At 34.5% G+C, this 66,195-nt stretch overlaps 4 protein-coding genes across 8 annotated transcripts in view; all 4 read left to right on the top strand.

The window, feature by feature from the left end:
- Nucleotides 1–10,049: 10,049 nt before the first annotated feature.
- On the top strand, nucleotides 10,050–14,614 carry LOC133518802 (uncharacterized). Its single transcript, XM_061852508.1, has 4 exons — nucleotides 10,050–12,075; nucleotides 12,859–12,892; nucleotides 13,411–13,444; nucleotides 14,322–14,614. Exons 1-4 carry the CDS (start codon nucleotides 12,021–12,023, stop codon nucleotides 14,502–14,504), a joined length of 306 nt encoding a protein of 101 aa, XP_061708492.1. The 5' UTR covers nucleotides 10,050–12,020; the 3' UTR covers nucleotides 14,505–14,614.
- A 1,439-nt stretch (nucleotides 14,615–16,053) lies between these two features.
- On the top strand, nucleotides 16,054–22,244 carry LOC133518801 (uncharacterized). Its single transcript, XM_061852507.1, has 4 exons — nucleotides 16,054–16,360; nucleotides 16,916–16,970; nucleotides 20,013–20,052; nucleotides 21,966–22,244. Exons 1-4 carry the CDS (start codon nucleotides 16,306–16,308, stop codon nucleotides 22,146–22,148), a joined length of 333 nt encoding a protein of 110 aa, XP_061708491.1. The 5' UTR covers nucleotides 16,054–16,305; the 3' UTR covers nucleotides 22,149–22,244.
- Nucleotides 22,245–36,004: 13,760 nt separating this feature from the next.
- On the top strand, nucleotides 36,005–44,933 carry LOC133518800 (uncharacterized). Its single transcript, XM_061852506.1, has 4 exons — nucleotides 36,005–36,192; nucleotides 43,040–43,109; nucleotides 43,512–43,542; nucleotides 44,052–44,933. The coding sequence occupies exons 1-4, from the start codon at nucleotides 36,138–36,140 to the stop codon at nucleotides 44,226–44,228; spliced, it is 333 nt and encodes a 110-aa protein (XP_061708490.1). The 5' UTR covers nucleotides 36,005–36,137; the 3' UTR covers nucleotides 44,229–44,933.
- A 14,161-nt stretch (nucleotides 44,934–59,094) lies between these two features.
- The window catches only part of LOC133518798 (uncharacterized), a 19,877-nt gene continuing 12,776 nt past the window's right edge, over nucleotides 59,095–66,195 (top strand). For 4 of the 5 annotated variants that reach the window (XM_061852505.1, XM_061852504.1, XM_061852503.1 and 1 more), the window contains exon 1: nucleotides 59,095–59,260. In XM_061852505.1, the coding sequence (XP_061708489.1) occupies nucleotides 59,206–59,260 (55 nt within the window). In that variant the 5' untranslated portion in view covers nucleotides 59,095–59,205. The remainder of the gene's footprint in view (nucleotides 59,261–66,195) is intronic. The other variant, XM_061852501.1, reaches the window with a different exon arrangement.

Raw genomic sequence — 66,195 nt, 5'->3', positions numbered from 1 at the left:
ATTATTGAGACATACTACGGAATTTGTCGTTACTCATTAAAATCTAAATATTTTTTAATGCTATAAAAATGGTTTTGCATCGGAGCGCAAATTAGTCACATCAGGGGTAATCCAGGGATCCATATTAGGCCCACTACTGTACTGTACTGTACTACTGTTTATTAACGATATGAAACAGTGTTTTAAGAATAGCCATTTTCTTATGTTCGCTGACGATCTAAAAATATTTAAAACCGTCGAGTCTATTGACGACAGTAATCTACTGCAAAATGATGTGAACGTTTTTTTTAATACTGTTCTAAAAATAAGCTGCAATTGGCAAGTAATAAATGCTTGCAGATGACCTTTACAAAAAATAAAAAAAGAGTTATCAACTCGAAATATAAAATAGGTAACAATGAGTATATCAAAAAAGTGTCAACCTCACGTGATCTAGGAATCCTATTCGATGATAAACTAGACTTCCAGTTGCACATAGAGCGTATCATTTCAAAAGCGTATCAAATGCTAGGTTTCGTTCTGAGAACAGCAAAGGTTTATAAAAAATCTTCAAGTTATCTTTTGCTGTATAAATCACTTGTTAGACCCCATTTGGAATATGGCTCAGTAATCTGGAATCCACTGTATAGAAAATATGCAAATGCAATAGAAATGGTCCAAAAAAAGTTCTTGCGGGCATTACACAGACGTTTGACAGGGAAACGACTACCATACGTTGATCTGTTGCAGTATTATAAGTTGCATTCATTAGAGACCAGACGCAAATGCTGTGACGCAATTACTCTCTATAAAATATGCAAAGGGCATTTTAACAGTATGGAACTGCTGGAGCGGATACGTTTCAGAGTCCCAGCTCGATTCAGCTCGCGCTCTAATGCTTTGTTCTCGGTTCCCACCACCTCTAGTAACGCCGGTTTGCGAGCCCCCTTACGTCGTATTTGTAACACTTACAATAAAGAATTTACTTCCATCGATATATTCAATGTCACTAGGCCCAAATTCCGTTATCAAATACTCAATATTCTCAAAGGCCAACATAATGTTCATCAGTCACTACTGATTATTGAGTATACGACACACTTGTCGTCATCATTGCTAGTATCGGTACTGTCAATGTACTTAATAATATATTGCACAAATTGGTTATCAGTACCTAATTTCGACTTTTTGCTGATTTTATTTTCTTCTCCATTTGAATTTAGTACCTAAATTATAATATACATAAGCTTGGTCTATAACACTTGGTAAACTTGTATGTTAACATACCGTTTAGTTAAGTCCGTTTATTTTATGTATGTTTTAGTGAGAGCGTTTAAGGAAGTAAGTGTTCATCTCTATATTGTTTGTACCTAACAATGTAACCTATTATCCTGTCGCATACTTCTGTTGTTTCTCCAATAAAAAGAAAAAAAAAAGAACATTTCCTTTGAGTAATCTTGTTTCTCTGTATGAAAAAATATTGGTGGGTTTTCACGAATATGCAAAATTTGCAGGCTATGGATGAAGTCTTGGTGGCTTAGTTGGCAGAGTGCTGGAGTATTTATCAAAAGGCCGTGAGTACAAGTCTCACCCAAGGCAGTAATTTTTTCACTCTTAAATTTATTTTAAACTTAATAGCACGTTTCTGCTTGCTAAAAAATTAAATTAGTAGATATGTTACCCCAATGCTTACCAAACTGACACTTGTTCACGTGGTGAACTACAGATCCTAAATGACCATCTCCTAAACTAAATTACAATGTTTACGAATTCACACTCAATGTCACAAAGACCTTGGTTCCTAGAAAATAAATCGGCCAAAATCTTTCCGCGAACATACAAAAGACAGATTCGTCATAATTTCTGTGACTTAGGCGATTTTTCATTAAGACTACTGAAAGAGTAATTGACTCGTTTAAATACATTGTGTCTAATATATGTCTAATTTAAATACGAGTCATTTCGGTAGCTGCGGCAAACAATGATGCGTAATACTTTTTTAAATATTTTATTTACCATCAAGTGTTTAGGACCTACAGGTAAAAGGTAAAGTAACCAATGCTCTTGGAAGATCAGGTCTATACTGTATTAGTACTTTTTCAAAAAATGAATTGTTCAAAAGGTGCGTCACTTCATCGTATCGTATTACAAATAAGAGTGAATTGCGAAAAAAAATAGATTAATAGAAACTGCTTAATAGTCGTAACACAACAGAATAAATTAACTTTAAAAACAGATACCTACTTAACTTTGTATACTTATACAATATACAGGATGGGCAAATAACAAGTATACAATTTGTTTTTAAATTTTAACTAATAAAATAAATTGCTTTTAATAAGTTCAAAGATTATTAAGTATTGTTTTAAAAATATATTATTCAGAAATACATGCGGAACATAATGTCTGACAAATGTCCACACATCATCACAACTTTTAGCAAATTTTCTCACATTTTCGACTTTATCTTAGTAAATTTGTGTCGAATGGTCGGTTTTAACTGTTTAAAATTCATCAACTTGTTAGCAAAGACACGTCATTTTAGATAGCCCCATAGAAATAAGTCAGGAGCTGTCACTGTCATTGGAAATGAATCGAGCAAACAACGTGTTTTAAACAACACAAACATTTGAGAAACAATTGCTTGCTGCTAGAGGTAGAGATTTGACAGAAATTATCTTCCGTATTTAATCGTCAACCCTGAATAATATATTTATGAAAAAATATCAATAATTTTAGCACTAAATATCATTAAAATTTCATATCACAAAATATTCCTTTTATTTGCCATCCTGTACATTTGTTGCAATTTACCTATAATACTTACAACATATAAATCATTTTAGGAGTATTTTATCTTCTCACGCGTATTTTATAAAATTCCAAACGTCTGTTAAAATTATCGAAAATATGCGGCGGTAAAAAAACTGTCAATTTGTTTTTGGACCATCCTGTACTGGTTTAAGTAGCAACACGTACAGTTTTTTCATTTACAGTCATAATGACCTAAGTCCAGAAGTATTGTTCTACTGTTACTAGGTTGTTGTACATACCCAAAATTTGCCTAAATGCTCTCATTATTTAAGTCTTACTTGGCACGTTTATTCTTAGAACAAATGTTGGCCAAAAAAACCAATGGCTGGTACGAGTATATAACCCCGAGTCGTTAAGAAAATTTCGTCAGAATCTCATTTGCTTTCCGTATTAACTTGTTCAGAAGTAGAAAATTGAACATGTCTAAGTTCGTAATCATTCTTTTGGTGGCCACATTCGCAGCCTGCATCACTGGTGAGTTTTTTATGGAATAGAAAGGGGAACAATATTTGTAGTTGGTTGTCAGGTTAGAAAGGAAACATCATATTTTTCTTATTGTTAATTCCATACCTAACAATAAATAAATGAACTGAACGAATTACTTAGTACGAGTATCATAGTGGTCATTAAGCCTGTCAAATCTGTCAAAAGTAGATCGACTAAGATAAAGTTGTAACAAAGTCGGCTGGTCGTTTTTGGAATTTCGTTTGGACTTTCTCTGGAGCGAGTTTTATATAATCGTGTAAAGAATTATTAAATAATGTGTTGCTTTAGCCGGTCAAACAACTTTATCAGTAGAAAAAGGCGCGAAAATCATTCTATGGGACAATAACCCTTCGCGCCTACATTTTTTAAATTTGCCGTGTTTTTCTACTGACGGAAATGGCTTGACAGATCGTAATTCAACAAACGAGATGACAAGTTTATCGATTAATACATGAAGTTCATTCGGTGAATGGGAATTAGGTATAATGCCGCAGGTAGGCTTGGGTGTATCTTGCCTTAGAAATGCAAGTTATTCATTTGCCAGAGTACAGGTGGCATGAAATTAGAAGTACAGTGTACTCTACTCACAATTGAGTATGCAAAAATTACAAGATATTATATTCTAAAGTAATTATATTTTGCCAGCTTGTAATCACTGTTGTATGTTCCAGCTGACGACAATGGAAATAGCGGTATGGATTTCATGTAAGTGTCACAGATTAGATAGAACTTATTAGGTTATTTATGTATTTTATGTGCGGACAATATGTTAGTTCACTTTTTTAAATATACATTCCGTGAGTTTGTCTATCTGATTAGAGTTTACAACTCATCGTCTCGTAGGTTAGCTAGAAAAGATCCTTTATAGGGTTCGCCTTTGATTTCAATTATTGTATTTTTTTGTACACCTGTATTGTGTACAATAAAGTGATTATTACTACTACTACTATAACTATAGTATCTACATTGTGCAACGAGGGGGGTGTGGAATATTCGAAACGAGATCTTTAGATTGACGACAGCCGCGAGCTGGAAAGAATTAAAAACTCGAGTTTGTAATATTCTTACCCTCGGAGTTACACGCAATGTTTTTCATCACACTTGCGAAGAAAAAACTAATTTTTAAGCGAAATAATTCTTTAATAAGCTGACATTTCAAACATTCGTCCGCCATATTGTCATTTTCGACAGGTTAGGCAACGATGGTACGAAGACCACCAAACCCAAACCGAACCAAACCAAAGAGTAAAGACCCATCTGGCATTCAGCCACCAATGTCCCGACTGAAAACAAAAAAATATATAAACGTCAGTATTTCAAAAGTAAAACTCTTTTTATACCTACTTGATTCGTATTCGTACTGACAAGATAAAAAAGCTATAACTCTCCCGAGAGTTTTTTTCACACTCCATCACTCCCGCGGGTACAATAAAGGCCGTTGGCCTTCAGTACTCCTGCATGAAATAAGATCTTTTTCGAACAAGTGTGATGAAAAACTTGTTTTCATGTTGTGAACAACAAGTTTTCAATTGTTTTACTCACAATTATTTATTTTCCAGGGGTAACTTTATGAAACCAGTTAGCGATATAGCGGTAAGATATTGTTTTCTTTTTTAAATATCAGACATCATAGAGAAATAAGAAGCAAGCATAGAGTCCTCACTCCATACATCAGTTTTGGTACCAAAACTCTTATTATTTTCGTAATCGACATCTAGCGTCGAGTAGCGGAATTATCAGCACCGCTATCTGACACTAGATGTCTCGGGTTTGACGAAAATTGTATTTCTCAAAAGTTTACAACTAATATTACAAACAGAAGGCGTTGAAAATAGATTTCCAGTTAATCCCGTTATAATATTGGCTGAAAATTGTTGAGCAATAGACTTTTCGTTCGTCGCAACATTTATAATTCTGCTACTCGATGCTAGATGTCGACTACGAAAATAATAAGTGTTTTGATACCAAAACTGATGTCTGGAGTGAGCACTTTATGCTTACTTCTTGTTTCTATATGTCAGACACGCAGGCAATTTAAGAAATGCACATAGAGTTTGAGGTCAAAATATTCGCTGTGTGTATTTCAATTGTAACGAGCTGTGATATACTTGAGATCAAAGAGAATTTGAAATAGAGGTGTATTGTCAAAGAAAACTTTGTATCCACGTTTTACTGCCATCTTTCGACACATGATTGAAGCTTTTAGGACATCATTTGATTTTGATCCTTATTCTTTCACTGATATGTGCTAACTCTTCAAGTGACATATTTGAGTTATTGGAATTTTTATTTCATTTCAATAAATCAAATTTGAAATTTAAATGATGTAATCGGTCAAGAGTCGATGCCCTACAACTCCGAGGGTTAAATTTCTTAAATATTAAAAAGGTGCGCCATCTTACCGAGCATACCCTAAAGGTTATGGCGCCATAGCTCGAAACGATGCTGTCATAACTTTGACGTTTGATCTATAAGATGGCACCACTTTTTGACATTTAACAAATTTAACACATATCAGTAAAATAATAAGGATCAAAGTCGAATGGCGTTCTAAAGGTCTTAATCATGTGTCGAAAGATGGCAGTAAACTTACTACGGCTACATAGTTTTCTTTCACAATCTACCCCTATTTCAATTTCCCTTTACTTGAGATCTACGAAGACAATACCACTGGTTGCCACTAGAAACGTCCCTCTTGATTAATACATTTTTATTTATTATTTATTTATAAAATAAACTCAAGTTTTTATGTTATAATATCGTTTTACAGCAAGGTGGGGAGAAGGCTGCCACAGATTTTATGAAAGGTGTGACTGGTGCTTTTAAGACAGCTGACAAAAAAGATGACACGAGCGCAAACAAGAAGTCTACAAATAACGAGAAAGGGACCAACTCCGCCAACTAATGAAACCTACGGTGACCAGCATCACAGGACCGCAGAGAAATAAATTGTCGCGTTTAAGCATTCAGTTTAGTATAAATTATGCAAAAAATTAGTCACTTGATTATTATTTTCTCTCTCATTGTATTTTCTCATTTAATAATTAAAGAAAGCATACGTTAAATACAGTTGTTTACTATGTGTTTATACTCGTACATAACCTTTGATCCTCTATTTGGGGTTCCGTAGCAAAAAGGTTGAAAAGACACCCTTATGGTGCGACTCTGTCCCTCCATCCGTCTGTTGTGACAGAACAGTGTCTATTGTGTCTATTGCTAAATATCTCGAGAACTACTTAAATAAATAAATAAAATATTTATTTCAGACCAAGTTTATCCATAGCTTGTTAGTTACAGAGAGGATCTTAATATCTATGTTAGTTGAATAATACAAAAAATAATAGAAAAAAATTATAACTAAATAAATAAGACGATATAATATTTTTTTTCAATTGACCGGGGCAAGCAAGGCAAACAATCTGCTCTATTTGGCCCTGCTTAAGCTATCGATTTGAAATTTGGAATAGTTTTGAACAATGCGAACCCCAACACATTAAAAGTGTTAGGTATTTTTTTTATTAACCATGGAAAATGCCCAAAATGAAGAGGGGGCAAATTTTTTGTCTAATTAGTAGGGGTATCATGTAAAAGAGCTGAAATCGAACATTCCATAACAATTTCTAATCTTTTTTGATGGTGGATGAAAAATATTTGTGAAGGAAAACCCAAAAAAGTACCCCCCCCCCTTATTTCCGGAGTTTACCAACGAAACATTACCAAATTTTTATATAACGTTAACATTGTTATAAATAATAAAATAAATAAAGATAACATAGCCATTTATTTCGACCTTATTAAAATATTACATTTTTGTCAGTTTTTTTTAAGTTAATAATTAATCTAAACATCAAAAAGTCAGTCAGTCAAGCGGTGTCAACATTGTCATAAATATTACAGGATAAATATAATCACACCTTGCTAGCTTTTTTTTAATTATCATCAAACGAAAATTTTGTGTATCACTCGGAGGCATAGTTTTACCCCTCGTGCCTTGAAACCCTTGCAACGCTCAAGATTCCACTTATCGAACCACTCGCTACACTCGTGGTGCAATTTTGGCATCTTTCGCTTGCTCGGGTATCTATATTAGCACGAGCGGTCAAACAACAAATTTGCCCCCTTGTAAAACAAATAACACATTTTTCAATTGTGGCTGAATGCGAGAATACCGTTTTTAAGTTATTTCGCTTAAACTTTAGATTTTTTTTGCAAGTGTGATGAAATGTCTGTAACTCCGGGAGTAAGCATATTGCATATTATACACCGTGTTTTTAGGGTTCCGTACCTCAAAAGGAAAAACGGAACCCTTATAGGATCACTCGTGCGTCTGTCTGTCCGTCCTATTTGTTCCGAAACTACTGGACTAATTTAGTTGAAATTTGGTACACATATGTAAATCTGTGACCCAAAGACGGACATGTAACTTAAATAAATGAATCTCAAATATAGGGGCCACTTTTGGGGGGTAAACGAGAAAATTAAAAAAATTAGTTTTGCAAAGTAGGTAGGTATATCGTTATATGCCAAATGACAGGGCTTATCATGAGAATTTCAATTTAAAATAATTAGCTTCGAGGTTATTTAAGAAAATAGGCATAACATGTCCAAATCCCCCCCTCCCTTTATTTTTTTTTATTTTTTTAGTTTATTTATCATAAAGGTACATAACATTAACATTAAATTGGTATTTCCGCAACTACTGGGTCTAATATTTTGAAAAAAATATAAAAACTAGTTCTTTATTCACAGGAAAACCTATTAGAAATCTGTCAGTTAACCGTAAGTCGGACTTAAGAAAAAAAAACTTAAGCTACGAATTACAATAATTGCCGTTGCGAAGATGTTACCGACTCTGGTGAAATTTTGTGAGCAGGTTTAATAGTTACATAGAACTTATCTGTTGTTTAGTTTTTTTGGAATCGCTCCCATCGTTCATAATGTCATAATACATAATAAGACCAGTTCTAAAGTGTATTTTACTACTGTAGAACAATGTTATAAATTAAATGAGTCTGAACTGAAATTGAATTGTTTTTTTTACAATACAGTTACAAACACATTGGGCCACCGCCAATTAAAATACCATGTAAATGATGACCTAAAAAAGAATTTACTCCTATGAGATTAATTACAACTTAATTTGATACGAGAATCAGTATTTTAAATATATATACGTATTTTTTAATTATTAACCCTACATATACAGTCAGCAGCAATAGTACCGGATGAAACAACGCGCCAAAAGTATCTGATATTCTGGATAACTTTTTCAAATATAGATCAATCTTTAAAATTATATATTTTACAGTTTAAATTGTTCGACATATAGAATCATCACTTTTTGTTAAGAGGTTACAGAATGGTAGATATTTTTGAAGCGTTGTTTGATCCACTACTTTTGATGCTGATTGCTGACTGTACATAGTAGAACATACACGTACAGTCAGCAATATTATTCGCTTACCGCCTTTGCATACAAACTTCTATGCAGGTGGGGTCACTTTTTTCTGCAGCTGACTGTACATAAGTAGCGATCGAATAAATGTTAGGAAAGAATATATACGTTGACTATCTTTTAACGAAGGCAGGCGTTGTATTAACATTATAAATATACTTAGTCTACTTTTAGGGTTTCGTACCTTAAAAGGAAAAAACCGAACCCTTATAGGATCACTCGTGCGTCTGTCTGTCCATCCATCTGTTCGTCTGTCACAGCCTATTTGCTCCGAAGCGTTCGGGAGTGGTACGCCTACATACGAGGCCAGTGGAGATTAGTGTTCAAACAGAATAATGGTCTAAGTATTTTAATTGCGAAGGCCGAAGGCGAAGCACCGAGGGCCGAAGTCCCAAAACGTCCGAGAGTGGCTCGCCTTTAGTGTTCAAGCGGCTAGGCTTTATTTGGCACACAGCCGCAATGATAGGTACTTGTACTATTGATTGATTAGGTACTTGTAATATTATTCCGTGTTTGAGCATTACATTCATCCAGCGCTTGTACTATTGTCCTGTATATATTGCCTGCTATCGCAGTTACTTTGCATCAGTTTCGTACATTAATTTTCACATACAGTAGCCAGTCCCACGTATTTTATTGTTGTACTAATTAAGTAAGCTATTAAATGACACCACTTTTAAGTAAATACGTCCATTGGCTAATGCGATAACTAAGTAAACATCGCGCATAAGGCTTATTTTAGCTCCGAATGCGTGGTTTCTAGCGCCATCTCTGAGCGGTACATTCAATTCCAAGTATCTTCTTCCAGTAAGCTTCTTTCCTAAACATCTATATAAAAATCTAAACATAGCTATTTATTACAGTTATAAAGATATAAGCCACCGCGCCATAACACTTTCTGGTACAACCGGTTTTTGATCCGACTTCAACCCTCTCGAGTTTTCAAGACGTTTCACTCACGTTTCATTTCCAAAAAAAAACATTGAAAATTGTTCGATGTATGCGAGTCCGACTCGCACTTGTCCGAGTTTTTTTTTAACTCTGAGGTATAATAGCCCATAGGCACAGGAGTCATAGGACATAGTATTTATATTATTTATTGTATTGGTCAAATAAGTAACCCAGAATTACAATAAAACCAAGGCACTGTGAAACTACAAAATAAAAGAAAATACAAAGCAACCAATACTATTTCGACATCACAGCGCGTGGCTCCGTAGCGTCGTCTGACTCGGCGTAGGATTCGGCACGTTGCCCCGGAACCGCCGAAACACCAGTACACAAGTATGGAACGCTCATTTGAAAATGTATTAAAATTAGTTATTTACAAAAAAGTGTACGGGATTTTCTTAACCTATGACCGCTACACTAGGCTAGGCCTGTCTCGTCTTTCCTACGCTGAAGTATGGCGTAGTACTCTATAGTTAAAATAATAAAAAACCGGCCAAGTGCGAGTCGGACTCACACAGGAAGGGTTCCGTACCATTATCTATAAAAACGGTCACCTATCCAAGTACTGACCCCGCCCGACGTTGCTTAACTTCGGTGATTGGATGAGAACTTCGAGATTGGAAAGAAATATTTATTTTATTGTGTATTTGTTGTTATAGCGGCAACAAAAATACATAATCTGTAGAAATTTCAACTGGCTAACTTTCACGGTTCATGAGATACACCCTGGTGACAGACGGACGGACGTACAGCGGAGTCTCAGTAATAGGGTACCGTTTGACCCTTTGGGTACGGAACCCTAAAAAAGACTATGTAACCTGCAGCGAACAATTATGTAACTTAAGACCTGCTGTTACTTACTTTTTTCGCGGTCACTACATAATACCCTTGCAAGTTCGCGCTTCGCGTCTACTTTGACGCGGGCCAAATACCGACAAAAAACGGGGAATAAGGCGCGAAGGCGTGAACAATCTGCGAAATCGACGCGAGGGCCCTCCACACTCGCGTTCGCGGCTTCGCGCCTTGATTCGCGCACGAGTATGGAGAGCCCTTGAGACCAACCCCTGCTCACGGTCTAAACTATACTATAGTCAACATTAATCAATAGATTGATTCTCAATGACAACCTGCTAAAGTTCATAACGATATTTATGAGCAGCTTAATGACGCGATAACCTTGGTTCCTCGGAAACAGATAGCCTAAAAAATTTCCGCGATAATACAAAAGAATACAAAAGACTCGTGAGGCGATTTTTCATTAAAACTATTGAAACAGTGAAGTGGCTCATTTACATTGTGTCTAATTAGCTTAATTTAAATAATTTCGGTAGCTTCGGCAAAAATAGCACTAAATAAAAATATTGATTTCCTAATGATTTGTTATTTGTATTTACAGGTCAAATTAATACATTTCCCTGCACATGCTGACTAAGAATTCATATTGTTTTTCGTGAGCTCAAAATAAAACTTATCTTGAATAAATATTATCATATTCCAGTACAGCAAATGCGTTAGTACAAAATACAGTAAGAAATCAAAAAAATAATAGAATATATCATATCGAAAAACATCATACATTGTATACAACGCAAACTAATAAACACCATGTAATTCGATGTAATAAACCCATGGGATACTGGTCAGTGATTAAAATATATACTAGAAGTTATATTATGCCAGTCAACAGAATATTATCAGCGCGTCATGATATGTAACTATTGTAGATATCCAATAATTTAATACTAAAGATGATTAATTTATTCGTGGGTGTAGTTGACGATCAATAAATAGAGTCAGATCAAGATAAGTTAGCAGCATTAATTCTCTGCAGTTAAATTCATGATTTCTCTGTATCTGTTATCTACTGTATAATATAATAAATTCTGACCCAACCCCAAATTAATTAAATGTCACATCTAGAGCTTGGGTAACTAATGGTAGTAATATTTAGAAAGAATGGTGTTTAAAAGAAGTTTGGGTTTTGGAGCTTGACGATATCAACCATAAATAAGACATGTTTGGAGTATTCTAAAATTGTGTCACTTCATCCTAATTTCCCCTATCTAACACAGAAAAGCTACATATAACTCTATAATGTTTTACTTACAACTTATAATGACCCAATTCCATATTGTTTTACAAGCAATTGTATGTACCGACAATCACTCAACCATTATAACCAAAATGTTTTAAATAGGTGGTTATTTGTTCTGTCTTCTCTTCGAAGAATAATACCGCTTGGCTGGTATATAATCTCTGGTGGTTTAAACACATTCATCAGAATCTCTCTCGCTTTCAGTATTACAGGATTAACTGTTCAGAAGTTAGAAAAAACATGTCCAAGTTTGTAATATTTCTTTTGGTGGCCGCATTCGCAGCTTTCATCACCGGTGAGTTGTTTTTGGATCAGCAAACGAAAGTTCGTTTATTAATTGTACTTTTGTTGGTCAAACTAGCTGAAGAATCTGACATCATCTTGTACCACTCAAAATTTGAAATCGGAATCGAAATTTTCCATTTCCATAATGAAAGTTTCCTTGGTTTACTGTGATCCAACTTCTTGGAAACTTTCCGCAACTTGTTATAGATATTTTAATTGAATCGATTATTTCAGTAATAATATAATAGTGTACGTACTTATTGTAAATGATATATTACTTATTGTATTCTATTTTAACTATTTAATTATCAAATGTATTTAAAATATGTAACTTCAGCCAAAGAGATTTAAGAAGACCAAGAGTGCTCACTCCATACAACGGTTTTGTTATCAAAAATACTATTATTTTCATAGTCTACATCTAGCGTCAAGTAGCGGAACTCTCAGTACTGCTACTCGACATTAGATGTCGCGGCCAACAAAAAGTCTAATGCTCAACCATTTTCAAGTAAAATTATACTTTTTGTTAGCTGCGACATCTATTGTCGAGTAGCAGTACTGATAGTTCCGCTGCTAGATGTCGACTACGAAAATCATAAGCGTTTTGGTACCAAAACTGATGTATGGAGTGAGCACTCTTATGTACTTCTTATTTCTCTATGCTTCAGCTAGCGACATTAGTAGAGTTCCATTATTGCATAAATACTCGTACTTTATTATTATGCTCGAAAAAATAGAATCAAAATACCTTAAATATTCCAGCATTTATTAAATGTGGTTTTTCATGTTTCAGCGGAAGAGAATCCAGACAACCCTACTAATTTTATGTAAGTGAAACATAATTCGTTAAAATGATTTAACGGGCCTAAACATTTTTGATGATCATTTGAATATTTGTATATATCAGCAGGTACCGTAAAACGGGGTGGCTGTGAAATGAAGTGGCGACTCTGAAATTTCAGTTTTTAAGCCATAATATATTTTTTGTGCGAGACTTTTTAAAGTAGGTAAATATCAATATATAGTAATCTAACTAGTTACCCGAACACTTTCAGTAAATGATAAATAAAGGTAATTTTGTGGTCATTTTAAAACTATCAAAGTTACCCCAAATTTTCCTAAAGCCACCCCGATTTACCGGTATCATAACTTCTAATTATAAACAAATTAAGCTCTTCTAAAATAAACTAAGCTCTAAAACTGGATATTTATAGATTGTTGCCTCAGGGCATCTAATGTTAGTAATGTTTCAAATTTTATAAAAAGTAAACACTGTTATTGTGGATCTAGATAGCCATTCATTTTAGCTAGCTTTGTAATTTGTTTTTCCGTGCTTTTTTTTCAGGGCCGATTTTTTGAAGCCTTTTAGCGAGACGGCGGTAAGTAATTTGAGTATCCATTTTAGTTTTGTATTATCCTTATACTAGCAACAGCCTTTTCTAGCCCATGGACGCCTATCTAAGGTCTATGTAATAAATTAGTTTGAGTTATTTTCAACATCAGCATCAGCGTTTTAGTGTCCCACGAAGCCTGTAAAAAAGAATACCGTCATGTGGGAAACTGGGGATAGGTGGGATAATTTTAGACGAAGGAAATATTTCCCAATTATATGAACGTGGCTGACAAGAGTGTACCTATCTTTTACAATATTTGAATCAGGAGTCTTACGGTAAAATTTTCAACTACTTAGATTAGTTTACGTTGTTTGACGCTTTTAATCAAAATAATTTTTTATTAATATTTTCTATTTTCGTTGGCACTTACCGACTCGCATCAGGTAGTACTATAGTTACAGTAGAATAACGTGGCATCCAAAATCTTAATGGGTACGCTGCAGCGAATACTTGAGATGGGACTTTATCCCAATGAAAGATATTTATAGGTATTTGAAAATTACTCGATGCCTCAAGCGCGACATTGCGCCCACGGGCTTGGAAAAAGACTGGAACTTTGAAATCATAAATCTTCTAGTTGCGCTAGTTTTTAGAACTACCCTTAAACTACCCTTTCAATTGCATGTTATACTCGATGAAATCCCGGCTGTATTAATGTCACAGAATCCTAAAGAAACGCTCTTACTCTCACTTATTCCTCAAAATCATACCTATTCTGTAGAACAATTAAATACTCGAATAGGTAAGTCAAAAATGAGGTCAAAATGATGTCTATAGGGGCCACGCTAATAGTTGATACTTATGAACTTCATTATATCAGATTTATATGTTGATTACTGTCATATTAATTTTACCATTACAGAAAAATGATGAAGAGTCTGTCAAGAATCTTAAACCTGGGCCTAACCAAAAGGTCCAAGCTACTTACAAAGAAGAAGAACATCATTCAGAGACGCAGAATGGCAGAGTAATTGACCAGGGAGACTCCCAGAAAGAGATTAAAAATGACAACGGGAAAGTGACTGAAAACACCTCCAAACAATAAAACTTGGCTGATGACTACAATCGAAAAGATCACTGATAAATCAACTGTTGCACTGAAAATGCAATAAATATTGTTAGTGTAAATTATAAAATAAATTAGTCGCGCGATTACGGAGGTTTTTTTTCCTAAAAGATTTCCTCTAATATTTCCTTGAATATGTCAGTGGATAGCTTATTCAAAGTTCTAAAACTTTTACTATGGCCGGGAATCTCAAATCTTTGTGTGAAAAAAGTTATCGCTGCATAAAAATGTTTACAGTACATATGGTGCTACTTTACCGCACTAGTGCGAAAATTAGCATATTACGTTACTGTGTCGAACATTTAAAGGGCCACATGTACTGTAAAACGTTGTACGATACATGTGCGAATAGGTAATTCGCAAGTCGTGTCGATTTAAATTTAATTTATTTTTTTAAATTTTGGAGTGGCGATAAATTAAAATTAATTATATTTAATTTTAATTTATCGCCACTCGTTTCGAATTTCCTATTTTTCGCACTTGTATCGTAATGTAGGTACTATTAATGATTTGTAACATTACTATGTACCTTTTTTGATACTAGTAAGTTCCTATATCGCTTTAGACTATGAAGGTTTTCTTACTATCGATGATTTTGATATTGTCTTGGCAGGCAGCCCTCTTGGTTTGCACCTGATCTCCCAGCCGGGATATATGACCTGCTTCGAGGGTTCGTTTAGCAGTAGCGGCTAACAAAATACACCCATATTTCAAATTGATATGCCCCTTTCAGCACTCTTTATAGTTTATACCCACCAATTTGGGTATAAACGAGTAAATACTCTTGAGTATTTACTCACGACCCATCTCTAGTTGTACACAGTTTCGTATGGTGGTTAACGTTTTTTTTCTTTATACTGGCCTCTGCTCATAGCTAATTACACAATTTAGGGAATTTTCTAAATCATAAATAATTAGGTGCATTAAGGCTCCTCCTCCCGCGAAATACCGTGAAAGTGAGTTTTTCTTAACTATTATTTATATTAAATATGGCACTTCCTGAGCAGAAAAAAAAACAATCTACAAGATATGAGCAATGATATGGTTTTTCTGAAAATCTATTTTAATTTAAATAAGTAAAAAAAAAAAGTCCTGCGCAGCACATCACAAACGTGTTATAAACAACAAAAATATTTGAGAAAAAATTGCTTGCCGCTAGGAATAGATGTTTGGCAGCAATTATCTTCCGTATACAATTGCCAACCCAGAAAAAAAATTAAATAAACTTTGCACTTAATATAATTAAAAATTTAATAAAAACTTTTTAACAAAAAATAAAACCGACTTTAAATATTAACAAAAGCGCCATACATGTACCTATAACATTTGCAGAGTTCCCTCGATTTCTCCAAGATCCCATCATCAGACCCCAACTTGGTGCCAACGGGACCATCTCGGGGTTATACCCGTTAGATTAAAAAAAACAGATACATACAAAATAAAACAGTCGAATTGAGAACCTCCTCCTTTTTTGAAGTCGGTTAAAAACAAAGTGTATCATTCTTATTTTGCCCACCCTGTACCATACAATTGCCACAACTAATCAGATAAACTTTCGAAAATGAATAACATCTAAATTTAAAAATTTAGATTTAAAAAATAAAAAATAAATGAAACAGCGGTGTGAACTTACCCCGAGTTCCCCTTCTTGTCCAATGGCCCTGACGCACACACACACGCACACGCACACCTATATATTCCCAGGTGGTGTACCGAAACCATCACATCTTCAGTAGCTGTTACAGTTCTTATTCAAAATATCAAATTCAATCAAATTGAAATGTCGAAGTACATAATTCTTCTTTTCGTTGTGATTTTCGCCGCTTTCGCTATCGGTAAATATATTTAAAAAAATCCCGACCACAATAGATTAACACAATCAAAAAAACGTATTTTTGTATCTTTATTTTCGCTTAATATCAAAAATCAATGTATTATTTTTATTTACTACCAAAAAATGTGCATTATATCCAAATAAAATCTGAAATTGAGTGACGCTTATATATAAGCCCCGATTACGAAAAAAAAACAAGCAAACAAGATACAACAATTATAAAATAAAACGGGACTTCATCGCGTATTAACAAACTTGATAGTTAGTTCCCTCCGACGTTTCGCTTTATTTTATACAAGGTGTAACAAAAATAGTGGGGACCTTTTTAAGGGCATATTCTGTATCGTGGTGTGATTAGGAAAAAGCAGAAGAAATCTTTTTGACATTTGTATGGAGAGTTGGGCGATAGGGACGACCTGCCCCATAGAAAAAAAATCATCAACTTTTTTCCTATTCAGAAGAAGTGATAAAAATTAAAAAAAAAAAATCAAGTAATCGGGGTGGCAGGCAATAAATAAAAATTTAACTTAATTTACTTACTTTGTATTGGTTTCAGCTGGCGATAGTGACGACGGCGACGATGACCTCTCATCAGTTCCATTTGCCAGTTCGTAAGTACCTATGCAACCTAATAATTTACTTTTTAGGGTTCCGTACCCAAAGGGTCAAACGGGACCCTATTACTGAGACTCCGCTGTCCGTCCGTCCGTCCGTCCGTCCCGCTATAACAACAAAAATACTAAAAAGTACGGAACCCTCGGTGGGTGATTCCGACTCGCCCTTGTCCGGTTTTTTATACTACGTCGGTGGCAATCAAGTATACGGCCCGCCTGATGGTAAGCAGTCTCCGTAGTCTATGTACGCCTGCAACTCCGAAGGAGTTACACGCGCGTTGCCGACCCTAACACTTCCGCACCCTCGGCGAGCTCTGGCAACTTTACTCACCGGCAGGAACACAACACAACACTATGAGTAAGTACTATTAAAACACAGGATTATCTTCTGGAAACGGCTGTAAAACTCAATTAAGTTAAGATTTTCTTAGCAAAATACTTAATGATGGAATGTTGTTGAAAAAAATCTAAGCAGCCGTGCCTATACGATATAAATCTACGAATAGTAACTCGTCATTGATAGTCTATTAAAATCCTCAAAATAGGACCCCCCAGAACAAACATTGGTTAATAGTCCATTACTATAGAGGACGGGAAACGAAGGGTTGCAGGCCAAGACAGCCGAGAGCATAGCTAGGTCGAATAGGGATACGCGGCCGGCAACCCCGTTTCTCGCCGAGATTTGTATAGTGCTTTTTTGCTCAAACTTGCAATGAAATAGAATAAAAAAAAATAGGATGATGATGATGATGATGATTGTTTCATGTCCTAATGTGATAGGTTATTCAGTGCGTCGGATATTGAAGGGGAATAAAAATGTGATTGGGTTTGCGCTACGACGTACGGTGTAGGAGATACGGCCTTATAAAGATTTCTGCATGACTGAAAAAAAAACCTTCATAAGGCTGTATCTCCTAAACCGTGCGTCGTAGCGCAAACATAATAAAATTTTCTTTCTCCTTTAGGAAACGCTGAAATAATATAGCCTTAGGTGTGTAAAGCTGTATGAATTTCCTTTACATATCATCTTCACTCATCGCACATCGACCTAATTTAAAGTAAGTCATGTCAACATTTCATTACAAGTTTGAGCAAAGGTAGGTATTATGCAACTTTAAGATTCAGGCCTAATCTCCTCATACTGGAATTTATAAATTGTATAATTATCTGAACTACGTTCCTACCCTTCATGAATAATAAAAACCGAACAAGTGCGAGTCGGAGTCGCCCACCGAGGGTTCCGTACTTTTTAGTAATTGTTGTTATAACGGCAACAGATCTATCACGGTTCATGAGAGACAGCCTGGTGACAGACGGACAGACAGACAAAATAAATGTGTATAACACGAGATACACTTGACAAAGGTCTATAATGAGCACACCTTGATTATTCTATAGATCATAGTGTGCGCACTATACTTAAACGTACTATAAATAAACGGCAGGTGATATATGAAACCCTTGCTTGTTGCGTGATTCCAACTCGCACTCGACAAAATATATAATTATCATGTCAATATTCCATTCTGAATCTGGCAGGCCTATTCGAACGTACACTGACAGAATGGTATCTAAATGATGTCAATCGTGCATTTCGATCATACTTGACTGTACATGTTTTGGCGCGAGCGAGACGCACGATAACTAAAGAGATAGATATGATTCTGATGTTAATTCATATTTTTGAAAAAATCCATGTGAACTGGCAATTCATATTAAGTAATTTTTGGAAACCGGGGTTTTTTTCCCTAATTTGACCCCACTGAATCCGAATTTGCCGGTGAGGCAAATCCTTGCCTCGTGGCCTTACACCGTGTTTTTTTTTATTTCCGTTAGTTTCAAGGGTGCATTCCTGAGCTTAAATTAAGTAACTTTCTCACAGACACCGTTATTCTAATTAACTCCATTTGAGAGATATTAAGTACATAATTTATTTTTATATTATTAGGCCCTTACGAGCGTAGGGCCTGTTTACATATTGATTAGTGTTTAGTACGAGATAGTATTTATGTTTAGTAAAACATAAATACTATCTCGGAAAATTGTTGTTCGAAATGACATTGATATGTCACAGTACTCAATTGTTTGGTTTAATTAAATGTAATGCCCGTGTTACAACAACGCTAAAAGCAACAATTAATTACTTTGTATAAACATAAAAAATAATACATATTTTTTGTCATTAACTATGTCATTTAGTTCCCTTAAACGTACTTACCCCAGAGTTAACGGAGTTAACGGAATTCAATATTATTATTTATTATTATAAGACTTATAAGTTTACCTATCTTTTAGGAAATTAAATATTTTCTTTTATGCGGTTTAGTACAGTTTTGATGTCTACCGTTCTCCAATTCTTCCTCAATTGCTCAAATGGTTAACTGGGAGAGATCCCTGAAAGGAATAGGTTCGCCTTTGTACAAATGAAATGATGTGTGTTCTTTCCTGTTTTATGTTTCTTTTTGTACAATAAAGTGTTTTACTACTACTACTAAAAATAATATATCTCTTCTTACAAGGAACTCATTAAGGTCGGTATGTTTTTTTTTATACTACGTCGGTGGCAAACAAACATACGGCCCGCCTGATGGTAAGCAGTCTCCGTAGCCTATGTACGCCTGCAACTCCAGAGGAGTTAAATGCGCGTTGCCGACCCTAAACCCGGCCCCCCCTCGTTGAGCTCTTGATTGGCCGCCATCTTGAACTCTCTCTTCCGGTCAAGATCTCGACCGGGCAACCGGCAAATTCAAATTCAGGGGGGTCTAATTAGGTTAAAAAACCCGGTTGCCAAAAAGTAATATGATTTACCAGTCGCATCAAGAAGGAGATCGATTGGCCTGTCTGTCTCTGTATTGTCAAATATTTAATTACATGTTGTTTATTTTATTTTAATACATTGGTGTCAACGTAATAAGGCATATAATGTGATTATTCTTCTCGTACAACAGTTGTATTATACATTATGCCACTATACATAGATTCTAGCCTTACATTCTATGTCATAGAATGTAAGGCTAACACTTTTTTATTATTTTTTAGGGATAGCAGCAATTCAGATTCCGATTTTAGTCAAGATATCGTAAGTACTTCCATTAATTTACTTCATAATGTAATTGTTATAATTCGTTGCAAAATATTAAAAAAACATTCAAATGAGTAAATAAATTCTTCATTTAAAATTATAACAGTTATCAAAAAAATCACGTCATGCTTTATGGCAACCCCACATTGCATTTTTGATTTTTTTATTATATAAAGATTTATACAATTTGTACCTACATAATTTACTTACTTGGAAACAATTATTTTGGGTTTCTGTAGAGCATCTCACAACCAACCCCTACCGAATTCCTGCATAGGTAGAGTTAGACCAGGATAAGTTTGCAGCGATTTTGACAGAACATACTGCGGAAATGTTATCTATACTTACAACATAATTTCTTGGAAGTTTGAGGTTTAAAATAACTTGCACAGGCTGCGCCATCAAAACCGCTGCAGACTTATCTTGGTCCAACTCTATTTACTTTTTCAGCAAACGAGGGATTGTAAAAAATTGTATTTACTTACAATTAAAAAAAAAGTTAATAACTTTTTTTAGTATATTTAATACCTGGTAGTTGATACAAAACTTGCAAACTAAGCCAATTATCGGTACTGATTCGATGAAGCCTGCACAAAAGAATACCGTCAAGTGGCGAACTGGGGATGGGTGTAAATATTTCCCAATTATATGAACTTGGCTGACACGAGTGTTCTGTTTATAATCTTTTAATCAGGATTTACTAATTTTGCAAATAGATAATCATTCATAGTTAAAAACATTATCTAAAGTTATCCCACCTGTCCCCAGTACTGTACTTGACGGTAACTTTTAATAAAACATTTTTTTATTAATATTCTACATTCTTGTTGACAGTAACCGACTCACATGAGATAGTTTAAGCACTATAGGTACCCTTATCGGGGACGGGACTTAATTTCATGTACGATACTTCCATTTGAAAACTACCCGGTGCCTCAGACGCGTCATTGCGCCCCCGCGGGCTTGGAGAAAGATAAAGTTGGCATCAATATCTTCTAGTTTCGCTGGTTTATAGGACTACCCCGCACTAAGTATTTCTTTTGTTAATTTTTACCTAAAGGTTTTTTATAACAATACGCAATTAAATCCCGTAGTTGTATTAATGTTAAAGCGGTGGCAGCATGGTTCCATTTTTATCACTTGTCACTATGCTCGTCACTTTCGCGCTTACATACTTCTTAGAACGTGACAGGCATGGTGACAAATAATAAAGAGCCTACCACCTTACCCTACAGAATCCTAAAAAAACCCCTAAAATACCTTCACTTTTTCCTTAAAATCATACCTATTATTTAAAACAAATAAAGTCTTAAATAGGCAAGTCGATGGAAAGTGAGGTCTATAGGGGCCACGCTATATGATGACATTGACATATTAAATACATAGTAGTTATGTATTCTGTAGAACTAGTTTTAAGATTGTTAGCTTAACAGTCTCTTGACGTGAAATATGTATTTCATACAATTTTTTATTTTTTTTATTCTTTGACATTTGGAGAACCTTTACACCTCCAAATCTTATTATTGTGTATTATTATTTTTCTCAGACCGTGGGGACCTTATACATCTCTTTTTTTTTTTTTTGAATTTGCTAGTTGATACTTACGTTCATTTAATGTTCATTACTTTGACGACCGGTTTGGCCTAGTGGGTAGTGACCCTGCCTACGAAGCTGATGGTCCCGGGTTCAAATCCTGGTAAGGGCATTTATTCGTGTGATATTTGTTCCTAAGTCATGGGTGTTTTCTATGTATTTAAGTATTTATAAATATTTATATATTATATATATCGTTGTCTTAGTACCCTCAATACAAGCCTTATTGAGCTTACTGTGGGACTTAGTCAATTTGTGTAAAATGTCCTATAATATTTATTTATTTTATTACTTACATATTAATATTGCTATTACAGGAAAATGATGAAAATTCTGTCAAGAATCTGAAACCTGGGCCTAACGAAAAAGTGCAAGCTACTTTCACAGAAGAAAAACAGCATGTAAAGGAGGTGAATGGCAAAGTAATTGACCAGGGAGAGTCCCGGAAAGATATTAAAAATGACAACGGTAATGTGACTGAATACACCTCCAAACAATAAAACTCGGCTGATGACTGTAATCAAAAAGACCACTGATAAATCAACTGTTGCACTGAAAATGTGTAAGTTATGAAATAAATTAGTCGGCATATGAAAGATATTTTTTTATTCCTAAAAGTTATCCTCAACCCCTTAAATTAAAAATAGGTACCTTGAAATTAGCTAACATTACCCGCTTTTTCGAAAAAACACGAAATTGTCTAAAAAAATATATGACATCTTTTGATTTTTTTTCTCAGCACGTCCACTGTGATCAAATGCATTAGTTTATTTGAAGAAAACAATTTTAAATCGAGTCTTACCCACTTTTTGACGTTTTAGAGGGCGGGCAAAGATATCCAGAGTTTTCGTCAAGATTGCCCACGTCAATTTGGCGCTCAAATACAGCTCGTATGATGATGATGTCCAAGAATCACAAAAGAATTTTGGGCAATCCTAGTTACCATTCTCTCAATTAAGCGATAACTGTATAAAAATATACACAATGCTACAGCAGTAACGCTGTCGAAGTCTTAATAAGAATATACCCTTCCGCTTAAAAAACAAAACTAACATAAATCTCGTTAGTTGTCATAAAATGTGTAATAAATACATTAATCAAACGAAGTTATAGCCTTATTGAAATATGACACACAGTTATAACAGTCATTATAAAACTCCACTACTTGTAGATATTTAAGAGGATAGTGGAAGGCCGCTTCACCATAGAAACCTAGTACTAATTTTCTCTAGATATTGACTTTCTGAGTATGCTTAGAATAAATTTAAAAGTGAAAAAAATACTGCCTTGGTTGAGACTTGAACTCTGAGTATAGGTATGTATCTTGACCGACTCGCTAAAGAGGCGTCCACGGACGGACTTGTAACTAGGTGGTTACCATGCCATAGTGATCTTTTGTATGCAGTAAAACAGAAGTGCTGTGATATGTGGAAACAATATTTTAATGAAAGATCACTAAGCAAAGGTATCTGGTATAGGACTATACAACCCAATCTGCTACGGATTCCTTGGTTTGCAGGGTTAAATATGGCCAGATCAGATGTTGTTACTGCTCTCAGGCTGCGTTCCGGACACATTCCACTTAATAGTTTCGGATTTATAATGGGTAAGAACCAGTCACCAAACTGTACCGAATGTGAAGTGAAAGAAGATGTGTTCCATATCTTGGTGGAATGTGTTCGAAACGAGGCTGAGAGGATAAACTTCATGCAAAAATACAATTGTAATTTATATAATATAGGTGAAGTTAATTTAATTTTAGCCTACCCGCAATCAAAACAGGCGAAGAAGCTATATGAGATTGTTAACCTAGGTATTAAGCGTAGATAATTATTAATAAGAGTTGATTTGTTTTGCTATGTCACAATAAGGGTGACATTTTCAATTGTGAAAAAACCCTTTTTTCAATAAAGATTAAAAAAAAAAAACCATAGCTATGGCCCTAAGTTTGACTCTTATACATCTTTTTGTTATTATAAAAGTTAACAGCAAAAAACAAAGTCCATACAAATTTTGAAATGCTCCTCTGATAATAATTGAATTTGGTACTAGGCATAATTAATAACTTGGCGATACCCGAAATAACTTGGCGATACCGGAAATAACCCACAGGTACTAATCAAAAGAGGCCTGTTAACTATTGTGATTGGGTCTCTAAATCAATGCCGTTATTGAATCGTACTATGATTTCCAAATCTTACACTAGTAATTATATGTTTGGATAACACCTTTAAAAGACACGTTTTAAAATGCTACATTTTAGATAGCATAATGATTTGGTAAGTCAATTTTAAATATTTTAAGTCAATTTTTTTTTAGTTTAATTCATACAATGAAATAAAAGTCGGTTCTGGTCGCAGTTGACCTTGCACGCTCCTCCTTGCTTCGCTCGTCGTCGCACCTATATCTTGACTCTGTCAAATGACTAGACCTTATTTGCTTAAAATATATGGTGGGTGGTTTGAATTCGTGATTAGGTTCCCAAATTTTTTCATAGACTTTTCGTCGGGTAGTTACAGAAATCTTTGTTTTGATATTTTGCCGGGAAATCAGTTATCCGAGACCACGACTAGTGAAACCTGCGACAAAACGTCGGAAATAAAAGTAACCAAATAAATTCGTGATAGACCCAGCGGCGGCGGTGGCGGGATATGTTTTAAAATATGTATAGGCAGTTAACCAAAGAAAATATAGGGAGCACTTAAGCGCTTCAATGTAGCAAACAGTATTGTACCATAGAGACCATAGACTATTGATTATACAAAATATATAAAGTATAAGAAAAAATATTTTTCACTTACAACAATGATGAGGCACGCGTTGTACTTAGTCTCGTATGGCGGTTAACGTTTTTAGGGTTAGTTACCTCTATCGGAAAAAACGGAACCCTTATCTGTCTGTCTGTCACAGCCTATTTGCTCCGAAACTACTGGACCTACTGAAACTACTGGATGAAGTTGAAATTTGACATGTAACGTCAACAAATTAATTTTAAACTTAGGAGCCACTTTTGGGGGGTACAAAAGAAAATTAAAACACAAAGTTTTGTAAACCATAATATATCATGTTATAAATATCAAATGAAAGGTCTCATTGTAAGAATTTCAATTTTTTTTTCATTACCTATTTTGGAATAAATAATAAATAGTTTAAAAGTTATTCCACAAAACAGGCAAAAATTGACCATTCAACCATCTTAAGGCCAATTTCAAGTAACACTGAGCGGTGCTGACTGTGCGGGAAATCCTGTAGAACAGACTTCGTCACTGGTAGTGGATTTTGATCGGCGTCTTGGCAAGCAAACGCTAGATCTGCATTGTACTCGCGTACTGTTTTTGTTTCCAGTCACGAGAAAGTAGTTTGCTTCATCTGGTATGGTGGCTGTTGAAGTCGCCTGTTTCTATAGATGGCTAGCCTGATCTAATTTGGGTATCGCTGAGACCAGCGGTGGCAGCATGGTTCCATTTTTATCACTTGTCGCTATGCCCGTCACTTTCACGCTTACATACTTGTAAGAACGTGACAGGCATGGTGAGAAATGATAAAGAGCCAACCATATTAGCCCTACAGGGACTCATCGGGGGTTTGTATATGTTGCAGATTTTAATGCCTTCCAATTGGATCACTGTGCGTGCTATATTTCCGTTAGTCGACCTTGCTAGTGTGTTTCTTACGTACCGTATTGTATGCTCACATATTGTGGCACCAATCATTGTGAAGCCGGGTATGTTTCCTCGACGAGCTTGAGGGTATATACGCAATATTACATAAATTTTTTCTCTGCTGCGATTTTAGTCAGGCATTGGGTTTTAGCTAAACTTATACTCTCTATGTTTCATGAGCAGACGTGGACTGAATAAGGTCCTAAGTCTCTTGTCTGGGGGTACTGAGAAGTGCCGCTTTTAGCACCATGCTTTCCCGGGGGTCACGTGTTGGGAGGCGGTGGGTAATCTCCTTCGAACGTGGCGCAATATTGACCTCCAATAAACTAACGAAAATACTTCTCAAGAAAGTATAATTCTTAATAAATCCTAAACTACGTCAAAAACTACAAACAAACTCATGGAGGCTAGTGGAAAACTATTAATGATTTACGTATTTGATATACGTATTAGCACAAGTGTATATATTATTTACATAGATGTATAATCTAAAGTATCTTCGAACTAAAATATGTATCAATGTATGAATTCCTAGCTATTGATGGAACTTTTTACCATTAATACATTAGTAAGTTATGTATATATATATATATATATATATATAACATTTTGTATGGGAAGTATCCAAGAAAATATATTTTATACTGTCTTTATTTTACCGTTCTGTCGACATGCATGATTTATGTATCCATGCCAAATTGCAGCTTTCTAGCACTAACTATCACGGAGCAAAGCTCGCTACCGACTGATTTACCCCCTTTTATCTATACATTTTATTGATATTCATAAGTTTAATTTGTATTTAATATTAAGAAATGTTGACATACTTATATAAAGATTTGGCGGTCACGTCACAATAACGATTTGCGATGTGCCCGCGCTGTGTATGTGCGCATTTATTTTTACAGGCGCTGCAAGTGTAATGGAACCCACAAATTTGACACTAGACCAAATTAGAGCGAATGTGGAACAAGAAAAGGCACTTAAATAATCTTTCCTAGAAAAACACGAAACCGACAACTGCCCTGGATAACAAATATAATAAAAGTAAACACGCTTGCGTGTATAAGTAGGTACAGTTCGTACCTAGTCTCATTTTATTTGCCTTTGAGTATAAATAAAGATTTAAAAAAGTTATAGGACAATTTTACACAGATCGACCTAGTCCCACGATACGCTCAATGAGACTTATGATGTAGGTACTAGACAACGATATATACAGGGCGACTGGTAATTCGACCTATTACTTGGAAGGAATTATTCTAGAGCTTATTTACAATGTTTTTAGCCCAGTCAACCAGGGGTCTAAATTCAATGGTTTTCGAGTTATTCAAGTTTTTAGTTTATGTGGCATTTTTTCAAAAAAAACTAAAACCTTGAATAGGTAACTCGAAAACCATTGAATTTAGACCCCTAGTTGACTGGGCTAAAACATTGTAAATAAGCTCTAGAATAACCCCTTTCAAGAAATAGGTCGATTATAATATATAGTTATATATAAATACATAGAAAATTTCAATAACTCAGGAACAAATATTTGTGATAAACCCACAAATAAATGACCTTACCAAGATCGAACCCGGGACCTCCTGCTTCGTATGCAGGGGCCACCCACTACCGTCTACGCTAGGAGGCCGTCAAAGAATAAAATATGTTGGTTCCCTTCAAAATTTTCGATATTTTTAATTGGAATTTTAACGCTCTTCTTGAAAATGCCAAATTTGCCTAAAAAATTGTTACTCGTGTCATTGTATGTAAACAGGTGTTACTGTTACTTGCGCAAACATACAGTGACGCTCTTGCTCTTTTGTTAGTACACATACAAAGATCTGCGTTTTACCCAACCATACATATATTAGATATATTATATAGTTTCCTTAAAATATGAACAATTTTAGTATCATAAGAGATCAAAGTTGTTGTGAAGAGAGCGAAGTTGTATGGTATTGTATTGTTGTGTAGTAACACAACAATACAATACCATACAACTTTTTCTGAAAGCAGACGTATAAATAGATCGTATCAACACCACGACGCGTGCTATGGAAGGTAGAGGAAAAAAAAGAATCTCCATATACCAAAAAGTGTCCGACAAAAAACCATAAAAAGGTGGCGCTACAATACCTAGGATACTTGAGAAAAAAATCGAATCATAGACAGCGCACTTCTCTCTGTCAATAACGCCTAGGTTCTTAGCTACTCTAGCGCTACTTTGGAGAGATTTGAAATTATTATTTATAGCTGACAGCTGGACACTTTTGCAACAGTTCTGCCTAAGGAGATTCTGTTCCTTGCCTCTACCTTCCATAGACTTCGTGCCTCGACTCATATTGTCATGTGATTAAAGTTTCTTCTTCTTCTTTTAAAATATGGCCTCCATCAAATCTATGATGATTTTGCCAATGTCAAGTTCGTTGTTCAGTAGTAACTTTTAAAGTGTGGTCGTAGAGCATGACGTTGTTCGGTAGTTGCTTCTAGTAAAGAGATAGCTGGACTTAAAAAAACATCGTGGCTTTGGAAAAGCCACGATGGATTGCCGGGAGTTGATTAAAACATAGTTAAACGCATTTCAAAATTAGTTTTTTATTAGCTGCACACTTCAGCGATAATTCACTGCATATAATTTGAGCTATCAATATTATACTAAAGGTATTAAAGTTTAGATTTGTCAAAATCTGCGCTTCATCGTGGATGACACGAACTATATCTGATTAATAAATGTAAGTTGCGAGGTTCCGTTAAGATAGAATGAGACAATGATCTCCATAACACTAATTTCAATTCCTACGTACATCAAAACTAATTATAGTCGTTACCGACTGATAGCAGTTCTGAACAGAAAAAAAAATAGAATGTGCAGTAGATGTCGCTATGCGCCTTCCTAAGGCGTGTAAACGAAAAGAAAGGAATGGAAAAACTCGCACGCTTCTGGTTAGCTTCTCTAGCTCAGTTGGTTGAGAGGGAATGGACCGGGTTTTGCTCAAACAGCAATTTTTTCCGTTTTTGCCTTTAAATTAAAAAAAAAATATCGCTTGCAGACATATCTGCTAGGTAAAAAATAAAAATAAGAGCTCCGTTAAGAACGTTTTGCATGGAGCTCTAAATACTGTGTACCTAATACCTGTTAAGTACCATAATTTACGCAATATAATGTTTAAACTTTTACTACTTATTAGTAATGTGGATTTGAGACATTAAGACCTTCTACTAGGTACAGTCAGCATCAATTGTAGCGGATGAAACAACGCGCCAAAAGTATCTGATATTCCGGATAACTTTTCCAAATATAGAAAAATCTCTAAAATTTACATTAAAAAGTATATCTTTTACCGTCTTAATTGTTCGACATATAGAACCACCACATTTTGTGAAGTTGTTACAGAATGGTAGATACTTTTGAAACCTTGTTTGATCCGCTACTTTTGATGCTGACTGTACCTATCTACTTTACTCGGTTGGTAAATACGAGTAAGGTGTGAGGTGATTTTCTAGTCCCTAGAAGCTAGCTGAGTTTTGAAACGAAAACTAATTTAGGTACTTTATATTAGGGTGTCCCTCATTTTACGATTTAAAAAAAATAATAACGCATACCCCTTAAACCGGTTTCAAAAGAATAGAGGAATCCCAACGCACTCTGAATATAAATTTCAGGTCATTCCTGGAACTGAAACCCGTGCCGACTGTCATGCGATTCTCCCGTAAGATGTATAAAAATAAAAATACCTATAGTTTCATTATTTTTTTCATATCAACCTCGTATAATACTGCCATATAAACATTATTTTACAAAAAAAAACTCGATGCGATCTTTGTATTCGCACCAATGAAAAATTATCAAGTTACTGTCTGATCAAACTTTTTCATAGTAATTTGTATCGGAATTTCAGTTGCAAGTTAGCACGGGTTCCTATTACAGGAATGCCCTGAATATTATTTTCAGTGTGTTTTGGGGTAGTAGAATTATATTAAGGGGGTATGCGTTTTTAATTTATAATATATTCTTTTTAACTTATCGCGACAATATGATATAACTAGTGGCCACTAGTGGCCAGTGAATGGAAATTATTGACTCTGTGAGCTGTAGACCTCGCGAACACCCATAACTCCGCCATTTTGGAAAAAACTCCGAAAACTGATTCGACAAGAAAATTCTATGTGATTATTGAACCTGCTCTCAAAATTTCACGAGAATCGGTTAAGAAATTACCTGTAGAAGATAAATAATTCTGTCGAAGTTAAAACGGTGACCATCGGTATCACTCGGTCAATTGACGTAGTTGTAGAATTTATGGCTTTCCATGTCTAAAGGATCCTTATGCTCCGTGTGCATAAGGATACCGTAGGCGTGGGACGTCACATTTTTGAAGCTACTTAAAAAAACGTTACATTACAAACAATAGGTAATTGTTATTAACTTACACGTCATCGTCATCACGGCGACAAGCGTGTGATTTTTGCGTGGACACAGACTGCATTGTCCATTCGGTTCCGCTCGGAGTTTGACGGCCCGATTGTTATTTAAATTAATATCATTATTGGCAATTACTTTGTTGTAATAATCGTTTTAGGTTTTACGCGCCTGTGTAAAAATAAGAATGTGACATCTTAAAAAATTTTAAAATATTATAGGACATTATTACTTATTACACAAATTAACTAAGTCCCACAGTAAGCTCAATAAGGCTTGTGTTGAGGGTACTTAGACAACGATATATATAATATATAAATATTTATAAATACTTAAATACATAGAAAACACCCATGACTCAGGAACAAATATCCATGCTCATCACACGAATAAATGCCCTTACCAGGATTTGAACCCGGAACCATCGGCTTCGTAGGCGGGGTCACTACCCACTTGGCAAAACTGGTCGTCAAAATCTTATTTAATTATTACACATTGCATTACTAAAGATTGCTTACGAAAACAAATGCCCCGCGACTTATTATAAATTATCCAGTTTTTTATAGCTGGCGTCAACATTCCCTAGCGTTCCATCGATATCTCCAGTATCCCATCATCAGATCCTTGACTTAATATCATTGGAACAATTTGTAGTTCCAAAAACCTCTCCGAAGAACATAAGATGGCGACACCGTTATTGAGAACCCTTTACCTTTTATAAGTCGATCAAAAAAATGTTGAGGGCGTACTACTTATAGCGTATTTTTTCGAATTTAAACTGTCGTAAGCCATACTAACACTTTGCTAATTATACGGTTTAAGTCACTCGCGCCCGAAACATGTCGCGGGAATAACTAAAATACGCTTCGAACAAAACCTTCTTCCAAAGTTCCGACACGATGGAAGGGAGGCCCAAGCGATATCTTACCGTAAAAATCGTTATGCCTTTTTTTATGGGGGGAAACGTATACAAAGTCGCACTTCTCACTCGGTACATACAAAATCCAGTCTGTAATGACGACACAATAAATACATAGAAAATTTCAGCGTCATTTTTTCAGCATCCCCGACTTCGGAGGTTAATCATTGTTTAAGTCTAGGTTCTAAGTCAAGTTCGATGTCATTTTCAACTAAATCAAAGATGTAGACGTAGATTTCATCTAAATCGCCTCAGCGATTATTATCAAATCTACCTTTTCAATTTTAGAGAACATTTTTCGGATAAAAACTATCCTATGTTGTTCCCCGGGACTCAAACTATCTCTATACCAAATTTTAATTAAATTGGTTCAACGATTTTAACGTGAACAGGAATTTAAGAAAAAATCAAGTTTTATTTAGTTTTACTTCGGAATGACGTCAAAATGGTACTATAATTATATATCAGTATCCCCGATCTATACGAAAACAATACCAAACTTGGCCTAGTATATATAGGTATTAGGTATCAAAATAAAATTGATCCCTAAAAATTTACATCAAAGATCTTGGTGACTCAAATTCTTAAATTCATCCTTCCTTTCCATCCTTTTTGTTCACGCAACGCCGTATTTTATATACTATACCTCGACTATTTACCATACCTCCCATCCCATACAACTTACTATTCATTAAGTAAGGAAACTGATGTATGGAGTGAGCACTCTAATCTTATTTATTTCTCTATGACTCTGCAAGTCTGCACACGAGTTTCGGAGAATGGTAGAAGAGTCCCACTTACTTCCCGAACCCCGTGCTTGGTGCACAACGCAGCGCACACCCCATCCTTAATTTGATAACAGGTCTTTGGCGCAAAAAATACACAAAGCTCATGATCGGGCTAAAAAAATCCTAATGCAGATTGGAGTATACATATTCTCACGTATCAGGTAAAATTCCGAAGGTTCGTCAAGTGACTCATCTAATGTAATATTTCAAAACAGGTTAGAAATACCTTAAAAAACCTGCTATATGCCTCCATTGCAAGATCAGCCCTAATTACGAGGTCGATAGGGTTAGCCAATCATGTTACTTTCTTCAAGAACATCGTAGAGTTTAATAATACAAGGTGCCCGTGAGCATTGCCAGACATTTTAAAATGTCATATAAAATTTTCTGGATTAGGCCTAGTTTCAGAGATAATTAAATGTTTTTCGAAATCATTCTTTCGCCATATGTCGGTACAAAACACATTTTTGACTGCGGTATTGCCACTTTGAGGTCTAGTCTGGCCATACCTATTGATTGACATCGAAAAATTAAAAAAATGTATTCGAGAGGCTAACCCCAAATAAAAAAAAACTTTTTAGTTATTTTTAGGTTATGTGGTTATCAATAAAAATTACGTTTTATGTAGTAGGAGTGTTCAAAAAAAAGGAAAAAAATAAACAATTTTTTTTTATGTCGAATTTCACAAAAAGTCATATAACATTTTTTGCATCTGTTGCCATCAGGAATGCACCGTTAAAATCTCTCGCAATGCTCACGGGCACCTTGTATTAATACTCTGCACGTGGTTAGGTTAGGTTAGGTGGGTAAGGACCTGTACGACTGGTGATTTTGGTATTTTTCAAGTTGCTAACAATTTGCCAAGCTTTTGTTAGCTCCTTTGTGATTTAAATTTCCCAACTCAGTATTTAGCTTGTCTTTAGGCGTGTGACAAACCAGTAAAAATAAATAACTGGTTTTAAAACATCTTTTTCATGAATATTCGGCTGTCTGTAACAATCAATTGCATGTAAAAATACGCAAGTAAGTATAACGGGTTAGCACTGATTGAGTAGCGCGCATTTCGCGGATTAGCAAAGTAATATTTTTGCTTTAAGAGCGCGGTATCGATTTTAAAACTCGCGAAGATAGGATAGTTTGCTACCAATTTGCTACGCAATAACTTTAGTAAATAAAATTTAAATGAAATTTGGTAAACATGTTGTTGAGGGCAATATATTTTTTAAGTTCTAGCATGGGAATAAAGGATCGATCAAGGGGTATGAAGTTAGAAGAACCTAGAATGCCCAAAAGCTATTTGCGAGGGGTCTTGCTATACTGGTCCTTTGCATGAAAATATGCGTGGCCATAGGTAGGGTAGGTGGACTGTTGTCTGGTCAAATGGTGGTGGGTAGTAGGCGGAAAACTGGGCGTTTTTTATTGTATTGTATTTATTGTAATATAAAATATTTGTAGGTATCACCGGTCTGATTGAGTTAGAAATTGAGACCTGTACCCCTAGTGTAAATAAATTCGATTTCCAAACGTGACGTACGCGTTTGCGTTTAGTCTCATTTTGTATTGGATTTCGAAAGAGCGCGCCAAGCGGGACGTTTTGGAAACTCAAAATCCTATACAAAATGAGACTTAACGCAAACGCGTTCGTCACGTTATGATGTCGATCAAAGTTACACTAGGGGTACTGATTTCGTTCAGCATACCCGGAAGGACATTTAACACAAAATGGGGACAATAATGGACAACGTTCGCCCATTTTCATTTTCTCTTTTTTGAATTAATTGGTCTGATCATGACAAAAATGGATTGGGGTTACTTTGATCAATTTCAAAATTAATATGTATTTATCTTCCCGAATATGGAATAAAATAACATTTAAATAAATGATAAAATCGGTTTCTGCTCCTCTATCGATTTCACTAATAATGATTTTATTATTTTTAATGTAGCTCTTGAAATAAAATAAAAAAGTGGTGATCAACTTTAAACTGAACTTGGGGTTACTTTGATACCCCCCTTTTGATTCTATTTACAATTTTGATTTTATTACACAAATATAGTTTATTCCTAAGTTAAGTAATAATAACATAACAACTTCCCACAGACAATTTGAATTTCTTGCGTTTTTCTACTAACAAGTTGGGTGTGTTTCAGTATACTTTCAATGTTTTTATTTATAAGATTTAAAAAAATGACACATTGTTTGGCCTATTGGCGGGAATGAAAAAATTAAAAAAAGTTTAACATAAAAAAAAACCTGGGTGAAACGGAGATTGGGAGGAGAGGAAAATACTTGGATGTATTACAAGTATTTTCCTCTCCCGTTCCCGTTGTCTGTCTACCGGTCGGTAATCAAATCTTGCAAGTTAAATTTGATATTCTTGCCGGTTTCCTATTGAGCTGAAATTTTGCTTGCATATATAAGTCGGGTGACAATGCAATATTATGGTATCATCGAGCTGATCTGATGATGGAGACAGGAGGTGGCCATAGGAACTCTGTGATGAATCAACGCAACCTAATTGTGTTTGGGGTTTTTAGAATTAGCTCGATGAGTATTTTAGTCGCCTGTCTAAGTACAGTCAGCAATAAAAGCTTATAACAAAAATGATATTATTGCCAAAAACTTATTTTTTCGGAATTGTAATTATTTAGATTAAGTTAACTGGAGTTTTACTGGTGATAGACATCTACAATAATACATTGCAGAAAATCTACAATAATACATGGTAGAAAATCTACAATAATGCAAAAACATCCGTAATTTCGTGTTACTAACTGCAAACTAGTATGTAGCTGCCGATAAAATTTTTGATCGGCGTGTTGTATGTAAGTACGTGCAAATTTAAATAATAACATTATAACAGTATTGAAACTCAACCAAGTGTTATCTAGAATTAGTCGACAATAACCGATGTTTGAGATATAACCATTTTTAATTGATAAATCGCGACTAAAATACATTTTTATACCAGATTTCATTCAAAATCGGTCCGAAGTAGAACAAAACAACAAATCTATCTGAACTTTGGCGTCACGTGACGTTTCGACCAATGGCATTGCGTTTCGCTCATTAGCATTTCGCGCGCAATTTTTATACTTTTTATTTATTATTTTAAGCAATTACATGATAATTTTATAACGGAAATGCATTTGAAACATGCTATAATGGTAACAATCATCCGAATTAAAATTATTTGGTTCAAATTTAAACTTCATTAATGAGGCTGATGAATTGATGTATGAAGATCTGAAAAGCCCTTTAACATGAATCCCTAGTCGAAATTATAAAAACCCGGCAGCCAACTTGAATTTTCAACAGCCGCTATATCTTTAGTTTTTGGCGAACCACGAGTTCTCAGTTTGAGACAAACTACTAAAATAAATAAAATAAATATTACAGGGACATGCTTACTCAAATTGACTAAGTCCAAAAGTAAGCCAAGAAGGCTTGTGTTATGGGTACTTAGACAACGATATATATAATATACAAATACTTAAATACATAGAAATAAATCCATGACCCATGAACAAGTATTTGTGCTCATCACACAAATGAATGCACTTACCGGGACTCGAACCCAGGACCATCGGCTTCTCTAGGCCAGACCGGTCGTCAAAACTAAAACTACTAGTAATAATAAAATCGATTAAGTATGTAATTACTTTCGAACGGGATCGGTGTTCAAAATTGTACAAAACAAACCTATATTGATACTCAATATGAGTATATCACATAAAGTGAGGGTCAGTAGAAATTGCAAATAATGATCTTACACAAACCAATTTACATTCATTTCTTCGTAGTCTCGCACTTTTTGAGGACAACTATGATTTATCATACATACATACATATAATCACGCCTATTTCCCGAAGGGGTAGGCAGAGACCACGCATTTCCACTTGCTACGATCCTGACATACCTCTTTCGCTTCCTTCACTTTCATGACATTCCTCATACACGCTCGTCGATTTAGGGTGCTTTTGACCTGGTCTTTCTTCCGGATTTCCCCGATTTGATCAGAGAAAGTCCACGGAGGTCTACCCCTTCCAGCTCCCTCTTTTACTTCTCCCTTATTCACTCTCTTTGTTAACCTTCTTTCACTCATTCTTTCATGATTTATCAACAGTGAAATTACTAGGTAAATCATAGTCAATCATTAATATTTGAATGAAAACAACCATATATATGTCAAATGCTAACAAAATCTGTCATATTTGCTTACATTATTTTAATTTTCTATTGAACTTCACTTTAGATATCCTTCATACGTCCTGCACTGGAAATGGCATTGGAAGATCCATAAAAGATCATAAGATGACAACTGTAAAATAAACATGAAATAAACTGATGGAGTGTCGAACCTCAAATCGATGTTCATCTCGACAACAATCAAAGACTATTTATTGATCATAGTAAAAAGTACTCTGTGCTGTTTACTTATTAAGTTTAACATAAACCAGAGCTCAAAAGGAAATTAAAACGCTATGTCAACAAAATCAAATTATAAAATTAATGACGCTTGTCACACGTGTCACAGGCGTTGTCAGTTTTGCAGAACATACAAAACAATCCTCGCAATTCTTCGCTGAAATCGCGGACCATATAAGCGGAGAACGGAGACGAATCTGAGCATTGCGCCTCGGCGATCCAGCGGTCAAACAACTCTAATATATACACAACGTTTGTTTGTTTATTAGATCAGTTATCGAAATGCCGAAATTCACCTTCGTGTTAGTGATCGTGGCTCTGGCCGTCAGCGTGCAAGGTAAGTACCGGATGTTGAATCAAAATATTAGAGTCACAGATGGGCTGAATGGCAAGTTTTTCAATGGTCATATTCGGCTGAAGTGACGAATTATGTTTTTTGTTCCAACACTGTAAAATGAAAGCTCCTTCGGGACTTTCGAAGTACTCTTTTCCATCAGTTTACATTTTCCTGTTGTCATTAAGACATATCATGAGCAATGTTGAGTTTATATATTGATAATTTGGAGTTTTGAATTTTTTTTGGAGTCCCTTGCCTTTTGACCTGTTTGTTTCTAGGAAATTTCTTAGGAAGCGATTCATCTTTAGCTGCTAATTTTTAATCTAACGGTTTACTAGAATGATACAGATGAAACGAATAATTCGGCCGAATATTCGTACTAGTAGGGGGTCTCGAGACTGTTCCCATTAATAGCGTTATTTTTGTGGTTTATTATAAAAACACGCTAGAAGTTTTGTATGAACAATATTTTCCTAAATCTCTAAAATAACGGCTTTTAAGGCTTGTTAGGAAACAGAAAACCCGCAAAGCGGAGCTTCGTGGAATGATGGTCATGCATCCACTCCTCCACCCATCCCCTAGACAGACTAGACATCTTTTTTCTTAAGACAATTGATTAAGATAGTAGTTTATTTATGATTTTTTTTGGTAAGGATTAAGGTGAAACAAGGCTAATGATGATGATGAAAATATGGCAGATATAAATAATTCAGGAAATAATAGATATCATTAATATAGTTAGTTTAAAAGTATATAAGGGTACCTTTTTTATAATAAACCCTTAAGGGCCGCTTGCGGGTTCTAGGGTTAGCCAACTAAGGGCCACTTGCACCATCCCACTAACCCGGGGTTGACCGGTTAAACCTGGAGTTACTATGGTTACCAGTACAATTTGACACTGGGTTAACCGGTTAAACCTGGAGTTACCATAGTTAGATAGTTACCTGTACAATCTGGTTAATGGTTTCAGTTAAACCCGGGTTAGTGAGAGTAGTGAGACGCTACGTGGGAATAGACCGTTTGTACAGGGTTAAACTGTACTGTATAAATAGTTAACTCCGAGTTAGCTAAACCTAGAACACGCAAGTGGCCCTAAGCAATGCAACGGGTATTATTAAGTACCTATATTCCAAAAATATTTTATACTTTGAATTTTTCTCAGCTTTTCTTTATTTTGTCCAGCGTTAAAAATAGAAGTAAGCATTTCAAAAAATATTTTCATCTCAATTTAGTGTATTTCGATTTGATTCCGATTAAGTTGTAGCTAGATTTATACTATAAAATATATTCATAGTCCATTCAAACGCATATGCATACGTCCAATAATACGCATTGTCCTAATGTAAAATCAAATTTGTTTATAAAATAGTCACAATATAGGAAATTTATAAAATTATTGTTTTATAAATAACTGTGAGTTTTACGCGTACAAGCGGGTCAAACAGGTATGCAGGTATTTTTTGCGTAGCAGGAGAGCAGGAAAATAAAAATAATGCTAATATAGTATAAAACTCAAATAAATTACCTCATCTGTCTATAGTTTACCCGTTTCTGATTAGAACTAATGCATCATTAATATTTATTAAATATATGTATTATTTTAAGATGAAATCTAATAAGCCAACAATAACTCTTTTAGCCGACTTCCTCGAAAGAAAGAGAACATAAGATAAATCGATTGCAGGTGTTTTTTGTCTTTATCTCATGACTTCGTCATTGGTGTTTTAATGTTTATAGTTAATACGGGTAACCTTAGAGAATGTTCCAATTTTTGACGGCCGGTTTGGCCTAGTGGGTAGTGACCCTGCCTACGAAGCTGATGGTCCCGGGAAATCCTGGTAAGGGCATTTATTCGTGTGATGAGCATGGATATTTGTTCCCGAGTCATGGGTGTTTTCTATGTATTTAAGTATTTATAAATATTTATGTATTATATATATCGTTGTCTAAGTACCCTCAACACAAGCCTTATTGAGCTTACTGTGGGACTTAGTCAATTTGTGTGATAATGTCATATAATATTTATTTATTATTTATTTTTATTTTTGTAAAGATGTATTACATACTTAAGGATGTTTCATGTGGAATGGTCAAAATCCTGAAATATTAAGAACACGTAGGTAAGTAATATTGACGATCTGTCTGGCATAGTGGGTAGTGAAGTGACTCTGCCCATGAAGCCGATGGACCCGGGTTCGAATCCCGGTAGGGGTATTTATTTGTGTGTTGAGTACAGATATTTGTTCCTGAGTTATGGATGTTTCCTAATGTATTTAAGTATTCACAAATGTGTATATATTATATATATCGTTGTCTAAGTACCCACAACGCAAGCCTTATTGAGCTTACTGTGGGACATAGTCAATTTGTGAAATAATATCCTATAATATTTATTTATATTTAATATACTTATAAATGAATTGATTTGAAGCACTTATTCTATATACTTTCGTAATCTCTAAACAAATGAATGTAAAATGTTACGCAGTAGGTATATTATATTTTTATGCGTGTTTCTTGTTATTTCTTGCAGAAAATACCTAAAAGTAAATGCGTTATTGATTATAAGATGCGTATCTTGTTCAATTACCTCCCCGATATTTATCAGAAACCTGTTTGGTTGGAATCATTGGGATGGTGGCGAAAAAATTTGTTGACCATATCGCTAATAGCCAAATGGCCTTACCCCAGGGTTTTGGGTGTGGCAGTGAATTCTTGTAAGTATTTATAGCTTTGTTAGGTACTCTTAATTTGAGATTTAGGTATTATAGTTCGTGACATCCACGATGACGCGTAGATTTGTCAAATCTAACCTTTAATAATATGACAATACGAGTCAAGGTACGCGTCGTCGTCATCACGTCGAAAAATAGTAAGAAATTTAGGCATTTTGGGAATGTGGTATTTTGAGAAAAATATGTTATTTTGAGATTCAAGCATTCTGACACAATTCCGTTTTAAGATAAAAAAAAATTGGGAAATGCGTAAAATGAAATTAAGATGTAATTAATTCATTACAATTAATTTTAATTTTATTATTTTTAATTTATAATGTAATGTTTGACGAGCATGATGAGAAGATAAACATACTTTTGACGAATGTAGCAAATTTATAGTGTAATTTTCATCGTGAAATAAAGAAATCTAATCTAATGCATGAAGCCAAAGCAAAATGTAGTTTATCATTGGGCTATAAAAACGATTGGATCGTTAGATCTCGTTTCTGAAAGTTGGAGCCTCACAATGCTTACATACAGTCAAGTGTAAAAATATGGGTGTATCTTACTCAAAAATATGTCCCATAGCAACTTATTCCAGTGTAATAAGAGCGTTAGTACCATATTTATGAGACGATTCTCTCGATACATATTTTTGCAGCTGACTGTACCTGTTATACTCTAAAAATCTGAAAATACTAATAGTTTAGTAATTAGTAAAAAGTAATTCTAAACTCTAAATGCTGCCGAGATGCGACACTTGGCACGTGTAATCGTTTGATTGTCCATGACATATTAATGTCTAATTGTCCTTTGCAAAGTAAGACTTTATAGGTAATATTAAAACACGTTTAATCAGACTATGCTAATTTAAGCAGTAAAACTAGGTTCGTAAAATCACAATGGGACTGTAATGACCTATTATGACCGACCTTCATTCATTTACGACCATTTAGGGACATTTTATTAGAAGTTTTTCTCAAGATTTTCCGTAACTTGGAATTTATTTTATAATGTTGTGTGTCCTTACTACGAGCATCCGCGAGTTACTTACAATGTCAACATTGAAATATACATACTCTTACTCTTACATCTGCGTAACTTCAATTCAACTTATACATCTCGCTCGCACTTATATGTTCGCAAATAGCAACGATATGCTGATAGGGTCGTTTACCTACCGCACACATTGCTGGACCCAAGTGCATAATTTTATGTTTTTAATGTGTAGGGACATAATTTTATTTGTTGTTTTTTATTTTTTTGTATCTCTTGTCCTGTATATGTGTGCTTTATGGAATAAATATGTTTTTTAATACAGTTGCTCAGTTGTCCCGTGCCGAGACATGTCAGGACTCGTAAATAATGACACACTTTGCACACTTGCATTGAAATTTTCTATTCTTTTTTTAATGTCAGTATTAGCGAGATGCATAGAGTAAGTTACATAGACTTCAGCGTATATGTCAGTGTTGATACTGTCAGTGACTCGTAGTAAGAGTAAAGATGTCATTCCATTTCATTGCATTTATTTATTAGCACACATAGACAATTTATTAAGTATTTACACCAATTTATGTGAACATGGAAGGGTGTAGCAATATAATATAAGTATATAACAATATAAAAACTAAATAAAATTTTACAATTAATAGTTCAATCATAAGATATGATTTTGTTCAGATGATAACTAGCTAAGTAATCTTTTGTTGCAAATACGAACTTAAGTATCTTAAGTTTAAGATAGGAATCTCAATCATGGAGCTATTCATAGAAAAGTCTCTACCTGTCATTATAAAATAAAGGCTAGGAAGAAGTGGAAGTCTATTAACATACTACTCGGTCAACAATTTCGCGGAAATCATTCAACAATATAGCGTAAATATTTTTTTAAATTTAGTGTTGGCTCCACTCATTTACACCTCGAGCCACGCGTCTTTTGTGTGGCTTTAATCCTTTGTACCATCTCATTCATCAATAGTTTGATTAAGGAGACGACAATAATTAAAGTAAACACGTGAATATAAAACCGTCCAAGTGCGAGTCGGACTCGCGCACGAAGGATTCCGTACCATTACGCAAAAAACAGCAAAATAAAAAGTATCCAGAACACATTCGCCACTTTCACAAATCGCAATTATATGTTTTTAGTTTGCTTTCGGCACCAGTGACGAATGTGTAGGTATCTAAATTTATATTTTTGGGCGTTTTGGTCACTACCAAAGAGAATTTGTAATAGAGGTGTATTGTCAAAGAAAACTTTGTAGCGACGTAAATTTACTGCCATCTTTCGACACATGATTAAAACTTTTAGAATGCCATTTGACTTTGATCCTTATTCTTTCACTGATATGTGTTCAATTTGTTAAATATCAAAAATACTACACTACCTAAAGGTTATGGCGCCATCGCTCGAAACGATGCTGCTATCTATACCTTTGGCCTTTGATCTATTAGATGGCACCACTTTTTGATATTTAACCAAATTAACTCATATCAGTAAAAGAATAAGGATCAAAGTGAAATGGCGTTCTAAAAGTTTTAATTATGTGTCGAAAGATGGCAGTAAATTTACTTTTATTTCAAATTCTCTTTGCCAAAACGAACTAAATATAAATTGCCAAATTGGGGTATAGTTTCGTCAGCAGTATAAGACAGTCTCATTTTTAAGGGTTCGTAACAAAATGGTAAAAAGAAATCCATATGGTGCGACTCTGTCTGGCGAACTACTGGACCGATTGGGCTGAAATGTTGTACACATATTTACGTCGGCGACCCAAAGGCGTACCCAAATTGTATACCACAATTATTCGATGTGAAAAATAATAAAGGCGACCATTGCATATAAGCTCAAAGTTAGAAGTACATATGTATAAAATACGTGTGAAACTTTTTTATCATTATATGGCATTTATAAGCCTATGTAAATTTATACGACAATACCTACCTAAAGTAGTAACTCTCAAAAGTCAAAGATCTCTTAAAGACTGGTGATACAAGCCAAAGGCCACCTGATCAGTTGGAAATGATTAATATTTGATGAATAATGCTAATTTACGTTATATTGATATTTAATTAGCTACTGCCGTAGGTATATACAGTGTGTAAATCCAATACGGGTAATAAATTAAACCACATAATTATATAATTTATCCGTGTAATAATTATTCAAGAAGTGTGTTAATTTCACTTAATTATGCCCCGTTATTATTTTTTGAAAATTTACCGGGCAGCAATGTACCTACTGCAAATATTACGAGATACGAGCTTTTATAGTAACTGCCAACAAGCGTTGATAATTACTTTAAAAGTTTTAAAGTTCGTATCTCGTAACTTACATGTAAGTAGCTTTACATTGCGGGCAGAATTATTTTATATGGTTAAAATGGTCATTGAATTTCCATGTACAATTTATCGCAACATACTTCTTAGGTACAATACTAACCACCGTTTAAATATTCGCCCGTATTAATTTACACACTGTATATCATGATATAATAATCATAATGGTTAGTCATAAAACTTAAAGCAGCCATATTAATAATGCGACCTCGGCAACAAGAAATTTATCAAAAATTAAACATGGTAGCTACAGTAAAATACATTAAATATCTATTTATTATATTGTCAATTATTTATATTATGTTTGGATTTTATTTTAATGTATATACTAACCCCTAGCTATAACGATGGAACTAACAATGTTTTATGGATTTTTTTCGCCAATTTTTTCGTTGTCTACCTTCAGTTAGAAAGTTATCAGAATTACAGGAGCCAATTCAGATTCTCACTTAACTTGATTATCACATAAACATCAAATATAGGTACTCGTAACCTTATTCAGTTACACACACGAGTACCTACAACATGCCGTTAGCGAGTAGGTACAGTTAGCTGCAAAATTACATGGATACATTAGGAATGGCATTTATTTATAAAGTGACCTTGCACTTTTGCAGCTGGGTGTTCTAAATATTTAGCGAAAATCTACAATTAATTTTATATTTATTAAGCTACAAGTTAGTTATCGAAACATAGACTTTATTGCAAACGTATAAGGTCCACCGACTGTCAGTTCAGAGTGTTACTTTTAGTATCTATGTATTGCATATTGAAACTATGTGCTTCAGGTTTCCCGACGTTCGAGGATGACGTTGCAGCCGCTGCGGCGTCCGGTGACTGGGTTAAAGTGCATGAGATGTAAGTATACATACAGCTGCAATTTTTACATATAAGTACGTAGAATAATTATATCCTTAAGGCCTTCCTTTAGTGAGCCGCTTTTGGACACACGCAACACAAAATAAAAGCTGGGATAGCGCTAGGAAGATGCATATACAACGCTATTAAATATAATAATATTTTAAAAAAGAAATACTTGACATCATGGTTAGCTAGGAAGAAAAGAAGGGGGGAGGTTTTACTCGTATTTCACCAAAAACAACAAACTTATTTTTTTTAACCATCTATAAGTCAATATAGTTCGATGCACTTTGCATACACACACAAGCTCAAAAACTTCAAAAGCTATCATATTTTCCTGTTTTTTTTTCTATTTTGGAGTGGTTTATTTTGAATGAATAGTTTGTTTTTTTTTTACAGCTTAAGAAAGAACTTCGCTTCGTCGTTTGGGGTATGTTCATAAAAAATCTACATTATAATGAATAATATAAAATTTATAGTTATGTACTGCTGCTCCAGAGTTCAAAGGCGCCTACTTTTCAACCAAATTGTTCTACCAATAGAAAGATATGGTTAAAAAAGTGTTGCTGATTGTGATTTTATCGACATTTGTTGGTCAAGTCAGCAGTGAGAAACAGTGAGAAAATAATTACCTATATTTAGAAATTTGTATTTGTTTGACAAGGGAGCAAAGTTATTATTTAGCCCTCCTGCGGTGCGGTGGCATGGTTGCATTTTTATCACTTGTCACTATGCCTGTCACTTTCCCACTTACATACTTGTTAGAACGTGACAGGTTTGGTGACGGGCGATAAAAATGCGACCATTGTGAGGAGGACGATTTATTTTCAACTGACTGCCCTAAGACGCTTGCACTCATGAAGGGAATTGAAGGAATTTGATTACCCTATAAACGTAAATCCTCTATTTATATATTTATCTTTTTTTTTTTGTTTCCAGCAAAACACTATGACAGATGTCCGAAACCTGAAGCCGCAGAACGGCGGCCACGTCTTCGCAGAGGCGAAGTCCACCTTCGAGCACTCTTCCAACATCAATGGCAAGTCCAGCCACGAGCGAGGCGGCCACGAGGTCGTCAACAACGACGGCAAGGTTTCCGAATGGGACCTGAATTAAACCTTGACCCCAAGGCAAAGAGACCCATTTGCACTAACATCGCATTTCACAAATAGAATAAGCGAGTCCTTGTCATTGACGAATTAACAGTCAGACTTACGCTAGTGTTATAGCTTAAGTTTGACAAGTTACTGCAAAATGTACGTCACATTCTGCACTATTTAGTTCAGCTGCCGAAGTCACTAATGTCCATGTTCATAAGTCCATGGTATTGTGATATGGTGGATGTAGTTGTCAAGAAGTAAATCAAAGATTTCGAATTTGAAATTATTTACTAAATCATTGCTGCTACATTCAAACACAGGCTCGCTTATTTACACGCAATGATCGCTTGTTTTAGACCACATTCGAGACCATTTATAACAACTTTGGTTTAGGACTGCACTTTAGTTTTAGACAGAATTGTATTGCGTAGATACCTACGAATGGTTAGAATTATGTAAGTAGTACACATGTAAGTAGTTATGATACAATCCTTAATTTTATCTCAACACAAACGACTAAACAAACAGCAGGTTGAGTTTCAACAGTCTAAAGAATATCAATTTACTTATATGATCGTCCATCGATTTATAAAGAGCATCAGGCCATTCTAAACCATATATAGATATTGTTTAAAAACACCACCCTTATATTTATATCACTATAACTTATGTAACTCAATATCCATGTACATTTGCACACATTACAGATTTATCCCCACTCTATGCGTTTTTATTATTTTTTCCTTGTAGATAAAATAGTAGTAAAATGTCGACTCTATGCTCTTGTTCAGATTAAGAAAATACTGCATACAATGCAGGAAGAGGGAATAATTGGAGGAAAAAGTACTCTTTCTAATTCTGGGCACTAATTATAAGTTGTTGATTCTACGTCGTTTCTGTAAACCATTTACACACCTACCTACTCTAGAATAAATATAAGTGCCTACAAAATAAAATATAGCAATATTATTTAGATGCATCATGTGAACAGCATAGGATATCATGAGGAGATTTTAAACCTTTAGTTAATTCAGCTTATAATATGTACACTTTTATAATCATACTTTAAAATTATTTTTTTATTTCTCATACTCTGAAAGTGAATCATTGTTGTTCTACAAGAGGTGCAGAATGTAATACGAATACGTTTCCATACTAGAGCATTTTACATTCTAAATACGTTTTTTTAATTATTTTAACGATAAGCAATTACAATTTGGTTTCTAATTCATTTGTTGGACAGTTTCCATTCTGATATTTAACAAGTTTAGCTCCCCGTCCCATAAATAACAATATTTTACCTAAACTGTTAATTGAAAGTGCCCTTAAGAAGTACTATGTAAATTTATACTAAGTCATGTTTTTTAAAATACCTACACATCTATTTCTCTTTCATCGTATTCGAAATGAAAAATAGAGTATTTAACTCGGGTGAAAGACACCAATTCATCCCTTCGTTAACAATCTACTATAATGAATATTAAAGTAATCCTACATACCTACCTTTAAAATATTAACTTGCTTTTTTTTTGGGCTATCAACTGATCATGATTATAAAATTTAGTTTAGTTTTTTTGGGTAACTACCTACCTCCCCTACACGTTTTTTTTTTAAATTGTTTCGCTTTAAACTTATAGTGTGGGTGGGGAGGCATTCAATAGTTCTTTCAAAACGAATAGCTTCACCAACAATCATTTTTTAACAAATTAACAAAGTGAATATATATTTGGAAATAATCGCTCCGAAAAAGCAAACTGCAGCCTCCATTGTGTAACATATTGCAGCTGACTGTACAGGTTAAGGGAATATGACTTTAAAGGTTAATTGCTTTTTAGACACTGTAGTATAACTTAGGTAAACTAAATTTAAGGTATATTGCCATTCAGGCATATTGCGTCTTAAACATTAGTGACTTTAGACAGCTTAATATGCAACCAGCGATTTAATTATTTTGCTATTCAGACATTTTTTGTTTTAGATGATCAAAATCTTAGGCTAGGTAATGATTTTAATGCATTTTGCTTATTAGGTAGCCGCTTAGACATTCGTTTTAAGCATTTTAATACTTAGGCGTTTTGATTTTTAGGAAAGAAGGGAAAAAAGGCCGGTAAGAAAGTAGTGTACAAGGTCATTAATTATACCACGAGTAATATGGTAAAAGTTAGAAAAAAGGTAACTCAATGTATGACCGCACGCTAGGTATTACATTTTCTTGTACCTTGTAGGTATCTACTTTAAGAACAAGTTAAATTACTTTCTATGAAAATATTTTAATTTGTGTTTTAGTAGACACACTACTATTTAACTACCTTTTTCGTTAATAGGTATTTACTAGTTAATCCTTAAGGAAAAATTTACGATGACTTAAGCTTAATGCAAAAACTGAGTTCGTATCCGGGATCGGCGCGTGTCATGGAACGTGAGACACGAATCAGTGGTTAAGTCTCCTATGTAATACAATTTAGATAAACATCATGGGCTTTGTTCTTAAATTCCATCATAATTATCAGCCGAAAGACGTCCACTGCCGAGCATCCAATCAATCGTCACAACGTATGCTTGTAGTGTCCTAGGCTATAACCGCGAAAATCGATTTTCGTCAATTGCGGGAATTTTTCCCTTTCACTCTAATTACGTCTTAATGAGAGTAAAAGAGAAAAATCCCCGCAATTCGCGAATTTCAGTTTTCGCTGTCGGCCCCCTAGTGCCCTGTCCATATCTAGGCTCGGTTTTATTAGATCTAAACTGGACCCGCTCTCCCACTTCTCTTCTCTTTCGGTATCTTCTTCTTCTTCTTCCTCGCGTTGTCCCGGCATTTTGCCACGGCTCATGGGAGCCTGGGGTCCGCTTGACAACTAATCCCAAGATTTGGCGTAGGCACTAATTTTTACGAAAGCGACTGCCATCTTCCCTTCCAACCCAGAGGGTAAACTAGGCCTTGTTGGGATTAGTCCGGTTTCCTCACGATGTTTTCCTTCACCGAAAAGCGGCTGGTAAATATCAAATGATATTTCGTACATAAGTTCCGAAAAACTCATTGGTACGAGCCGGGGTTTGAACCCGCGACCTCCGGATTGCAAGTCGCACGCTCTTACCGCTAGGCCACCAGCGCTTTTCTCTTCTCTTTCGGTATGTAACATACTTAATCATAAAATTTTCTACCTCAGCGATCGATAGTTCAACGCACATTGTGTCCTGAAGGGTCTACCGTGAAAATTGAATGCCTCTTTATCGCTCGAATATGCAAGAGTGATAGAGAGACAGATAACGAAATTTAAATATTTGATTTTCGCGATAAAACGACAAGTTGTCTAGTCCTAGTCGAGTTGTAGTAGTCCTTGTTGTCTGCTTACAATCAACTTGAAGCTACGAGTATGTCCACTTCCTCGTTTGATTTGGGCTTGAACCTAACCTACCGTAAGTAATATTTATCGAGAAAATAATGTTAAACAGATGCCGGTAGTCCAGAATTACATATTATTCTGTTTCTGCTTAAACATCCCACCAACATGAGCATAACTTCGAAGCCCTTCGAAATGAGATTATCTGACCTACGCTGACCCTGACCTGTACTTAAAGTACCAATTATTATAGACGCATACAAAAATCACAAAGATAGTATATATGTTTACGAGTAGACCGTTAACTCTGGAGCGGCGAACATTTTGAATATTAGACAATAGGCATAGACTCTTCTTTTCCTTTTAACTCTGGTTCGTGCCGTAGTCGACCAGTAAAAATAAACGAAAACTCCATGATATTACCCGTTTATTTTTATAAACAATGAATTATTTATACATAGTAGCAGTTAAATAATCAATCTGCGTAAACACATTTTATCTATGTTATCTCGCCGACCTCCACCTTGAACTACAGTGCCCGCAGCGCAGTCAAGTTTATTTATACTCGTATCTATTCAGGTCAATTATTTATGATCACCTGTAAAAATTCCTTGTCGTCTTACGCTAGGTTTTAATTTGTACAGAAGTATAGAGGAAAAGGGACGAAGTCACACGACAATTTCACCATACAAACGTAGTCCCCATTTTCCTCTCTGTATAATCATAATGATAATTTATTAATAATATAAAATCACATGTCAAATAGGTACTACAATATGTAGGTATTACTTAATATTATTCTTATGCTATGACATAGGTTTACTTATAAACAACTCTTTGTGGTCTAAGAACGTCTGCTTGAGGAGCCAATTTCGAAGTCTAGTTTTAAACATTGACGCACTTTTTGCAGTAACAATTTCACGCGGAACGCAATTGTAAATTTTACGACCCATTACATGGGTTAGCTTTTTTGTTTTCGCAAGCCTGTGCGATGCAAGTGGCAGCATTCCAGCACGCGCGCTGCGCGTTGCGTACCTCCGTGGATCTTCGATGATTGGATTGGAGTCTACCTCTTAGCGTGTGTTTATTGCCATTTGCATTATTAGTAGCGAGGGCAGTGTGAGTATTCCCAACGACTTGAATAATGGCCTCGCGGAGTAACATTGAGGGACGCGAACTATCGCGCGAACGGCGCGCTTCTGGAGTCAAAAGACCCTCTCCCAATCGGCGACTCCAGCCCACAGCTCGACCCCTTACTGCAGGAGTGCGTGGACTGACGCGAAGTAGCACGCTCGGACCATTTAAAATGGAAGAACTCGGGCCAGCCGCTTTAACGCAAAACATGCCGTTGCGAGTTTTTTGCGCATTTGATCTATATGGCCACCCTAGGCGAGGCAGCTGTCCAGCTCAAAGCCAAGGAATTTTGAGTTCATAACTTGGCTGATTACAATACCATTCGCTATTACAGATAGCGAATGATATATTAAAATTGTAGCTTTTTTTACGCAATTTAATGTAATAAAGTAAGTATATATAATAATCGAGCTTGCAGAAAAATATCAAATATGGCATTGTTTGAACAAAAGATTCCCTTTGGCAAAATTAATCTTTGTGTTCCTAAGATGTATTTAAGAAGTGGAGTCACCCAAATTTTTGGTGCAGGTGAAGTTTTGGTAAGGGACTTTTCAGCGTCGGCGACGTCTGTGTATAATTTTCAAGTAAATCAATGTTTCGTATAATTTTTAAATAAATATGGACGTAGATTTCATCTAAATCGGTTCAGTGCTTATTGATTCCCCATACAAACTTCCACCTCCCTTTTCACTCTTAAAGGTTATTTTTTAGGATAAAAACCTGGGACTCAAACTATATCTATACCAAATTCCATCTAACACGGTTCAGCGGTGATAAATGCCCCATACAAACTTGCGCCTTCCTTTTTACACCCTAAAGGGATGATTTTTGGGATAAATACTATCTTCTTTTCCGAGGCTCAAACTATCTCTATACCAAATTTTAAATAAATCGGTTCAGCAATTTATGCCGGAAGATGAATTGAAAAAAGTTTTTTTTTTCATGGTTTTGCTTCAGCACGATTTATACGAAAACTATACCAAACTTGGCATAGTTAAATGATATAGATATCAAGATCAATTCAAAAATCTTGGCGGCTGGACCAATCCTGCCAAAGGAGATCGCTTGTTCACGACACGCCGTATTTTATGAGCTGCAGCTACGACGACAACCACAGGTATGCCCCGTCGTTTTTTTTATACTACTTCGATGGCAAACAAGCATACGGTGCGCCTGATGGTAAACGGTTACCGTAGCCTATTGACGACTGAGCTCTGGCAACTTTACTCACTGGCAGAAACACAACACTATGAGTAGGGTCTAGTGTTTTTTTATATATATTATAATAAGTAAAAAAATGGAATAAAAAAACGAAGGGGCATGGTTAACAGACAAAAAAATATTATTCACAAAATCAATATCCGTTTGATAATTAGATTATCTGATTTAAAATTATGTGCATCAAACGCATCGCGTTTATCGCATAAAACTACGGCGAGCTTTAAAGTCTTAATCAAGGTTATAGACCGCGGGCCACGAGCATATATCGTCAGTCATCGCCTCCCGGCTGATACTTTGTCAAATGATAGTTTAGATGCTGTTTTAAATAAAATAAAAACCGTCAGCCGGTTGTATCGCGATGGAAAGACCGTCAGCGCTTATTTTTTACGTGTTCATGCGACAGCTGACGTTCTTACCACCGCGATACACCCGGCTGACGATTTTTTTAATAAACAATAGCATCTAAACTATCATCTAAATTATCAAACGGGAGGCGATGACAATTTTTTTTTAAGTACGTGTTTCGGTGGCTACCATTCCTCCCACCAACAGAGCGGGAGCTGACCTCCACGAGGGTTCATCATACATAGCCTTTAACCACTATACGAGTTTTCGCCCGAGAGGCGATTGGTCACAGAATCCGTTCCTGGCTCGCGGTAAATTACAAAACATGCATTATGTCTGTGCCCCTAGTGAAAAGGGGTACAAGTCGAAAAATGCTACTTTACAGGAGAGCAAAATAACCGTTGGAGAATAAATTAGAGCTTACTATGTCGTAATGGTAAAAAGTACTAAATAACTTTAAATGCAGTTTAAGCAAATAAAATACTCCCTTTCATGTTGTATTATTAGTTTTTGTATAAATATAACGGTTTTAAAAAAAATTGACTTGTATCCATTGCGATCAATGCATTTCAAAAGTATAAATGAACATGTACCTCTTTTCACATATTTTTTGAATTGGTGAATAAAAATATACATTTCAATATTTATGAAATAACTTTTTACATGGCAATCTTTTAAATCAACTTCCCAAGATTACTTTAAATGTCTGGTTTATGTCTTTTGTTTCGCATGTCTAATTCTTGACTAATTATGAAAATAATGACTTTTACCTTTTTGTACAGAATATCACTCAAGTGTAAACGGATGTAAATAGATTTGTACTGATGCTTTTTGAAAGTTGTATCGAATTTTCAGGTAAAATTATGAAAACAAAGCCGTGCTTTTTTGTAAGTTTTATTAAGAAAATACAAAAATACTTACTCCAGCAGTCTACAGAAAACGAAACAATATAATGCTCAAAGACATGTAACAAATCAATTGAGCATTCTTTAATGGGTTTTCTTTTTTTCCTTCTCTATAAGTGTATGATCTACATCACACTCCATATGACTATGTCCAGGTACAAAAAAGTTGTGGGCTATTGTTTGCAGGCTAGGATGGTTACATATCGCGAGAAGATACATGACATCTTCTCGCGATACGTAACCATCCTAGCCTGCAAACAATAACCCACAACTTTTTTGTACCTGGACATACCATACCATACCATACCATACCAAACCATACTATATAAAAGTTTTTGTTTTGGCCATAACAAGATTCCGAGTAAAATATTAAATGTTTTACACCATCAGGAACATGATTAAGAATGAAATTGTAAACTTAAGATGCAATTTCATTGCCTCCCCTACCAGCTACACCTTCATGCCACATAAAGCAATACGAGTATGATTTATTAGTGATGCAATTCCTTATGGTTAGGTTAAATATCCATAGTTGGCGTTTATTAAATACAGCTCCTGACTTTAAGTACGGCGTCGGTTTTGAAATTCTGGAAAATATTTTGAGCAACCGGGCTTCGGGCTGTCTGGCTGCAATTTCTCTTGACTAATTTCTTTTTGGGTGAATAATATGAAATTATTGTTTTCATTTTTCTTCTGAAAAATATTGAGCATTTGATTAATGCGGCTTCTGCCAGCCAGCCTAAACAAATAAGTTCAATTAAAAAAAACTGACTAAGTTAAGGCTTGAGGTAAGGTAAGGATATTTTTATCATTTATCATTCAAAATTTAGTATGTTTACACATTTTTTTAAAATATTTATGTAACCACTTTTCATTACATTTAGATGAAGGACAACATTTATTGTAATGTATTTATTATAAATATTTTAAATACATGGATTTTGACGCCATTTAGATTTTTATATTATCCAACATTTTGTTTTTTTACCACCTTATCAATTCTACAACTATGGCATGACTAACTCCTCATTTATTAAAATATGTAGGCTGTAGGGTGCATTCAAGTTATTCTGTAAAAAAAACACTAAAATAGTGGAGGATAATTCCGAATAGGATATTACAACAGAATATGAGTGATTTTTTAATGATTTTCGGGATCAACCAATTTCTGAAATTACTCGAATACACCTTACCAAACACTTAAACAACCATAATACGTAGTAGATACTAAAACCATTTTTAAAGTGCAGGCCTTAGCACCTGAGCCTAAATCGAATGTAGGTATTTTTTATAGATGCAATGAGCACAAACACACGGTAAAAGTACGTACGGCCTTTTGTTGTGTACCTCTGCGTACAGTGCATTTAAGCCTCGGACGGGACGCAAGCGGACAAACGTACATACATTCGACCGACAACCATAATACTTTGATATTGCACAGTAGCGAGTGAAGCACAAAGTCGTTAAAGTCATTTTAGGTACCTATTTATTGTTAAAACTAATACGAAATGGCTTTATCCCTATCTATAGCTAAGTAAGATAGTTGGCCATACAAACATTTTCATTCCATACCTACTCATAGAAATCAATCGATCACAGTTTTTATTATTAAACGTTACCTACTTAATTTAAGTCTAAACTTGCTTGGTGTTAAAGGGTAGATGTAAATCTAAATCCTAAAATGTTATGGTATTATTACCAGAAGAAACTTTAAAAAATACGTGAAAAGGGATATAGCTCACGCGTATAAAATGTCGTCTCTGTGGCTCGCAAGCGGCGTAAGCACGTCCTCCTCTCACACAAGCACAAGCGATTGCGCGGCCCGCGGGCGTGCGCGGCGGCATCGCGCTTAAACTTGTATCGTTTTACACGTAAATTTTACTGACTTAAGACGGTATAAGTCAAGTTGTAGAAACGGTTTTTAAAATTACGTCGTAAATATGGATTTAAGTCAACTTGTTCTATTATTAATATATTTTTTTTAGTGTAAACTAATTTAAGTAGACTTCGATCCTGTGCCATCGAGAATTTTCAAAAGGGATAAAAATAGGTATAGCATTACTCACAAAAAAAAAACAAACTCGTGAAAATTATCCACACTCATACCTTTCATCACAAAATAATTATATGCTTTTTTTGTTAATAATAATACATGTTAACATATACCCGCCATACTGAGTTAATTTGGGTCAGTTATATCATTTTGCACGTTCGTAACTTTGTTAATCGTTGAGATAACTAAGATCCATTTACACCAACAGACGCGTTTTATTTTTTTAAACATTTTGGTATATATAACTCAATTTAGCCAAAATTGGACTTGTACCCCTTTTCACTAGGGGCACAGATGTATGTTTAGGTATGAATGAATGAATTTATTTTTTTACTAACAAGACACATGGTTATACAGATGTTAAAACACTTAATACAATTTACAATAAGTAGAGGTGCGCTCATATTTCGCCAACAATACTGGCATGCGAACAATAATTATAAACAATTAATTAAAATTTACTTAATGCAATTTATACAACAACACAATTAAATTATTTAACATTTATTTACATAAAAACATAAGGTGATAATCTACATATTAAATATCAAAATATTATTGGATCGAATAGAAAGAATTTAGCACTAGCTAATAATTGTAGTTTCTTTTAAAAACATCCTAAGGGTAATTCTTTAATATCACTAGGCAGTTTATTAAATATGTTTACTTATACACATTTAATGACATTTTCGATTACATAATGTGGTACTATATTTTATTGTTCTTACAAGCCTGTTTGGATACCTAGTTTTAAATTTACATATTTTCCAATTTTGTAAACTGCGAGATTTACAGTGATATAGATATGCAGTGGTATTAAACATTGTTCCAAATTACAAAATTTTTGACATAAATATTTAAAGGCACATAATAAGTTGAGGATCGTTAGCAGAAAAAATTTTTAGGCACAATAATGGAGTTGATAAAATCGAAAATAACAAATACTATAGATATTGTGGTATAATACAAATAAAAACTGACTTTCTCTTTTGTAAAAAAATGTAGGTATGGCTTGATTAATGAGTGGAGTTTGCCAGTGGTAACATGTTTATCTATTAGCAGTAATTAAATTGTCAATTACCTAAATTGAACCCGTTTAAACAGTTGTAGGCAGCCGTACAAATGGTATACATAGGTGGGTATTTTTAAATACTTTTGTTTGTTTTTTTTTAATAGATTTATTTATTTAGTATATATATTTAATCACATTGTATTTCAAACATAATAATTTTCCATGTTCTACTCCTTCGGTGTAAAAAATGGTATATAAAACTTTATTTGCGTGCAGTAAGCCCGTCAACGTAAAAATCATTAAATGCGTAGAAGAAACAAGTTCATTAAAATGAATCCAAATGTCAATTATATTTTTAATTGCTACCGTAAATCAATTTTTAGTTTTACTTCGTTTGAACATTTCAGTTGTAGTTAGACATGCTTTAAAAAATAATTAAAAGCAGTAATTAAGAAATAAAATAATGACATAAATTATTTTATTAATTTAATTAATTAATTTCGGTTAGAAAGTTTTAGTGCGATGCCCTTGCGAAGGCAAATTCGACTTGTTTCACTTATGTACTATCAGTAGCGACACAGTAACCATATCACTTTTGTAAAAATACCCTTTTTACAAGCTTTTTTTTATTTATTAACTTGCCCTGCAAGTCTTGCATGTTAAATTTTACCCACTTCCCGGCTTCTGGTGAAGCCTATTTGCATACATATGTAAGTTGGGTGACAATGCAATATTATGGTACCATCAAGCTGATTTGATGATGGAGACAGGAGGTAGCCATAGGAACTCTGTGATAAAACAACGCAACCTAATTGTGTTTGGGGTTTTTAGAATTGTCTCGATGAGTATTAGTTGCCTGTGGAAAAAAAGTACAGTCAGCGATAAAATCTTGTACCAAAAATGAAATTAATGCCAAAAACTTTTAGTACTTAACCTTATTAAGCCAAAGTATTAACCTCCATACATCGCCGCATGCTTCATAAATATTGTAGGTTAGGTGGTGCTATTAGATAGATATGGGTTGGCATCATGGGGTACAGTCGAGTCGAGTGCATTCGCAGTATTCCACGTACGCAAGACTTGCCTCGATCCTTCCAACGAGCTAAACTCCGCCCCTTTATATGTATGTACAGGTAACCAATTAGGATGTATTTAAGATTGTTTATCTTTATATGCAAACTATTCATGCATTTTAGTTTTATGCATATGATAACTGCCGGTTTATACTATGTGCATACCTACTACTATTTATAATATAAAACGTAAAATTGGAACAGAAAGGTAGAATGAAAGAATACTCATAGCATGGCGGTAGGTCTTTTATATTTATTGGCCCTATCTTTGACTTCACCATGAACGAATGATCTCCTCTCGATGTGAAAATTCCTGTTCGTCGTGCAATCGTTTCGTCTCATTTTTTATTTATTAGGGCTACTGTTTTTGTGCTCACCAGTTGGCGCCACTGCAGCACTGCACATTGTAGAGCGAGGTCCAGAAAAACAGATCATAAAATTCTGATATGCTTATTTTTTTAAAAGCAATTCGTTCTAATACACATACATAAAGGTATTTTAACGTCTAAATTTGTCGCTTTTAAACCTGTTTAATTTTGCATATATTTTAGTTGGCACTTTTTTTAAACCACTAACATTTATTGAACTACCTACATATATCTAATGTTTACCATGATTAATCAAAGATAGAAAATATTTACCACAATTATAAGGATTGAAAAAAGCATGCAACCCCCAAAAATCTATGTCAACATTTGAGAAAGACCTTCGTCTACACTAGCGCCGCTAGTGGCGTAATAAACACAAAACTTATAAAAAATGTAATTGTATAGGGAATCAATAAATGTAGAACCAATTTATATGAAATTTTACATCTTTCATTTAGTTGAAAATGATACCAAACTTGACTTAGTACCTAAATTTACAGTTATAGCTGAAAAGAATTAGCTCGTGTTACAGGGCCAACCCGGTATCGAAGGTAGGTACAAAGAAATCACTGCATGCATTACTGTGGCGTTAGTCATTATTGTTAACATGTTCAATTTTCCAGACTTGAAAATCTCGACAACAACCATTTTAACAAATTTACGTCACAAATAGGTTTACAATAATCTCTTAGTCAAGCGCAGTTACTACTTCAACCATTGATGTACGTAATAGGGGTAGATGAGGTACCAGGCGCTCGATCGTGAGCCACAAAATATAGGTTCCGGGACCTATATTGAATCAGTCGTACGGGTGACGCTGAAGTGTCAACATTGTCGTCAAATTCGATAAAATATTGCCAAAGAATGCCGTGTTGCGCCTTTTTCCAGTGCTTCAATAGCTCCAAGCACAAAAACAAAGCTCACGGTATCACTTTTCATTCGTAAGTACTGTTATAACATTTGAAAACATATTTTTTTCTAAATAAAATTAAAAATTTCCTTGTTATTGAGTGAGCGCGACAGCTAAATAATGCATTACCCATGTGAGTAACACGTTTATCCGAGTGTCAAGTAGGCCTGCCCACTTCATGCATTGTAGAGTCAGCAATTTTTTTTATAAATAATGCAACTTTTTAAATCATGTGCTCCTATTCCTTGAAACTATAGAATGTAACCGGTTTTTATTTTAATATACGAATAACCGGTTGTTAACCAAAAATTCAGTTTTTCTGATAGTATTGTTAAAACAATATCTTGCATTAACTTGAAATCCAAATATCGGGAATAGTCCATCAAAAATTACTAAATAGTACTTGTACAACAATAGGAAAACTATGGACAACATTTTTAACGAGAGCTCGGTTTACAATTTTAATATGCGAGTTATAGTGTAGTTTTAAGATGTATTTATGTATGTTGAAAACTGTGTAAAAATATTTAGAACAGATATTAGATCAATCAAATTTAACCTTTTATCATAAACAAAAGAAATAAATAATAATCATCTCTATTTGTCAAGTAAAATGTATGATGACTGGTCTGGCCTAGTGGGCAGTGACCCTGCCTATAAAGCCGATGGCCCCGTCCCGGGTTCAAAGTTCTAATGATGGATCCATGAAGAATTGAGGGAACACTTAAAGTCTTATAGGTACACATATAGTGATTTTTGTGGTTTTTGTTTACAAATTAAGCATTTTCATCCAAAAACTGGCAATTAGTGTAGTGGAACTGCTGATTATAAACAGAACGAAACTCCCTAACTACGTATTTACCGTTTGAGTATTTGTTTTAATTTGTCCTCTTTGTAGAGCAACTAAGGTGATGAAAATAAAAACGATGAAAATCAGAACGAATACTTTAAATTGAACATTCTAATGTAAGGGCACGCTGCCGTCTCAAATCGAGAAAAGTGGGACATTGCTAATTTCGCCTTCGATAGGGAATGATTAAAAAAAATATAACTTCAAAATCAGTATTAACGTTAAAAAAATGAAAACTATAATGTTTAGAGAAAAAACTTTCACTTATTTCTATTTTAAAACGAGCTGCAGCTGTGGAAATGCCTAGCGATTGAATTGTGAAAATTAAAAATGATGCTCGGTTTCGTTTTTGATACAATTTTTTTTTCTCCATACATTATAATTTTCCATTTTATACCGCCCTCTCCGCATATTTTTTTTAATTGTATAGATAAACTATCGGTTTTACATATAAAATACATACAGTTTTACATATTTTATTTGTGTTAGCGAAAAAAAAATTGTTTTCCATAAAATAAATAAAGTGCCTATTTATTTTAATTTCGTATATATTTTATAAATATTTGTTTCCTGACGCTACCTAATAAAGACCGCCGTTGAAGGCGCTTATTCCCATGACTTACAACTTGTCCAATATAAGTGAATCCGTATACGTATCGTAACTATGAATAAACAAGGTTCACACTTTTATATTGGTTATCTTGAGTCGTGCGCTCGGTGAACGATTGGAATATATAAATACCAGGAGTAACTACGAATTACCAGTGATTACATTATCTCTTTTCAAGCGTACTTGTCTTTTCCGAAAAACCATCAGAAGTGAAACCTCGAGATCCCTATCAACTGAGATCATATCGTTATACTGGTTTTCTCGAGGCGACACGTTAGTTAAACATAGTGAATAGTCGACCAGGGTTTCAGAAGTAAAAAACGAGGGTCAATTTCATGCTTTAAAAATATGATAGTCAATCATTTGATATTAATCTCAGTGTAACTCGCTCGCTCAGATATTTGCTTGAAGTGAGAGACGGTCTAAGATTAGGTAATATCAAATCATTGTATTTTTTAAAAATCGAAATGACTTAATATCACTTTAAGACGACAATGTAAGAAGTATGTACGTCTCGCCTACACATTTGTATAATGTTATTAGTTTTTCTCTGTTGCACCTCGAGGAATACGCAAAATATAGGGGTCTCGCTTGCGCAGCACTGTTAACTATATTTGGTTATCCCTGTTGCTCGTTGTGCACATGTACATTATAATGGTGTGTAGTATTTGCAAATGAGTGGGTGCTGGACCAGATTTTAGTTTTGACAACTATTAACGTCACATATCTACCCCTTTTACTTACATCAATGACTTCAACCATCTAACAAAGAAACTATTACAATAACACAAGCTCCTTAATTCCGTTCAAAAACATGTTTTTAACATTATTTTTGACATACAAAAGGACGCAGCCTTCTCTTGAAAAACGAAGCGACAACTATCCCGCTATTATATTTTATGTCTATTGTTATGATAAACCAAAAGCCGTCAAATACTTCTTAGAACTGATCACTCATTTAAGCAAGCAATTATCACCTTTCCGCGCCAAAAATTACAGTTTAAAGTTAAATACAAGTTAGTGTGTTGATAAGCATGTATAGAAATTATTTATGTAGAGTGTAGGAGTATGGAGTCAACACTAAACGCCAGGCCGCCAAGGAGCATAGTTGTGCGCAAGAGGCAGGGAACGAGTTTGATAATCGATTTGTAATTGGCAGTATTATTGAATCATGAACCGGCTTATTCTGATCAGTGCTGTGTGCATGCAGTTTGGCTGGATCTTCGGTGAGTTTTTGAATGTCTGATTATAAAACTTACTTTATAAATATGTACTGAAAAATTATGATCCCTCAATATACAACTTTTTCACATTGATTGGTTTTGGCACAAAGACAAAAACCAGTCGTAATTGCATATAAGGCTATATAAACAAAAATTATAAACACATCTGAAATACTTACTTGGGCCATTTAATTTAAAATTGTACCTAAATTACTACCCTTAACTACAACTTTTAGGTAGAACTTTATTTCCAATTTGAGAATTTTTATGTTACTTTTATCATCATCATCATATATTTAAGAGTTAGACTCTTGTCGATGGAGCGATTCAATTCAATTCAATTCAAATATACTTTATTCATGTAGGCCTAGCAACAAGCACTTATGAATAGTAAGACAGTATTACATATAATTATCTTAATCTAATTATCAGAGCAATTTATTGATGTTGTAAATATTATTCCATATATAATACTAATGAATATAATTCATAGATCAAATTTAATACTAAAACTTTCACAAAATATAGTCATACAAAAAAAAATGTATAAAAAATACTAGTCTAGATTGTTTCTAGAATAAATTCTAAATGTCAAACAAATATAATAAAAACAACAAAGGAAATACATGCATTGGAATATCCATTTCATCATCATTATTCAAATATAATAAATAATTAATCATTTCGAATCACAATTAATCCCACGTTGTTTTATCATTCATGTAGTCTTGTGTGTTATAATGTGTGGTATGATTTCCATGTATCTCGGTCCTCTGCCTTCTCTTTGACAGCCTGATACGACACGACGTTTACTTTTATATTTAAATTAAATATAAGGGCCTAACACAGAACTAATCTTTTACGTAGAATCACGAGCTGGTTCTATCCTAATAATATAAAAATGGTGTCCCAAAATTGCCATACATTTTTTTCGTTACCGTTACAAACAAATTATATGAAAAATGTTAATTTTTTTTCCTATCAAGATCGAAAGAGTTCGTGATACTGAGTAGAAATAATATGGAAACTACAAAAAAAAAGTTTAGTGTACCTTAAATTGCCCACTTAGATCATGTATATAAGCCTGCTGCAACACATGCTGAGGTTCGCTCCTTTTTAGCATCATAATTTTAAAAGTTTAGTTATCTACATGTAAACATAAATTTGTGCCTAATTAAGTTTCATTTTAAGGCTTGTAATGTTTTGTAGTATTGCCTGTAAACATGTTTCAATGTGGTGTTAAATAAATAAATTCTATGTCTATGTCTATGTCTTCTATATTTTTGTTCAAATATTGCAAAAAATAAATCCCCTACGACCTACATGATCCATCGTCATTCATCCATTATATTATTAAAATTACATTAATGAGTTATTAATAATAACAATGTAGGTATGTATCTGTAAAAACCCACCTTATAATAAAATAACATAACTTTAAATAACTAGCGTGCGATCAATTAAATTCTTCTTTATTTGTTCATCTCAGGTATATAAATAGGTGGCAACTTAGTATTTAAGAATACTTAGGATCTTTTACGAAGTCTTTACAAATAATATAATTGTAATGAACTGCGCTGCAGGTTTTATAAAGTGATACAGTTGTAGGTAAATGCTGATTTAATGGTCAAGAAATCTCGTTTATTTTTTGCCGATTCTTGATTTACGACCGGCAAAACGGAATTTCCGGTCAATTCACATCCGGCAGAGCTTGCTAAAAGCTTTACCCGTTTTTTTTTACCACGAATGTATCTATATATGATAGTGAATTAGTGACAAAAACTTGGGACGTAAGATAAGCTATTAAACTTAACGAACCATTCAGTCGGACCAGTTTTAGAATCCTGGTTATAATACACACTTCATTCATATCAATTCCAATTAGATACAAGTCTGTATTTTTAAATTCAGAGACTTCGTGTATAGAAGTCCTAAAATTACCTTTTTTACGCAGTTATTTGAAATGCTAACCCAACTTTATTTTATACTGAATATTAACCAATAAACGTGAACATTTAAACATTATGTACTTTATTATTATTGCGCGCACAAATCAATTGGTTGGTTTTCTCTGGCACGTTTTTACTCATTTGTTTATAAAATTAAAGTTATTTACTGAGATACGTAACGTGTGTTAACTGAATCCGATGCCAGTATTCGATCAGAGTATTATAGACACAGTCAGGTTTGATTTGCAAGGAAAGCTTTTGGCCGCCAAGCAGTAGATAATTAATAATATACCGACATTTTTAATTTGTTTATGTACTTTATTCCATTGGTAAATATGGTTGGTAAGAGGGAGCTGGAAAGTGTAAACCTCGGAGGACTTTCTCTGATCAAATCGGGGAAATCCTGAAGAAGGGCCAGGTCAAGAGCACCCTAAACCGAAGAGCGTGTATGAGGAATGTTATGAAAGTGAAGGAAGCGATCAATGTCAGGATCGTAGCAAGTGGAAATCTGTGGTTTCTGCCTACCGCTCCGGGAAATAGGCGTGATTATGTGTATTATGTAAATATGGGGGATGCCATTCATATTGAGATCGTATATATTTAGTACCAGCTTCTGCCCGCAACTTTGTCTGCATAGAATTAGCTTCCATAACAAATTTCACCCCCCTAAGGGATGATTTCCATAATAAAAACCATCCTGTGTCCATCCTCTCTTCATTCTATAGTCATCAAGACAACAAACCTCAGGGTACGAGTGTAAATTTGCTTTGTTTTATTATTTTACAAACTTGTATTTAACTTGCAATGTTTGTATCTCCTCCAGTCATCTTACCGACCAGAAGTATGGCGAATTGGAAAGAATTAGTAATAGCTAAAGTTTTTAATAGAACGTGTATATCATGTGGAACATTTTATTTTAGTATTATATACGAACTAGAATCAAACAAAATATTGTTGTATGATTTCGGGTACAAGTATGTAGGTAATATTATGCACCTATAACAAATGTATTTTTCTTAAAATTAAAATCTTTCTATATCGTTTCATAAGCATCTAAACAAAGTATAGTAGGTACTTATTACTATTTGTTTCTAGCCAATATTTACATGTATCACACACACCGTTTATTCATAGATATATAAGCTTGACATGTACGTAGATATATTGTTTTGATTTCGCTTTTTACTGATTTCAGGCAAAAATGTCGTTTTGCTTACAAATAAAAATAAAAATAATTGTTTGAAATAACTATCTTATTTTAATGATATTTAAAAAAAAACTATTATGCACGGGCAACTTCGTCAGTAGAAAAATGCGGTAAATTTTAAAAATGTAGACGCAAAGAGTTGACTTCCCATAGAAAATTTGAATTTTTCGTCTTTTCCTAGTGACAAGTTGGGTGTGATTCAATATAATTTGGTCAAATCTTGCAAGGTATCTTAGAACCACTTCCCATTATTAAATTGAGCTGAAACTTCACAACTTATGTATGTTGGGTGACAGTGCAATGTTATGGTACCATCGAGCTGATCTGATGATGGACACTGGAGATGGTCAACAGGTCATAGGTACTAACTCTGAGATAAAACAACGCAACCTAATGTGTGTTTGGTTTTATTAGAATTGTCTCGATGAGTATTAGTTGCCAGTTGAAAGAAAGTCCTGTCAGCGTGAAAAGCTTGACCCTATCAAACATGTTTTTGTCATCAAAAATGAAATGAACTAAATCTAAATGTTTTTTTAACAATTATGAAAAAAAAATTACAGTTTCAGAATTAGCCTCATGGTAAAATGTCGAACGACAATGTAAATGATTAATTTGACATAGCAAGTGTATTGGCGATAACGATAAGCTAGAAAAGTAATAAATTACGATATTAATAACATTACGAGGCCGAGGTCTTGATATTAAGAAATTGAATCAAACAACATAATGCAAATAGCTTTTATCGACCACATTATTTTTGTATGGAATATTATGTTTTACACGCCTTTTAACCCAAAGAGTAATTTAAACATCTGAATTGTCCTATCGATTTAACACTACACTACACGATAGACTTAACACTATCGCTACGGCAATTTGTTAACTTCGCAATTACGCATTCTTGCATCGGGCTGAATCGACCTGATGCCGCGGCGAACGAAACGCAACGAAATAACTCTGTACCTTATCAGTGTGTTTTATTTTTTGTTTTCAACTCTACCTCTACATACACTACATACTTACGTACGCATTTACAGAGGATGTCAAAAGATTTTAAGCCCGCATTCTTATCTGAGCACACCGTTAAATTAAGTTGGAACACTGTGTAAAAATACGTATAATAATTAGGTGACATGGGTAGTATTTTTTTTAATAAGGAAGCTAGAATATCAAAGACAATGACCCCTCAAACCGGACCGGTGCCTATTCATTACGATTGTTTTGCTACAAATATGTACTATCATGAATATTTATGTGCAATTTTGTGACTTGACTATAAAATCTGACTATCTGACTATAATGTGAAGAGTAAAGTTTCTTAATTCATAAACTTGAACATTACAAGTATCAAAAGTAAAGTAAAGTCTTAATTTAATTTTTCTTTAATTGTGTAATTAGTAATTATTATAATATCGTCCTGTAATCTAGTATTAAGTTTCTTATGTTTTTTTGTGTAATTTGGATTAATTGGGAGAATCAACTTTTTAGCGTCACTCGTTGCCATGGTTACGATTAGTTGTCCAGGGGACAAAAGTTCATTGAAATACTGATTTTATGGTACTTAAATGTATTAAACTTGCGTTTTTGTGGTCGTTATAACCAATGTCCATAATGGGCCCCCTACTAAGCATGTTAATAGAACGGCATACAACGTCTCTTCAAACAAACTGTGCCACTGTTGTCCCTTGGACAACGGGACAGGATAACAAAACAAAAAAAGTTGATTCACCCAATTACATGTTTGAATTTTAGAACGTAATTAATAATTTGTTAGTTCCATTCTTATAAAGATATTTCGAGTATCAAATATTTTTTTACTTCATGCGTTTATGTCTTTATTACTACATTTTTGTCTACTGAGATGCTTACCAATTTTCATTAATTATTTAGGTTTTATAGTAAAAAAAGTATTATTATAAGATGACTCGTAGAAACAGTATTGTATAGGTACAATAAATAGTGATATATAATCAAGCTTTTCAATGTCGTATCTTTCTTAGGCAACCACGGCATTGCACTGAAAAGCTGTCTATTATATCACGATTGTATACAATATTGTAATAACATTTACACAAAAATAATATTCACATTATGTGTACTTTCCTATGAGTAGGTAACCTACGACATCGGTGAAATTAAGAACTGATTCAGTATTTAGAAATGGCTGAGGTACAATCTGCATTCAAAAGGCAGTGATGGCCAAAGTGCCCAGACAGATCGGACCACATCGTTATTTCTATGGTCACACGGTTTTTTTAAATATACTACGTCGGTGGCAATCAAGCATACGGCCTGCCTGATGGTAAGCAGTATCCGTAGCCTATATACGCCTGCAACTCCAGAGGAGTTACATGCGCGTTGCCGACCCAGGGTTGTGTTACGATGTATAATTATTGTTGTTATTAGTAAGTTTGCGGTATACACAGGTAATATATGTTACTTAATTATTTACCATTGATACCAAAAGAAATATGTAAATACTACCCAAAATAAACCATGGAAGCAAAAAATAAATGAATACTGAATATTTGGCTACTTTGGCCGTCACTATCGTTTTGACGCTAAATTTATCACTTTAAATCATTTTTATAAAGCTGTTATTCAAATATACTACCGACTATTTTAAAAGAGCCACTCTCTTAACATTAAATAATTCTACGGATTACACTCACGTATTTTTAGTCACTACGCGATTCCCGGCCGTCGTGAACGCTGCTCGTACTGTTAGTGCTTGAGAGAGGAGACCTAAGCTCTCCGAAACATGTCGCGCGAGTGACTAAAATACGTGAGTGTAATCCGTAGAATTGTTTAATGTTATTATGTCTCACGACAGTTTAAATTCGAGCCACTCCCTTTTTAAATTATATACAGATTCAAAATCTAGTAAAGATACTAATTTCAAATATAACTACAACGGTATAAAAAAAAAACTAAAAAAATCATTCGTTAGTTGCATATTTCCCCCACCTGGGACAGGAAGGGAAATACGCGTAAAGGTATTGGAAATACATATATCGATAAAAGTTTAAATGTTTGCTTAATTTTTGTAAGCATTTCTTTCATTGTTAATATTTGTATTAAATAAACATACAATCTGCGTAGGTATTTTAAATGTTTTTCCCATTATAATGTTAGCACTTTTTATTTTATATTACATTACTATAGAGGCCGAGAAACGAAGGGTTGCAGGCCAAGTAGATATAGACGGCCGAGCGTAGCGCTACGCGGCCGGCAACCCCGTTTCTCGCCGAGATTCGTATACTCGTAGTGCTTTTCTCGAACTTGCAATATAATAAAATAAAATGTAGTCAATTTGTTTTGTGGCGACCTGCTCGGCTCACCAATCTACTAGCGGTGTACAATTCACGCGCGCGCCTGCGTGATTCTCCACCGCCGTTGCTTAGCAACGAATATGTACAACAGGTCTAGGTTTATACAGCTAAAAACTAATTACGAATCTACTACTACTTTTAGCTACTGTCATCTTCATACAATTTAAAATCTCGAATCGCAAAATAGGTTGACATTACAGCTTTCGCCGTACCAAGCTAACTGAAAAATATTGTTTTCATCGTTGTCTGTCAAGACGTTGTGTCACATTTTGACGTTTAAAAACAAAAGAAGGAAGGCTTTACAGGCCTAGGTGTGTGTGTGTGTGTGTGTAAGTCTGTATGAAATTTATTTACATATCATCTTCAAGATTGTCAATTGTTAGCTAGGCCCTCAAGTAATCCCGCCGTCTGCGCCTCGTCCCGCCAGCTCCGATAGTTAGGTAATATCTC

The sequence above is a fragment of the Cydia pomonella genome, chromosome 6 (assembly GCF_033807575.1).
Source record: "Cydia pomonella isolate Wapato2018A chromosome 6, ilCydPomo1, whole genome shotgun sequence".
NCBI lineage: Eukaryota > Metazoa > Arthropoda > Insecta > Lepidoptera > Tortricidae > Cydia > Cydia pomonella.
Note: the sequence above shows the minus strand (reverse complement) of the source record. Positions and strands in the feature narration are given on the sequence as shown.

What these genes read in the sequence shown, in the direction of transcription:
- LOC133518800 (XM_061852506.1), top strand. Translation starts at nt 36,138, where the DNA reads ATGCCGAAATTCACCTTCGTGTTAGTGATCGTGGCTCTGGCCGTCAGC. An exon ending in TGGGTTAAAGTGCATGAGAT is followed by an intron (nt 43,110 to 43,511) that starts GTAAGTATACAT and finishes TTTTTTTTACAG; the next exon opens with CTTAAGAAAGAACTTCGCTT. An exon ending in ACTTCGCTTCGTCGTTTGGG is followed by an intron (nt 43,543 to 44,051) that starts GTATGTTCATAA and finishes TTTTGTTTCCAG; the next exon opens with CAAAACACTATGACAGATGT.
- LOC133518802 (XM_061852508.1), top strand. Translation starts at nt 12,021, where the DNA reads ATGTCCAAGTTTGTAATATTTCTTTTGGTGGCCGCATTCGCAGCTTTC. An exon ending in ATTCGCAGCTTTCATCACCG is followed by an intron (nt 12,076 to 12,858) that starts GTGAGTTGTTTT and finishes TTCATGTTTCAG; the next exon opens with CGGAAGAGAATCCAGACAAC. An exon ending in GACAACCCTACTAATTTTAT is followed by an intron (nt 12,893 to 13,410) that starts GTAAGTGAAACA and finishes CTTTTTTTTCAG; the next exon opens with GGCCGATTTTTTGAAGCCTT.
- LOC133518801 (XM_061852507.1), top strand. Translation starts at nt 16,306, where the DNA reads ATGTCGAAGTACATAATTCTTCTTTTCGTTGTGATTTTCGCCGCTTTC. An exon ending in TTTCGCCGCTTTCGCTATCG is followed by an intron (nt 16,361 to 16,915) that starts GTAAATATATTT and finishes TATTGGTTTCAG; the next exon opens with CTGGCGATAGTGACGACGGC. An exon ending in TCAGTTCCATTTGCCAGTTC is followed by an intron (nt 16,971 to 20,012) that starts GTAAGTACCTAT and finishes ATTATTTTTTAG; the next exon opens with GGATAGCAGCAATTCAGATT.